The sequence below is a fragment of the Helianthus annuus genome, chromosome 10, assembly GCF_002127325.2.
Source record: "Helianthus annuus cultivar XRQ/B chromosome 10, HanXRQr2.0-SUNRISE, whole genome shotgun sequence".
In the NCBI taxonomy this organism is placed as follows: domain Eukaryota; kingdom Viridiplantae; phylum Streptophyta; class Magnoliopsida; order Asterales; family Asteraceae; genus Helianthus; species Helianthus annuus.
Genome location: NC_035442.2, coordinates 84167515 through 84239603, shown reverse-complemented (window position 1 = coordinate 84239603; position 72089 = coordinate 84167515). Strand labels below are relative to the sequence as shown.

General features: G+C 37.4%; 5 protein-coding genes and 1 long non-coding RNA gene across 7 annotated transcripts; 4 read left to right on the top strand and 2 right to left on the bottom strand.

Moving 5' to 3' along the window:
* Window positions 1-10888: 10888 nt before the first annotated feature.
* On the top strand, window positions 10889-13494 carry LOC110885598. 2 transcript variants are annotated; one of them, XR_002562320.2, is made up of 6 exons: window positions 10889-11005; window positions 11172-11335; window positions 11507-12014; window positions 12106-12199; window positions 12939-13019; window positions 13121-13494. It is a non-coding gene; the product is annotated as an uncharacterized LOC110885598 (long non-coding RNA). The 2 variants fall into 2 exon arrangements; XR_002562321.2 differs by having other exon boundaries at window positions 11507-12199.
* A 3017-nt stretch (window positions 13495-16511) lies between these two features.
* On the top strand, window positions 16512-17235 carry LOC110882446 (auxin-responsive protein SAUR71). Its single transcript, XM_022130465.2, has one exon. It carries the CDS (start codon window positions 16634-16636, stop codon window positions 17072-17074), a length of 441 nt encoding a protein of 146 aa, XP_021986157.1. The 5' UTR covers window positions 16512-16633; the 3' UTR covers window positions 17075-17235.
* Window positions 17236-23734: 6499 nt separating this feature from the next.
* On the top strand, window positions 23735-24710 carry LOC110882410. Its single transcript, XM_022130439.1, has 2 exons — window positions 23735-23929; window positions 24027-24710. The coding sequence occupies exons 1-2, from the start codon at window positions 23735-23737 to the stop codon at window positions 24708-24710; spliced, it is 879 nt and encodes a 292-aa protein (XP_021986131.1).
* Window positions 24711-27506: 2796 nt separating this feature from the next.
* LOC110885599 (pentatricopeptide repeat-containing protein At2g20710, mitochondrial) lies at window positions 27507-31786 on the top strand. The gene is made up of 2 exons (XM_022133299.2): window positions 27507-27904; window positions 30503-31786. The coding sequence occupies exons 1-2, from the start codon at window positions 27638-27640 to the stop codon at window positions 31640-31642; spliced, it is 1407 nt and encodes a 468-aa protein (XP_021988991.1). The 5' UTR covers window positions 27507-27637; the 3' UTR covers window positions 31643-31786.
* Window positions 31787-34799: 3013 nt separating this feature from the next.
* Window positions 34800-35413, bottom strand: LOC118482648. The gene is made up of 2 exons (XM_035978225.1): window positions 34968-35413; window positions 34800-34809 (listed from the first exon to the last, which is right to left on the bottom strand). Exons 1-2 carry the CDS (start codon window positions 35411-35413, stop codon window positions 34800-34802), a joined length of 456 nt encoding a protein of 151 aa, XP_035834118.1.
* A 420-nt stretch (window positions 35414-35833) lies between these two features.
* Window positions 35834-38172, bottom strand: LOC110885600 (pentatricopeptide repeat-containing protein At2g20710, mitochondrial). The gene is made up of 2 exons (XM_022133300.2): window positions 37844-38172; window positions 35834-37297 (listed from the first exon to the last, which is right to left on the bottom strand). Exons 1-2 carry the CDS (start codon window positions 38069-38071, stop codon window positions 36170-36172), a joined length of 1356 nt encoding a protein of 451 aa, XP_021988992.1. The 5' UTR covers window positions 38072-38172; the 3' UTR covers window positions 35834-36169.
* Between the last annotated feature and the right edge of the window lie 33917 nt (window positions 38173-72089).

The following is a 72089-nucleotide window of genomic DNA, read 5'->3' as shown; positions in this document are numbered from 1 at the left end:
ACGAATAAGATTGCAAATAAAATAAAAACAAAATAAATTCAGAACTTGGATTCCCGACACTCGAAAGATGAGACCAAAACCTTCTCTTCTACCTATTCCGTTTGGGTGTGTAAGCCACATTTAAGAGTTTTGCTTGAGGACAAGCAAAGATTCAAGTGTGGGGGTATTTGATTGCATAAAATACAACATATAAATTGTATCAAATACGGTGTAAAATCAACCCTTTTTGGTACTAATGTTGGAAAAAACTTGTTTCTTTGTCCCTTTTCAATTTACAGGGTCAAAAGAGCTTAAATGTGCAAAAGGAGCAAAATAACAGCAAAAACCAACATAAATACAAAGAAGAACGAATTGACACAACTCGCCAAGCCCCAATCGACATCCAAACCAACAAAATAGCAAGATCAGAAGACCTGATACGGGGCTGTGTCCACCAGACACGGGCCGTGTCCAAAGCAAAGACTTGATTGTCTAATGCTGAGACTAAAAACAAAAACAATTGCTTAGTTAAAATGTATGATCCCTTTTTGAATGGGATGTATCGCGAAAGAATGAAGAATCTGTTTTCTTCTTCAATCATAAATGAAACTTCAATAGAAAATTGCACAAAAACAGCTGAACTAAATAAAATTCATGATATCCTTCTTCCCTATCCTAATTCTCCAGAAAATGAACAGAAAATTGAAAGATCAGAAAAAAAACGAAAAATTGATTCAAATAATGGGTTAAAGTTTTCATTGAACGAAATTCTAACTAACCCTAAACGTGAAAAAAAATATATTGGAATAAACGAAATAGGTAAAAACCCCCCTCGATGGTCATACAAATTAATCAACGAGTTGGAATAATATTTTAAAAAACGACAAAAAGAACAAGGCCTAATACAAGGACTGGATCACCAGCTTCGAACAAGAAAATTTAAACATATAGCTTTTTTAACGCGTTCCGAACGAAGTTTTAAGAAGTCTCATTTCAAGAATTATAATCTTTATAGAAAATTTAATAGAGATTCGGGTTTTATAAGTTATTTGGAGGAACTGGATTTTCGTCGAGCCGTAATCAAAGACTCTATGCGTGTTCAAAGGCTGTAGAAGAAAATATAACAGCAAAGGACAAAACTGACAGCCAACACGGGGCCATGCTAAGAGAACACGGGTGTGGTCAACTCTAAGATTTTTCAGAATCTGCGATAGTACAGTAAGTAGACTGGCCACGGGTCGTGCCGTTGACAGAAATTGTCACACCCCAAAAACGTCGCAACGGAAATACAAACTTGGCGGTAACGGAGGTTGGTACCCATAAATATCTTAGTAAACGATGCATTGTTTATTTTGGACATACACTTATTAAAATCATGACTTTAGAATTTAAAGTTCGGATATAGACTATAGTTACAACGTAGTTGTCTTCATCCTTATGGATCCAAATACACACGGTCCCATTTTAGGTTTTAAAAGTAGTCCAAAATATTTTTAAACACGACAGGCATCACTACTACAAGATATGCCAAAATCCGAAGCCGAACTCATGTACCTGAAGAACATGTAATAATTAAGTGTCAACACAATGGAGGGTGAGTTCACATATAATTTCGTAACATTTTTGTTTATGGAAAACTTTCTTAATTCAACCTTTTGATGGTTTGAAAACATTCACATATGTTTAAGAAAGACATTTATTTTCTTTAAAAAAATGTCTTAGTAATATTATTGGAGTCGGCACGGTACCGCATTCCGCATGAAACTTATATTCCATGATTCAGTTTTAATATAAAATTTTTCGATATGACTTCAGTTTCGTAAGTTAGCTAGACGTTACGAGCTATATACTAAGATTAAGATTTTAATCAATACTAGACGATTAAAGAATTCAAATTCGCCGCTATGTAGACCGGAGCGACCGGTCATGACGGGGTAGCCAACCCAATAGATCTATTAACGATTCCACATGTGCATTACTTAACGATTAAATGCTATTAACTACGCCCAGTTTCCCGCATTTAGGATACCACTTGCATTCCCCAATACAACAATATATATATAACCTACTGAATAACAATTTAATATTTGGCGTTCTATAAATTCCCGACATCCCCCACGCAATGTAAGCCTATTGCCGCTACTTAAACTCTTGAGACTTGGCAAATTTGTCCCACCTTAGATTTAAAAAATGTTTTTAAATCTTTACGATCGTTATACTCATAACATCGTCATTTTCCCCGAAAACTATTTATTACATTAAAACTTGTTTTTTCTTGAAAACAAATTAAGTTATACATCTTTCTGAGTTCTTAAAACACATTATGATACTCTAAAAATCGTATTTTCAATGAAAATATATTTTCATGTAATACAAAAGCATATTTTTATATGAAAACATATACTTTTCTTTTAACGAAATGTTTTTCTCTGAAAACATTATGTAACATAGTAAAAATGGTGTTTAGCGACATTCACTAAAATACATTTATTCGAAATCATGTTTTATACGAAAACATATATTCATTCTTTTTAAAGACGTGTTCTTCCCCCTAAAACAGTATTTAAAACAGTAAAAAAAAGTGGTATTCGTGATACTCACCTTTAAGTGCGTTTTTATTTTATCACAATCCCTCAAATTGGTTTATACGTCCTAAATTAAGAACCATTTTAATAACCAATTATTCTACAAACAACTAAGTTTCTCCGATACTTAGAATTTTCCAATAACTTTGAGATTTTCCCGAAAAGTCTTTGTTTTGATTATGTTGGCGTTTATATATATATATGGCATGGATCATGAGAAAACTAGTTTAAATGAGAAAACCAAAAAACTAACTAAAAAGGCCTAAAAAACATACCAATTTTTTTTTTTTTACAATTTTTTATAAAAAATTGCTATTTTTTATGTATGAAAAAAAATTTCAAAAAAAAATTGTACTGCATATGTGCACTAATACGGAAAGCCTAAACTACTTAACCCTCCCCCCACCGACATCCCCCAAAAACCTAACCCCCACCCCCACCCTCTCAAAAACCTAAAACTTAACCTTAAACATAAACCCGAAAAAAAACTAACCCCCACCCCCACCCCCACCCCCCAAAAACCTAAACCCCCCTACCCCCACACCCAAAAACCTAATCCTAATCCTAAGGTAGTGTTTGGTATGAAGGAATGGAATGTGGAATGGAATGGATCATTCTGATGGAATGAAAAGGAACATGTTTGGTTATCATGTGGTAATGGAATGGAGCATTCCAAAGGAATGTAACTCCTTCCAAATATAATAATTTTCATTCCTTGGTATGTAGGTGTTTTTTTTCCATTCCTTCAAGGAGTGAAAAGAAATATGTTATTATTATTATTATTATTATTATTATTATTATTATTATTTTTTGTATTTATATTTATATTTATATCTATATTTATTAATATTCATACTAATATTAATATATATCAAAAATCTATTATTAATTTTTTATCATTAATATATTATTATTATTATTATTATTATTATTATTATTGAGGTAATTACATTTTTGCCGTTTATAATACAGTTGTGTTTCGTTATTCATCTTTTGTTTATCAAATTGTACAAAGTAATGATTCATTCTATTCACATATGAGTAACCAAACATCACAATGGAATGGAATGATCCATTTCATTCCATTCCATTGTCCATTCCATTACCTCGTCCATTCCATTCTCTCATCTATTCCATTACCCCATACCAAACAGACCCTAAATCTCCAAAAAACCTAACCCTAAAAGCTAAACTAAACTCAAAAGCTAATTTTAAGCATGTAATGCACATGTGTAGTATACATATAATGCACATGTGCAGTACAAGTTTTTTTTTTTTTTTGACATTTTTTTATATATAAAGAATAGCGATTTTTTAAAAAAAAAATTGTAAAAAGACAAAGAAATCTTGGTATGTTTTTTAGGCTTTTTTTAGTTAGTTTTCTCATGATTCATCCCCTATATATGTATATATAGGAACGAGATCAGGAGAAAATGCCCAAAAGTGTGAGAACGGTGAGAACGCATCCTGGCCCAACACGTGTCACGCGACATAGAGAAGGGCGGAAGGGCTTTTTTGTCCTTTCATATTTCTTTTTTTAAATGCGTGTCACATCACTTTTCCATTTTTTGCCGTTTAATAAATACGCGGCGTTTTTATTGTTTTTAGATCAGGATCATAGTAAATATTTTGGCGTTTTAAGTAAGTTTGACGTTTTTATTGTTTTTAGATCAGGATGCAGGCCTATAATGTAAAAAACATCAGTAATTTTCTTGATGTTTTTTTTTCTATCAAGTAGGATACAAACCTATACTGTGACAGGCAATTATGGCGTTTTGAAAAGATAAATAAATTCAATTTTCCATGTAGTAACTTTTAATATAATAAATGTTTGGCAATAATGTTACCGTCTCTTCATTTTACTATTTTGCAATTACTGTTTCGTTCAATTTCATCTGTCAGTTAGTGTTGCTTTTTCCAATAATACTTTGTTTGGCGTTTTTTGGCGTTTTATATAGCAACATCGTGCTTTGCTAGCATCCGTTCTCACAGTTTTCACACTATCAGGCGTTTTGGTATTTGTAGTTTTTGGCGTTTTATACTCAATTTTTTATTATAATAAACAACAAAGAATTAGATAACAAACAATAGAAAATGAAAATAAAAATAAAAATTATAATCTAATTTCTCATCCAAATCTTCACTGTCATCATCCTCTTCTACTTTAACCTTTTTGGCATTTTGAACCTGTTTTTGAATACCTTATGTAGATCCTTATTTTCTTACATAACGCCCATCTTTTGAAGATGCTTATTTTTGTGGCATCTTTTATTGTGGTTTGATATATACTTTTTTGGTGACATGTTGAAGATCAACGCCTGCTCGAATGTATTGATCCCTTCATGCCATCAATATATCCATCAAGAACAAAGTGACATGATGACATATTAATGTCATCAGTCTCTTTTTCATGAATATTTGTCCATCTCATTCAGCAAAAGCTTATAGAGATACCCACCTCAGAGAAGAATCCATTCAATGAACCTTCATTCAGAACAATACTCAATATAGAAGAAACGAGGTTCCACATCTGTGGCTTTTTTAACTAATTTTTTGGCGTTTTAAAGTGAATGGTTTCTAGGAAACATGGCATTGTTTTTGGTTTGTGATCAGTTGATTGTGCAGAGACGTCTCTCTTATAGGATGTTTTTGGCGCGTAGTTTAGGCGGGATTTTATTTATAATAAATGATATTAATAAAGTAGCCATCTTTTCAGTTACTGTGTGTATTTTTACTGTTTTGTTCTGCTTTTTATGAGCTTTTAGGGTCATAGACGTTCCATCTTCCAAGGTTCGCGTTTTTTAATGGCTTTAAGTAGTTTTTGGCATTTTTTTCCCTTTTTAGCTTTTTATAATACTTCTCCAAATTACTTTTATTATAGTTGGGAGTTTTTGGCGTTTTACTGCATTATGGCGTTTCACAATCATTATGACTTTTTGGCGTTTTATTAATATAATGTATTTTTTATTTTAAGTTGAAAAATACATAACAAACAACAGAAAAAGAAAATTAAAAAAATAAAAATAGGAACAATTCATGTTCCAAATCTTCACTTCATCAGTCTCTTTCTTCTTTGAAACATGTTCACTGGCGGTTTGGCTTTGTCATGCTTGTGTTTTTATGGCCGTTTGGAAAGACAAAATGACATGAGTTTTTTTTTTTTAATATGTATCTTCAAACCACTCATCAATATCATTCGTCTCTTCATGCTATTATAATATCCATCAATAACAAAACACAAAAAATGACATAAGTCTGACACCAGCATCTTTTTGTTTATGATTTGTCCATCTCATGCAGCAAAATGTTATTTGAGTCACAACACCTCAGAGAAGAATGCATTCTCCGAAACTTCGCGTAGAACAATATTGAATATACAAGAAACGATATTTGTCATTTTTGGCGTTTTACTGAGGAAATATTTTTTTTGGGTAAAGGGTTACCCCGGTGATTCTATATATGCACAACGCCAAACAAAACAAGTAGTGAGGAAATACCCCCACTAGTTCAGACATGGGACATGCCCCATGAAAGTAAAGCAACAACCAAGCAATCGCAAAACAAAGAACAACCAAAAAACCACAACTAGACTAACAATCTAGAAAAACATAGAGCTGAAAGAAACGTCGATTTTTTGGAATCTTTGATGTTTGAGTGTTTTGGCGTTTTCTAAGATGATTGGTATATAGTAAAATATGGCGTTTTTTGAGTAGGTGTGTCTGATGTTTTAGGGATTTTGGCGTTTGTAAGATGAATGGTATATAGTAGAAAATATGGCGTTTCAGGTTCGGGGGGGGGGGTGTTTTTATGTCTGGGATGTTTTGTTTATATAGAGATGTGTTTTGGCCTGTAATGGCATTTTATTCATTACTTTGGCGTTTTGGTATAGAAGTGTAAAGACCCTTTTACTCTTAATGAAGCGCGCCCACTTAATAGACTTCGTGTTATTTACGAAAAACGCCACCGCGCCAATCTAGACCACAGATTATTTTGATAGGACGATCCATAAGCGTTCTCTCTGTTCTCACACTTTACACCGTTTTCTCTAAATCCTGACCCTGTGTGTGTGTGTGTATCTATCTATTATACTAAATGAATTCTCTTAAGCCACAAGGTTTAATCTTAACCAATCATTTTGATGATGTGGACACCCTCTTAGGCTAGAGAATTCCCTCATGGGCGGGATTTTCTTTTCTTCTAATACACGCGCGCTCTCTCTCTTTTTCTCTTCAATCAAAAACCCTAATTCTCCTTTTCCTTCCATCACCACCCCTTTTCCCTTCACGCGTTCTCTACAGGTCATTCTAAATCCTATTTCCTTAACTATGAAACCCTAATTCCATTCCTTCATCTACGCCTCTTTTTCTCTCTGGTTCCCTCAAAGCATCTCAGAATTTTTCAAATCCTAGGTTTTCCATCTAAGGCTGATTGACGACGGGGATGTTCGTGTTCAACTGTAGAACTTCAATTCAAAAACCCTAATCATCGGTCACCTGGTTAATTCCGAAGGTTAGTAGTTTCTATCTTTAGATGTATTTTTTATTATATTTCTGCTATGATTCATGTTGTCGGTTTTTGTAGTTATAGTATGTATGATATATATGGTTATGTGATCTATTAATTTCTCTATTTTCAGTGTTTTTTTCATTTGTTCATTTTTTTTCATCGTTTAGGGTTGTATAAACTTGATTTTTTTTTTTCATATTTATTCATTGGTTAGGGTTTTAGAAAACTTGATTTGTGTTTCACATTTGAATAATTCGCTGGTTCGATTTGTTCATCGTTTAGGCTGCGTGATGGGGCTGGTCACAAATTAAACTTTCAATCATCGTTATTTAGCGAGTTGCAACTGCGATGGGGTCGATTTAAAGGTGGCGCGGTAGTAGATTTGAGGCAATCTAGGTCACGACAGTAATTGAGAGCACTGATCAATGAATCAGATTAGTGATGGCTTTGTGAAGGGGAATCGAATGGCTGAAGGTTTATAAATCACAGTTTGAGTTTAATTTGACGTCTAATTTAGGTTTAGGGTTTGTGTTTGGTATTACATCTGTTTCAAGAAAATAATTAAACTTTTGTTTTTGAGGCATTTCATGGCATATTTGAGATTAATCTTTCTTTCAATAAATATATAAAATAAATTAACTATTTGTTAAATAAATGAATTGTTTCTTAATATTTTACAAAATGCAATAATCAATAATGCAGGGCATTTCACATTTGATTTTACAAGGGAGGATGTCAGGTTTATGAGGATGGCCCAAAACACCAAGTCTAAACAATTGGTGGTCGCTGCAAGACTCGTGAAGTGTTCTTGATCGAGGAACGTGTATGGTTTTTAGTGGGTCATATAACATGAACTATGTTATTTAGCGGCCCTACCGTTCCTGCCACAAACAGAATCATAGTTCGGGATAGGTGAGTTTTAATTCTAATCGGATGAAGGTTAAATTTTAGAGGATACAGATTGTCAAACTCTAATTTTAATTATTAAAACTCTATTGTTACTATTATTATTCATGCATGTATATAGGAGTGGATGTGGGTTGGTTTAGCCACAATGGGAATATCCTTATCTGGCCCAGTCTCAATTTTTGAAGTCGAACTAAAACATACGTCATCATAAATGAAAGTAGTTTTCAATACTTTTGTCTATTCCCTCATTTGACCATTTTCCTTCTTTTCCGTTGTCATTACACTTATTTGTTTGAATGTTTAGGCTGCAAAGTCAAGAGTACCTTTGGCTTCAACCATGTGTGAAGTGGCCTTTGGGTTGGCCTGTTGGAGGCTAACCTGGTCCTCAGGTGCTATTCATCAACTTATTCTCTTTTTTTAACACTTGAATCTTGACTAAAACTACTATTGGAAACAGACCTCAATTTCAACAGATGGTCTGATTCCCTTTATGTTCTATCTCTAATGCGTCAATGTGTAATTTATTTTTTTTCATATTCATCAATGTGTAATTTATTAAATCAATAGATTTATATGAAATATTTTCTTTTTACAACCCGTGTAACACACGGGAACTTAAACTAACCCGTGTAATTTATCATCAGGTGGAATCAACAAAAAGATCATCACTTGATACAGATCCGACAGCGATATCTATTGATTTGGTGTGCATAACCTTCAACTTTAACGCTTGAAGGTAATATTGATTTTAATTTTTGAGTTTTGTTACTAAATTGCTTATCATCACCAGAATTTGAAGAAGCGGGCTGACAATTTTGAAACTTTTTTACTCCTTGAAGAATCCCGGGTTAGTTATATGTTTGTTGTTGTTCTTAAAGAATTTCTGAAATTCCTATTGAGATGCTCTAACCACTGCTTGCTAGTGTTAAAATGGATAATACGGTACGAGGTTTATGAAAATGTTTATTAATCAAGTTAAACTTGCGTTTTGTTGCCCATTAAGTTTTTTGTGAACGGTTCTACAAATCATATTTTTTAAGTTGCTCTGTTATGCACATGATAATGTTTGGTGTATTTTCTGCAGGTTATTCAGGTATGGACCAACCTGCAGTTTTTTGCTGCTCAATTGCAAATTCAGTGTCTGAGATTATAATAGTCATTCTTGGTCTTTTCTTCACGCAATCTCAACAAGGTATCTTTTTTTTTCCATCTTTATAATTTTTCCTTTTTGCCCGCTTTTGTATTCATGATGCACACTGATTAGTTCAGCTAATTTTCTGTTCATATATGCTCGAATAGCTGAATAAAACTACGGCACATTTAGGTTGAACGGGTACACTCTTCTGGTGATAAAACCTTGATAACATAAAGGTTTTGAGTGTGTTTTTTCAACGACTGATTTTTAGTTACACATTTGGTTAGTGGTTTGTTCTTTTTCACTATTATTCTTGGATTGACCTTTAGTTATATGACCTAATTTTTTAGTTAGGAACTGATTTTTGGTGTAAAATACCCTAAAATAAAGTTTATTAATGTTTGGATCTGTAAATTATTTATGTTTGGATCTGTAAATTAATTTGTCTGTGTTGATGCAATCCAGTTTGTTAGAAATTAAGGTATTGTTTGTGATATTATGTGTGCAATGATTACATTGGACATGAATTTTCGTACATTAAGTTGATTACTAGATGTGTTTTCGAAGGTATGGTTCTGATTTTGAATGAATGTAACTGTTCGTCATATGAAGAAGAAAATCATTACTTTCAGATGTCGGATATTATAATAATTGGTTGCAAGCGTTTAATCTAGATAAAATCATTTACATTACAGGGAACCAGAACTAAAAATGTCTTCTAGGTCAAAGTCAAATTATAAAAAAGCAGCTAGCAAAGAGCCATGGAAGTCTTCCACCAAACCTACAACAAGTGCAATTGTTGGCGGCAGTGCTCCTGCCAGCGGTTACAATCCTCTTCTGTTATTGATGGTTCAGCCGGTGAGTGGCTCACCCTTAATGAAAAGGTAATGATGGTTCAAAATTTTTTTGGTCAATTAATCGTCGTCTAATTTGGTTTCGATCGGTGTCACTTTAACATATAATCAAACACTTTTTGTCAGTTTAATAGTTTTATATATATATTTTTTCTGCTTTAATTATGTTGCTTCGCAACCCCCTTTTGAATTGCAAAACCGATCCTACCAAAGACCAAGCGACTTTTAAGGGTCGAGAGATTACTATTCGCGACCCACTGAACCCTGTTCAGGAATTCCATGGCCTCCGGGAGATGGGACTGCTAAAATAGAGTTGGGAAAATGGGGTTACATTTACCCTTTACTAGGGGGAGTGGGTTAAGCTTAATTGGACTTTAGACTGGGCCAAAGCCCAATGGGTCAGGCCAATAAGGAAATCAGCCATTTGACCTCAAAAGTCAAAAATAAACTTTTTGGTAGCAAGAAAATCAGCTAATCATAGCCCAACGTTCATTTCCAGCCTTGACAACTTGGTGATTATTAAATGTGGCTTACAAATTTCTAAATAACTGGTTTGATGTACTTAACAGATAAACACTTACCCAAGTGCTAGAAGGTATACAACAATTGGGCTCGGAGGCGATGATTTTGTCCAGTCTATGGTAGTTGCTGTGGAGTCAGTTATTCAGCATCCGGTCCTACAGGTACGCGCATTCCAAATAATTCCAGTGTACGTGCAACCCGATTATCTTTTACATAACTTGATTCGTTATGATTGACCGACCACAGGCTCGGTTAAAAGCTCGAACGAGCCGAGTCTTAACGAGCCGGGGCTCGAGCCTAAAATACAAAGCTCGTGCGCGAGCCTAAACGAGTCCAAACAAAATTTTTGTTTTTTATACATAATGAAATAATGAAAGATAACATGAAAGGATGTCCCCTCACCCTTCCATGAACAAGGAAACCACCCTCCTAATTTTCTTCTGTTTCACTGATGTGGTATTTTTCTCTGCTCAGATTTTCTCTTTGCTCCGGAGATGCTACTGTTCAACGAGATAGTAAGCCACAATTTCATAGTTTTTTTTGTGATTTATTTTATTTAGTTTATTTTAGATAAACTTTACCCACAATTCTATAAACTTTACCCACTTTTACAAAATAAAGAACTTAGATGATTATCATTTAGTTCTTTTTTTTAAAAGTTTTTTTTTACTGGATTCGTAGGTGGATGATTGGGGGTTTAAAGGGTGGTTGTGTTTAGATGATCTTCAAGTACATGTCTAATGAGGCTCAGTTTTTGAAGGCGTACGATGAGCTACGGCGGCTATGGTGATCGGAGGTTTTCTTTCTGCAGTGTGCTCTTTCTTGCTTCTTCGATTTTTCGCTTGGTTTGTTCCTAGATTTTGAAGTATACTTATCTGAATTTTAATTTTATTGCTAGATTTCTATATGATTTTGAGATCGATGGAATGGCTTTGGTGTAATGGATTTGTAATTTAGCCTCAGTTTGATGTTTTTGTTAATCTTATTTTTGATTTTATTGATGTTATTTTGGTTAGATTAGAGGAGATCAGAGAGAGAGAAAGGCACACAAGGCGGGTCAAGAAACTCATAGTGGGTAGTCTACGATCTTCTCTCCTCATCTTCTCACATCGTGAGGTTTGAGGTTTGTCTTTTCTTTAATCCAGTCATTCATGAATCTTTGTATAGAGGGTAAAATGAAATTAGGTTGAACATAATATTTAATTTATAAAAAATGTTATTGAAGAAGTTGGATCTTCAATGTGTTAAGCTACTACTATTTGTGTGTAGAGAGGAATTGTAAATAATGAGCATAATAATGAACATGATTTGAGTTAGGTAACACGTGATTTGGTGTTCAATGGAATATTAGTAGATTGTACATATGTGCAGACCATGAACCCTCTCCACAACTAACTTACAGGTCTTTCATAATAATTATTCTAATCTGGTTATTGGTTAAATTTCAAGCGAAATAGGGGTACGATCTAATATGTACGAATTGTTTGTTAGTTTTGGTTCAAGTCCGTCTGATTCACTATCCAGGTATGGTTTAATGGTACCTCTTTCTTCTTTAGCCGACTAATGTAAGATCTGAAATTTTATGTCTTTTAAAATTTTCTGGCAATGTATACAGTGGTCCGCGACGGTTGCTGCTACTTGATTTGTTCCATTTGATTGTTATAAAGTTTGAATCATTGGTCTCCAGTCAACTCCGTTTGGCAATTAAGGTAACAAACGAACAACCACTGTGATTATATATGATTATATATGGTTATTTCAAATGTGTGTTGAGGAAGGGTTCGAGTTCGTTTGTTGAGGACTAGGCGAATAAGGGATGGGATTGGGTACCCAAGTATATTAACAATAATATTGGGTATGTTGGGCTCGATGTGCACTATCAGGTTCATGTTATGGGGCTGGGTTCGAATAAAAAAGGTTGCTGAACAAACAAATGGTATTAATAGAGGGAAAATATTATAGGTATTCAAGTAATATATGTATATGTATTTACATGTAGTTTATGTGTCAAGTTTTGTTGACTTCTTATTGGTTTAGCATGATGAGTTCTCTACAAGGTCCAGTTGTTTACCCTTCTATACATACGAAGCATGGAGTTATTAATGAGGTAAGTGTAGGTAATGAGTCTTAAACAAAGGCTAAAGCTAATACATTCAGGTATTATTTTTTTGTGTAGAAGCAGTGAAGCACTATATAAACAATCTCCAATCATTAGAGTCATTCTTTTGGTGTAGTTTTGTAGAGAATATTTAGCATTGTTCGTATATTGATACATGGGTACATGTTATAATCCAAAGGATGAGGTGCATCAATGTGAATTAATAAGGAGATGTGGTGAATCTGTGACCCGTTAATTTAAGATAATGTTCTTAATCTGAGTGTAGGCTTCTTAAGTTTTGGGTGTTATTATTTCATACAAATAACCATTTTGATATGCTTGATTTTCAGGAAAAACTCAAGTTAAAAGATGAGTAGCTATATATCTTTTGTAGATAAGAGTACCGAAGGAATGACCCGGTAGCAAAAGAGGTAACATCATAGCTTTTGGAAATTTAGATTGTTAACTTCAGTAAAATCATTTTAATATTTTAAAAGTTTGACCAAAGTTCACCGATATAAATCCCGTCTAGAACCTACATGGAGGAGTTTGATGACAATGGAGTTTGATGACAATGGAATTTGCAAGTGAAGGGTTATTTGAAGGTCAGAGGCATCTCTTGAAGACAATCAGGAGAACTGTGGTGCAACATGTATCGAAGCAGGCTAATACGGGATCGAGGAAGAACTTAAGGACTGAAAAGAGAAATTTGCTAACGGCAGAAATAGTAAGGCTAAGGCAGCTACATCAGCATTCAGAAGCGTTAAGCAACCTTGAGTTCCGACGGATGTACATAGATAACTATGCACAGAATGAACATGAACATATTGAGATTGGTTATAAAAAACGGCTAATGAGGGCATCAAACTATTATGTTTCAGTAATTATGTTGCGTGTCTTGATGAGTTTGCGGTGATACCAAAATGAATATATACCGAAACAAATCTTTATATAACAGATTTATGAAAACACCATTAAATAATATATTTTTTTGAGGCAACCCGTGTAACACACGGGGTCTTAAGCTAGTATATATATATAGTGGAGAGTTCAAATGAGAAGAAATTTTTTGTAAGAAGAAAAAAAAAACAAATTTCAACCAATAAGAATGCTTTAATTTACTTCATTTAATATAAGTATTTAATGTTACTACAATGGTACATTGGTAAATCTACATAGGTCATTAATTTGTAGTCTTCCTCTTTAATAGCTAATACATTAAATTTTTTGTAACTTATCTTCAAAATATATATTGTTTTCAAAAAAATAAAATAAAATAATTTAAAGTGTAGGATAAATTACGAGTTGTGTAGGACAAATTACGAGTTGTGTAGGATAAATTTCAACGTGTAGGATGAATTTCGAAATATGTAGGATAACTTTTGATGTGTGTAGGCAAAAAAAAGTTAGGGTGGAGGATAATAATCTTTATGACTAATTAATTAGTCAAAAATGATAATAAATGAGATAAGTGAAAAAAAACTATTTAATGTTTTACAAAATTACCCTTTGTTCTTTTTCTTCTCAATTAAATTTTCTTCTCAAATGAACCTTCCCCTATATATATATATATATATATATATATATATATATATATATATATATATATATATATATATATATATATATATATAGGACAAAGATCCGTTAGGAACCACCCTTTATTGCGAGAACCGCGAAAACCAATGTGAACACAACCAAAAATGCCTAAAAATAGCTAAAAAACACACAAAATTTGTTTTTTTTAATATTTTTTATATAAAAATCGCTACTTTTAGTAGCCCAAAAAAAATTTTTAATTTTTTTTTAATTTTTTTTTGCTACTAAAAGTAGCGATTTTAACATAAAAAATATTAAAAAAATGTTTGATTTTTTTAGATTTTTTTAGGGTTTTTGGGGGTTTAGTTTTTAGCATTTTAGCTGGGGGGGGGGGGGGGGGGAGGGTGGTGGTTTAGGTTTTTGGGGGGTGGGGGAGGGGGGTGGGGTTAAGTTTTTTTTTTTGGAGGGGGGTTTAGGTTTTTGGGGGGTGGGGGTTAGGTCTTTTTAGGGTTTTTTAGGTTGTCTTCACATTGGTTCTCGCGGTTCTCGCATGAACCTTACCCTATATATATATATATATATATATATAGGGAGAAGATCATGCGAGAACCACCTCTTATTGTGAGAACCGCGAGAACCAATGTGAACACACCAAAAATGCCTAAAAATAGCTAAAAATCACACAAAAAATTTTTGTTTTTTTTTAAATATTTTTTATATAAAAATCGCTACTTTTCGAAGCCAAAAAAATTTTTTTTTTTTAAATTTTTTTTTTTTTTGCCACTAAAAGTAGCGATTTGAGCATAAAAAATATTAAAAAATTTAGATTTTTTTTTATTTTTTTAGATTTTTTTAGGTTTTTTAGGTGTTTAGTTTTTAGCATTTTAGCTTGGGGGGTGGGAGTGGGGGGTTTAGGTTTTTTTTAGGTTTTAGTTTTTAGCATTTAGCTTTTTGGGGGGGGGGGTTAGGTTTTTTTTTTTTTTGGAGAGGGGGGTTAGGTTTTTTTTTTTTTTTTTTGGAGGGGGGGGGTGGGGGGTTTTAGGTTTTTTTTTGGGGGGGGGGGTGGGGGGTTATAGGTTTTTTTTTTTGGGGGGGGGGTGGGGGTTAGGTTTTTTTTAGCTATTTTAGGTTGTGTTCACATTGGTTCTCAAGGTTCTCACAATAAGGATGGTTCTCGCATGAGCCCCTCCCTATATATATATATCAGATATATCAGATATTAAACATTACATAATTTTAAAGATATATAATATTTTTATATATAAGAATTGTCTTCTATTTCAGTCCCTGTTTCTGTGGGCATTTTGTTCAATTAACCTAAACTTAACAGAAAAAAACAAACCAAGTTAACTATTTGGATGAAAAGCATTAAAAAATGTAAACCTCAATGCTAGATTTGTTATAAATTAGATTTTTGGACTGTGCTAGTTAAAAAGGACAAATCTTAGGGACGGAAACATAAATTTACTCAAAAACTTAATAAGAAATATAAATTAGTATTTAGGACTTGCGCTTCATGGCGAGACCATTAAATTGAATAAAAAGTAGACATGAAAACGTTGAACCACGTATGCACGTTGTAAACTGTAGCTCGCAAAACTTAGACCGAAAAGCAAAACATAGAAACTAATAACTAATAATACCTTCACATTGCGACGGGGCCGTTAAACAGCAAAAAAAAAAAAAAAAAAAAAAAAAAAAAAAAAAAAAAAAAAAAACTTTAAAAATGTTGAACCACACACACGCATTGCAGTGTATTAACGCGAAAAATTTAGACCAATATGTAAAACAACAAAGTTGTTAAAGATTAAAAGTATATGGACCAAAGTTTAAAGTGCAAAGGTGTTAGGAATATAATAAAATATGGTTTGTGATAAAGTTATGAATGATGTAAAGTATAAAGGTGAAAAATGTAGAAAAAATAATAGTAAATTTTTGACGCAAATAAAAGTTGTAAATTAATAGAGGTAATAGTTAGGTAATGTGCCATGGCTTTATATTGGCATCTTGGAGTGGAATAAGGTTTTGTGACTAATAGGTCTTGGGTTTGATTTCTACAAGGGGTTTTCATATTTATTGGGTTTACTTCTGAATTGGTGTATAAACATTATGTCTAGTGGAGATGGATAAAATCGGGTGGTTTCGCTGATGGCACTATAATACTCTAATGGTACGTGAGTGATACAAATTGGATGTTAAAAAAATAGTTAGGTAGCTTATCTTTATTATAGCATCATCTATAGAAACCTGATATTGATTCCGAAATTTCCTTACGTAATTTATGAGTCATAATTATTTATTCCTTAATTTGGTGGTGGAATAAGATCAATTTTGGTAGGGTCAAACGTGAGTGCTACTAATTCCATGGGGAATTAAATAAACATATCTTTGTGTATCTCTCCATAGGATAAACTAAGCTGCAGGCCGCTCACCAAAGCCATTTGTTAAGTTTTAATTTTCTATTTTAATCAGTTTTGAGAGAAATGGTCAAAACGGTTGGATTCAAATGTCGATATTAAGCTGCCTCTCATCAAGCACATTTCACGTGAATCGCTCTCCCAAAACAATGATGGGCAAGAAGCTTGGTTCCTTCAAGAAACTAGCCAAAATGGTCAAAGTTTACCGCACCACGGATCGTGAACCATGGCACCATGACCACTTGCTAAAGACATATGGGGAAGAAGGGTGCACCGAAGCCAATACAACAACCCCAAGAGGTTTTTTTGCAATTTATGTTGGTGAGGAACCACGAAGGTTTGTAGTTCCCACCGCACATCTATCCCACCCACTCTTTAAAATGTTGTTAGAGAAGGCGTATGATGATGAAGACCAGAATAACCGGTTGGTGGTTCCTTGTAGTGTCGCGGCTTTCGAAAAGGTGGTTAAAACGGTGGAATGTTGCAATGACATGGTTGATATTGAGCATTTGGTTGAAGAGTTTATCTAAAGGCTTTGTTTTTATGAATCAGTTTAGTTATAATTATTAGCTGCTGAGATGATCAACCAGTTTCATGGTTTAGTTTCATTTGTGAGTCAAACTCGTTACTTAATACCCAGCATATCTGTACCATTGTTACATAACCATATCTAACCCGAATCTTTATGGCCTGGCTCATTTTAGTAACGTAAATTTGTGGATCTATCAGAGGCGTCTCTGAGAATTCACATACCCTGTTCGAGCTTGAAAAAATGTGCCCTTCCGTTATGTTTTTATTATTTAAAAAAATCAAATTAGTATTGGATTCAATAAACCTAATTCCAAATGGGCTAAATTTTAAACCATAAAAAATATTTGTAAGTAGGCCTATATTGGAAGTGGTATGTGTTTACTATTTAAAAAAATAACATATACGTATCGGATTTTTTTTTAAATCGCATGCCCCTCGAAATTGCGGGCCTTGTGCGGAGGTCCTCCCCGCACACCATCAAAGCCTCCCATGGGATCTATCACTGTTTATGAGTCATATCGTCATACTTTCATTAGTTTCCAGCATGTGTATACTTTTGTCTTTATAGTCTAACTCTGGTTTCTAGTTCCAACTTTTATTGGTTTAATCTATACTAGGTTATTGTGACTGGGTTCGAGCAAATTACTTATATTAATTACTGTTTATAATTATTGCATACTTAAAATCATACAAAAAGTATTACATATTAAATATCTTCACTGTAAGAAGAGTTATAAACTTTTGATAAACTTAATCACGGGCTGTAAGCGAAGTTATAAACTTGTTGATTGCTTATAATTCGTGTTTATAATTTTCTTTGTATTAAAAATTTAATGGTTAATAAAATAATTGAAAAATAGTTAAAGTATTGAACACAAAAAGCTTGTTCAACTATTTAAAGAATAAGAGAGCAATACGATATTAATAGTAAGTGAATAGACGAATAAACAAACGATGATAAGGGGACTCGGGGCACCCCCGTTTTAGTCCGTGATTCTTTTCTACCACGAGTTATAACACCGCCGCCACTCAATTAATAACGCGTTATTTTGAAAACGCGTTAAACGTATAACGCGTTGAACTTGATCAATGAATATGTATTAACTTGTACATTGGGTATTAATACTTGTACATTGGAATCTCATCACTAGTGATACCACCCCCTCTACATTTCTATCACTAGTGATAGAATATTGGTTATACACATGGCATGACTTGATTGGATAGTGGGGGTGATAGATTCTATCACTAGTGAACCACCCCTAGTCCCCTAATAAGAGCATTCACAATCTTTTATATTTATGTGATGAGAAAACTTATATCATAAGGAATGATTATGAGTGGAAATGTTACTGTTCATAGGTAAATATATGGAAACATTATTCACCCTAATAATTTTTTTAATATTTTTAAAGGTGGTTTTGAGTTGAGGAGAATGAAAAGATAATGATAAAGGTATAAAAAAAATTATTTAATTAACAAGGAGAAAAAAAGTAGTGATTTAAAAAAAAAATTAAGCCCCCTCTCCACAATTAAGTGTTGAATTTGACCTGTTATAACAGCGAAAGAATATAAGGCAAATCCCCTAATGAAATGTCTTATGACAGACAACTTTACGATCAAAGAGTATCCACTGTCCAATTTTGTACCCCCTTGGTTATACTGTAGTTTTGGCAAGACCGTCTCCCTTTCTGAATGGACACGAAATTATAACGTTATCCAAACTCGCTTGCTATTTTGTTTGTGCTTTTTTTCACCCAAGTAATCACTCTTCATTATCGTGTTATGAATTTAAATCGAGATAGATGGTAAACGGGCAACAAGCTGCATCGCTGTCATTTTTGAACAGCAAAACTAAGTCTTTTAAACACTACGTCCATAGATCTAAGGGTCATAATACTACTGTGCATTGAAAGTGCCTTGGGACACCAGTTGTAGTTGCAAATAGTTTCCTAATGACCAACCAACCTCTTTTCTTTCTCCATTTTTCTGCCCTTTGTTTCCCATTTCTCACTGATGACTTGAACGTCTCCTTAACATCTGTCTATGTTATATTCATCACACTTTTCCACAATCATCATTCCTTTTCCTTCTCTTCTCTTCTCTTCTCTTCTCTTCTCTTCTCTTCTGATAAATACATTACATACCCATTACACCTGACATCGATTGTAGTAAAAGTAAGCAAATACCACTTTAACAAACACAACTGAATATTTTTAGCATAAATTAATGTTAAATCCAAACATTTTATGACTGATCCCAAATACAACATTTTCAAATTAAATTGTCATTTTGTATCGGCTATTTATGTAATCTTGTAATATAATACCTATTAATTGATGCATGATAAGGAACAGATAAGCATATGGAAATCACACCCAGATCTGGGTTCGACATGAAGACGCACCTTTAGTTAAACAGAAAAAGAATACAATGGTAGCGTACATAAACATAATCTAGTACGTTTCAACTATTTGAGATCATTGCCTTTCATCCGTCTCCCATCATCTCATCGATCTAGAATTGGCCTGGTCGGAGAAAACCACCGAATTCCCGGTTTGATTGCCTGCCACCGGTCCGGCCGACCGACCTTAGTCAAAATGGTTCCATCACCCCAACAGGACCACCCATGTTTGTAAGCCAACCTACGGACCCCGAACACCCGAACAGGATCACTAACACGAACACCCGACTCACGCGGTGTGCGCAATCCACCACGTGATGCAAACCGCTACGAAGGTCACGATGCAGAAGGTGTAGATGAACAGAGATGAGTGTCAATATGTGAATCCACAAAGTATTAACAAATTATCAACACACACAAGAACACACGGTAGCAAGGGTTTTGCTTCACAGACTAGAGAGAAACTTGCACAGAAAGATAAATCTCCAAAAGTCGTGTCATTGCATTCATTCACTAAGTTTATATACAATGACAAATTCGGACTTAATAAGTCCTGACAAGCAAGGTCCAAATATAACACACAAAATTCGGACCTTATACAAAACTAACATACCAAGTCCGAACATATATGTCAAATTCGGACAACCAAGAAACCCTAATCAAATTCAGATAACATAAAACTACCAGGATATCCGAATTTATAACATATTCGGACTTCTTTACATCTTAACAAATTCTGACAAAACATAATGGACTTAGAACTTATCTTCAATTATAAATTAGACCCTGAAGAAAACTTCATAATGCAGAATCCAACATTTATCATCAACAGGTGCACGTACAATGTCTACGGTCCCTGGTACAGCCCTCAAAACGTTGGTATAGATGAATAGCTGATTTATGTCTTCTTAAAGTGAAGGCGTCTTGGATTCTTTGCAGATGTAAGGCTTTTGGCAAGCGTGGCCACAAACTAAATATACAATAGCAAAAAAAAAAAAAAAGACACTCCCGTAAGGTAGCTAACATAATAATACAAATAAGTGAATGACATCGTATTTATTCATTGTTGGATCTACAAAAGAACAGATAATATTGAAAAGCCAAAACATGAACAACTGATCAAGAAATAAACAAAGGTTTGAACCAGTCTCTCCCCAAAGATAGTAAATCTTGAACACCTAATCAGAACATCTGTTGAAGAACAAGGCAAACATATGTTCAAGCCTTGGAATTGTTGTTTAAGAAGAAACTACATCTTTTGAAGGCTAAAGTCTGTTGAAATCAAAGGTCTGATGAAAAAGACCAAACATCTGTCTGGCCAAACAGATGTTTGGACTACTGGAATAGAGGATAGCTTAGACAGCGGTTTCCCAATGTAACAGTATTTATCTTGTAACAGTGTATAGACTAGTTAGAACAGATGTTAGGATTTGCACAGATGTTTGCAACGCAGACATCTGTCTAATCTTTTCTGTTAGAAATGTTAGATGTCACTACTACCAGGGTGATGTCAGCCAATCACCCAATAGTTCTTTCGTACTTAGTATAAATAGATCACACATGTTAGTGATCTATCTATCTATCTATCACACACATCACCTTCTCTCTTGTCTGTAGAGTCAACGTTTGTAAAACATATTGTAATCTTTTGAGTTATAATTGAAAAACAATCGTGGATGATGACTTTCTACTTGTGAATTTTATTGTGATAATCAGTATTTGTTCACAAGTGTTAAAACTCAGATCTAATATTCATATAAACATGTCATATTATGTTAAGCAAACCCTAGATTCAGAACATGTTGAAATCACTACAGAATCCATTTCCAGCATGTTCAAACTAGAGGATTTGGCAGGTATGGAAACTTACCCCAAAAATGACTTGCAAAATGAGTTCATAGAAAGGGGCTATGAAGGTTAATTGGTGGGAGCAACACTTTATAAACCAAAGTTCCCACCAGAAATGAAATTCTTTTTCCATGCCCTCTTAGTTTGCTTATCTACAAAGACTAATGGTTTTAATGTGATTCCCCTAAAAACTTAGTATCTGGGGTATGGTATTTTGAGAAATTCAAATCACAAACTATCCCAGAAACTGTTTATGGATTTGGAAGCAAACTTAAAAGCAATCACGAGAGGAATTGTGGCTAGAAATAGGTTTAATAGGCTCTGATACCACTTGTATGTCCCTGATCTGGATCACTACAATATGATATCAATGTGGTTTTGATTGTATGGCGGAATCACACAACCAAAACTGATTCAATGACGGAAATAAGATGAAACAAAATGATGAACACAATAGAATGTAAAATCGAACTTGCATATGAAAGATATAATCATCCGATACAAATTCGATATCACCCTAGATGTTCAACCCTATAAAGACCACTTGTAACCTTAACCCGAAACCCATTAACAACACATCTTGATATCTTATAAGCACGATCTTGAGATATTACAAAATCAAGCCAATATATAATTGCTTAAACTTTTTAGAGTCCTAACACATAAACTAAGTGTTTAATAGCGGTCGTAATTTTTTGTAACAGGTTAAAACCAATATCACCAGGCACATCGTATTTTTGTTCAAAATCATTTACTATTCTTAGAAATAACTTTTGGCTCATACATAGTATCGTCCACCATTATTATGATCGTATAGGGGAGTGAAAAATAATTACATACCAACAATTCATGTGCGGCGACCCGATCACGTACTATATATTTTCTCTTTTTGGGTTGTGAACTCCCGACATCTTTAACAATACTCTGTACGACTCTTTAAACCGATGATATTATTAGCTTGGCTCCCTCGTCAGATAATGATAAAATGAATTCGTCTAATGATGATGATGATGATGAACTTGATGATTGCATTTTTTAAAGAGATGAGGAATATCATGGTGATAAAATTTGGTGTTGTTTTTGTGGAGATATATAAGTTTATATAAGAAAGCAATTTAAAAAAAATAATGTACTAGCTATTCAACGGCTATTTTTCTTAAAATAAAAAAAAAAGTGGTCAAGGCCCGTCCTCTAAGGTGGGACGGGGTACCTCACGAGTAGAGGCTTGGGGTTCCAACCTTTGCTAGAACATCGTCGTCACCCTCTAAGGATAAGGGTTGCGGATTGGTTCCACGGTACATCAAGCCGCAAGGGTAAGGAGAGAAGGGGTTTTAGGGTGGGGTCCATTTCTTAAATGAAGTATGTGTGATTAGTGGGTGGGGTAAAATAGTGGGATCCATGGTTCAACGGTACTTTATAGTGCAAGGGTTAGGCGTCGCCAGTGTTTTATAGTGCAAGGGTACTTTGTAAAGAATTTGACATGGCTCCGGTTGATTGGTCGGAACAAGGGCAGTACCCTTGGATGCCCCTTCCTCCTTAAGAGGGGTTGGCAGAGTAGGATAGGAGCATGGAGGGGCTCTCATCTCCCCCTCTCAACACCTCACTCTGGATAATCTAATACATAGCCTTATATGTTACCTCAAAATATCATTTAATATTTTTCTAAGTCTCAGTGTAGTCTTACACGTAGCCTTATATGTTAACTATTAAATATTTTAATCGTATAATTCATATTTTCTAACCTAGGAAAGGTTAATCAAGACTTAACCAGTTGGACTACACCACCTTCTAAGTGACTCATGTTCGATTCATGTTCCCTCAATTAGTTTTGGTGGCATCGGGTGATGATAGGAGACTAGGTGAGTAGGCTGCGATCGCTAGCTCGATTCTTAAACTGAACGAGTTTTATCTCACCGCACTATCGTGCCTTCGGATGAATGTTCACAAGCTTCGGGCCTAGGTGAGAGTTTTTCTCAATTCAGAGGCGGATGTATGCCGGTACCCATCTGTAGAAATGATTTGGCAGTTCGAAAAAGAAAAAAAGAAAGCAAAGGTAACCAAGTTGATTTATTAAATTTTTACTGCGGGGAGTGGGGGCGTTTGTGGGGCGGGGGAAGCCAAGCAATACTGGCTAACCCACTCCTTGCCAGCGTTGGTTTTGGCGTTGCCCAGCCAGCGTCGTTATGAAGCCCGGCGTGGGGCGGGGGGAGAGCTGTCTTGGCTGGCTACTATTGGCTGTGGCATATGACCGTTGGGCTAGCCGTTTGGCATAGCCATTGGCCAATGACAATTTTAAAAAAAATTCTTTTATTTATATAATATATATATATATATATATATATATATATATCAAACAATACTTACCATTTTTACTATCAAAAAATTCAAAAACCACTACCAACCTCCAATGGATTCTTCAAGTTCAAGTGATTCGTATGATAGATTTGTTTTGTCATCCTCATCGACAGAGCGGAAATATTATTATCAACAGTGGCGAGTCGTGAAAGTTATTGTTGAAGATTCAGATGATGGGACTTCCCAACCCCAACCCAAACGGATGAAGTATATAGTTCGTGAACGTGAAACCGCAAACGATTTCCTGGTAAGAGATTATTTCTCACCCAAACCAACGTATGATGAAAATATGTTTAGGCGTCGTTTTCGTATGAGTAAAAATTTATTTTTAAAGAATATCAAAGGATTTAGAGGATAATTATCCTTATTTCCAACAAAAATCCGATGCGCGTGGTAAGATCAGATTTACCACGTGGCAAAAGGTCACGACCGCCCTAAGACAATTGGCTTACGACAATAGTTCTGACATAATTGACGACTATTTAAAAATGTCGGAACGAGTGGCTAGGGAAAGTCTTCCCAATTTTTGTGCGTATATTATTGAACTATATATGAAAATATACTTGAGAAAACCGACGTTTAGTGATATGCAACAACTTTTGGAACATCGCGCTGAATATCATGGTCTCGCCGGGATGATAAGTAGTTTAGATTGTATGAAATGGCAGTGGGAACTTTGTCCGACTGCATGGCAAGGCTCTGACACAAGCGAATATCATGGAATGCCGGCTATGATGCTTGAAGCTGTTGCATCACAAGATCTTTGGATCTGGCATGCATTCTTTGGTATGCTAGGTTCACATAACGATATAAACGTTATACATCACTCGCCTCTTTTCAATGATCTAATAAATGGTGTTGGACCAAAAGGAAAATTTATTGTAAATGACGTTGAATACAAGTATGGGTACTATCTTGTTGATGGAATTTACCCTGAGTGGGCTGTTTTTGTGAAATCATTTTCAAGAGAGGGAACCCTAGATCCTAAAAGAATAAAGTTTAACAGAGTTCAGATGGCGGCACGCTAAAACGTCGAGCGAGGATTTGGTGTTTTGCAGAAAAGGTGACGCATTTTGAGCATGGCTAGTAGATTGTATGAAAAAGATCAAATAAGAAACGTGATGTACGCGTGCATCATTCTACACAACATGATTTTAGAGGATGAAGTGTGTGCAATAGTTGAATATTATGGCGAGCAGACCGCATCAAATAGACATTAGTAACGAAGAGAGAACGCAAAACCAAAATCTAATCGAGTTAAGACAAATAAGTTCAAACATTCGAGCTGATTTGATACAACGTGTTCCTAGATTCGACTAAATGGAAGATGAAGATGAAGATGATTGATTTTTTTAATGTATAACTAGGTTAGAACCCCGTGTATAACACGGGTTGAATAAATGTAATTTTATATACCAAATAATAAAAAATCATATCTTTAAAAATCTCTTTTATTTCACGGGTTGAATAAATGCAATTTTATATACCAAATAATAAAACAATATATATTTAGAAAATCTCGTTTATTACATTTTTTGAATAAATTTATTTATATATTAAATAATAAAAAAAGTTATATCTTTAAGAATTCTGTGTATTGTACGGGTTGAATAAATTTAATTTTAAATATTAGATAATGAAAAAAGTTACATTTTTAAGAACCTCATGTGTTATACGGGTTGAGCACATGTAATTTTATATACCAAACAATAAAAAGTTATATCTTTATAAACATGGGGTATTATATGGATTGAATAAATCTAATTTTATATATTACATAATAAAAAAGTTATATTTTTAAAACCCCGTGTATTACACGAGTTGCATAAATGTAATTTTGTATAGTAAAAAATAGAGTAAATTGTCATTTTAGTTCCTGAGGTTTTGGTCCAAATTGTCATTTTAGTCCAAATAGTTTTTTTTCTCTTCTGGGTCCCTGACTTTTCCATTTTCTTGCAATTTTGATCACATTGTCTAACTTAGTCTAAAAATCTGGTTATAACCAGGGGTATTTTTGGCATAACTGTTGTGTAGTGATAACAAGGGGTAGTTTACAACATAATTTATAAACCTCATAATAATTTAATGCCAAAAATACCCCTGATTATAACCTGGTTTTTAGACTAAGTTAGGCAATGTGATCAAAATGGAAAGAAAAAGGAAAAGTCAGAGACCTAGAGGAGAAAAAAACTATTTGAACTAAAATGACTACTTGGACAAAAATTCAGGGAATAAAATGACAATTTACTCTAAAAAAATAAAAATGATGTATCTTTACAAAATCTCATTTATTACACGGGTTGAATGAATATAATAAAAAATTTATATCTTTAAAAAAACTAACGGTTATACTCGATATACGATTGATGGGGTGATTACGGTGATGATTCTTATAAATGTCACATAAACATAGTGATTACCGTATTTGAGTTGAGAATTGAACACAAAAATAAAAATATAGAACCAATACCCTTAACTACTTTAATTTAATAAAATAAATAAATAATTTACATTAATTTCAAGATAAATAATTTTGAAATCTGATGAATATTTTAAAATATTATATTAAATTTAATTGTATAATTATCTTTTAATTGATATTAATTATCTATAAAAACAGATAGCTTCAATGAATGATATGTGTTTTTTCATTGGTTTGTTTTTTCATTGATTCCTTTTAGAGTAAACTTCCGTTTTGCTCTCTGTGGTTTGGTCACTTTAACGGTTTTGCCCCAAACCTTTAAAAATAGCCATTTTACTCCCTGATGTTTTGGTTTTGTTGACAGTTTGCTCCCTGCGGGGAGCAAAATGGAAAAACAAACAATTTGGATGGAGTTAGAGGCGGGGAGCAAACTGGCAAAAAAACCGAAACATCAGGAAGTAAAATGGCTATTTTTAAAGGTTTGGAACAAAACCGTTAAAGTGACCAAACCACAGGAAGCAAAACAAAAGTTTACTCTTTCTTTTATTATATAGATATAGATATAGATTAATTCAATTTTGTATGATATTTGTTATTTAGTTAATTTATAATATGCATTTGATTGATCCAAATTATATTTAATATATTTCAACACTGAGTGTGTAAAGTTTTAATTTGGAATGTTTATAGGAAAAAAAATAAGATAACCATTGGCAATATCTAAATATTACCACTTTCAAATGATTTTTCATGTTCAATATAATCATTTTTAAACTGTTATCATATATTAATTTAATCATGACTAATTAATAAAAATAATTTAATTGATTGAATCGACTTTGAAATAAACGATCAATCTGATCAATATAATCATTTTAAATTGTTCTCACTTCTCTACAATTCAAAATCTTGAATATGGAAACGATTTTATATTTAATGTAGACTTTTTTTAACCGTAAGTACGTAAAATTAGAGTTTATAGCCTTTTGGATCCTACTTGTAGAATGGTGGCTTGCAGTTTGTTGGATTCTTTAATTATTTGTATGAATTATTATTAGATTTGATTAAATATTATTGATAATAAAAATTTGTATTAGATTAGATTTTAGATTTGATTAAATATTATTAATAATAAGAATTTGTATTAATTTAGATTAAATATTATTATTAGTATTAGTATTATTAATAATTTTAGTCAATTAAATGAGAGAATGACAAGTGTCCCAAAACAGGTTTCTTTTATTATATAGTATAGATAGATTTTATTGTAGTTTTTTAAAATTACTTTTTTAAATTCTTTGGTTAATATAAAAAACAAAAAAAATAAAAATAAAAATCTATCCATGTGACCCCCCCGCATCATTAACCCACGTCGCTTTCGCATCCCACTTTTATTTAGGCGTGAAGTGATGGAGCCCCAAGTGCGTGCATGCAAAGCCCCGACCCGCTCAGCAGTCTAATCTAATCAAGGGTTCCTTGATAGAACCCTAACTCCTGAGTTGGCTTGGGTTGGGTTTCAGGATTTTAAAGAGAATGGTAGGTCTTCGCTCCTGCAAGCTCTATGATAGGCCATTACTTTCTAGGGTTTTCTTCAGTTCCTTATCGAGCGAACAAACAGCTTCAATTGGAAATGGCAATGTGGTGTATAAGATGCTTTCACCGGCGGAATTGAGGCCCTGGGCTTCCGTTGTTCCCATACTGGATCAATGGATACTAGAGGGTAATCATATCAATGTTGGTCAGCTCAGAAACATGGTCAAAGTTTTCAGGAATTATAACCGATACTCCCAAGCTCTTCAGGTTGGTTACTTACTAAATGCCATTTTTGACTTTTACCTGTCTGTCTTCTTAGATTTCATTTGGTTTTACTTCAAAGCCATCTAAAGCTTAGAAACAAAGAAAATTCAAATTCTGAATACCTAACAACATTTACAGACTTCCGGTATGGTTTTCGAAAGCTTAGATGTTTTTACTAACCCCCATTTTCTTGCTTTTTCCTTCGTCAAACACAAAGGCCGCAGAACAAATAAACTGAAATAAATAAACCTTAGGCTTTATCATTCACTAACGCCCCCTTTCGGATGTTCAGAATTCGATTCCGATTCGAAAAATTTGAAATTCGACTCGATTCAAATTCGAGTTGATTCGTATTCGAGTCCAGTAATCGAATACGAATTTATGATATTCGATTCAAAATTCGAATTCAATTTATATATAAATTTTTAATATATGTATATACACACACAAACATATATATACACACATATAACTTCTAAACTTGGCCAAAGTATGAACTACCTCCATAACTGATAGTTTATTATTCATAACATTATCAAACCTTCTAACAAATAGCCCATACTACTTATTTCCAAATTTTTACCTAATTTAAATCGCTACCAGTAATCAACCTATCTTCTAAATTTTGGTGTTTTGACATATTGATAGTTAATTAATTTTGCAGATTATTATATTTTATGTTGAATATAGAGTGAATTGCAAGAATTGTCCTTTATCTTTATGCCTCTTTGCAGGCGGTATCCTTTATGTTTAAAATTGACGAGTTTTGTCCTTTATGTTTAAAAATCAAGCATGTTTTACCCTTTGGGCCTAACCCAGTTAGTTTTTTCGTTAAATCTTGTCATGTGCCTTGCACATGAGGACAATTTTGTCATTTTATCTCTTAGAGACTAATTATATAAATAAGTAACCATTTTATTTAAAATAAAAAACAATCATATGCTAATTAAGTCAAACAATAAATAGCAGACGACATTATACACTCCTGCATTCAAACCATGAAGCGAATGGCCAGAGGAAGCTACGGTTACGGCCACACCTACGGCTATGGCGGTGAACAACAGCCAGAAGACAGACTCACTTCACTCTCCGACGATCTCTTAATCTCCATTCTCTCTCACATCGACACCAAACAAGCCGTTCAATCTTCAATCCTCTCAAAACGTTGGGTAAATCTCTGGACTCTGCTTCCTGTACTCAATTTCACCTGCGAACAGAACCAAAATTCTCCAAATCCTCCTGTTAACGATGGATATCTTTTAACGTTTTTGCTCGTCGTAACGCCTCAATTCTGATTGAAAAGCTGAGTGCTAACGTTTCCGATCATGATACAATGTATAGAGTGTTCAACGACGCGTTATTGCTTCGTGTGTCCGATTTGCGAATCGACTGTTCTGAAAACATTGTTAAGTATTATCCGATTTCGTGCGTGATTCGAGTGATTTGTTGATGAGTTTATCGTTGAAAGGGATGGTAGAATTTGGTTATTTTCCGAGGTTTAGGGGATTTTTGTTGAATTGAGTTGAATCTGAAAAATTTTAGGGTTTTGTATTGAATCTGGAAATTTGGGGGTTTGTGTAAATTTGGCGTGGTGGATGGGTGCTGATGGTGCCATTGCGACGGTGGTGGGTTGGTGGTTATGGTGGAAACAGGTGGCGGTGGTGGAAGGAGGCTGTGGCTTTAGCAGCGGTGGTGGAAGGAGGTTTTGGTGGTAGTGGTGGTGATTGTGGAAGGAGGTTGTGGTGGTGGTGGTGGTGGTGGCGCTTATGGTGGAAACAGGTGGAAGGAGGTTGTGGTGGTGATGAAGGAGGTTGTGGTGGTTGTCTAATGAAATACAGAGGGAGGGAGATGGAGTACAGAGGAGGGAAATGGAGTAGAGAGGGAGAATTGTTTTTTTTTAATCTTTCTTTTAAAGTGTTTTTTTTTAATAAAATTGTTACTTATTTATATAATTAGTCCCTAAGAGATAAAATGACAAAATTGCCCTCATGTGCAAGGCACATGACAAGATTTAACGAAAAAAACTAACTGGGTTAGGCCCAAAGGGTAAAACGTGCTTGATTTTTAAACATAAAGGACAAAATTCGTCAATTTTAAACATAAAGGACACCGCCTGCAAAGAGGCATAAATATAAAGGACAATTCTTGCAATTCACTCTTGAATATAATTATTTGTAGTAGTTTTAGAAAATGGAAGTAAAATAATTTATTGTTTAGGGTGAATTTGAATTAAATCGAATCTATTCGAATTCAGTTCGAATTCGAGTTTCAAATACTAATTGAATCGAATACGAATTCATGTAAAAAAATAAAAATTCGAATAATTCGATTCGATGAACACCCCTAGAAACAACAAAAAAAAGGAAAGTATAAAAGGAATGATTCTGGTTGGTGGGCCCCACATGTTGGCACTCGTTATTGTGTTGGCTAGCGCCCACGGGGCGGTGTTTGGGGCACCATCAGGGTGACTTGGTGAGGGCGCTAGCCCACACCACTCAGTCTTAGTTAGTATATAGGAAATGAAAGAAAACTAGAAACGCTTTGTAAATTTATAGTTTTCTTTATTAAATATTGTCCTGAATGCTTATATTCTGATTTCAGCTCTATGAATGGATGACTCAGAGAAGTTACCTTGAGAAATCATCTGGGAACATGGCAGTTCACTTGGATTTAATTTCAAGAGTGTATGGTCTACAACAGGCTGAGAAGTACTTCAATACCATACCGGACTCCTTAAAGGATTTCAAGGTATATGGAACTCTCTTAAACTGTTACGCTTTCAAGAAATCTTTAGAAAAAGCAGAAGAAACCATGGAAAAGATGAAACAATTAGGATATATGACTACACTTTCTTACCACACCATGCTAAATCTCTATTCCAAAACCAGAAACCATGATAAGCTATTAAAACTCGTGGAAGAAATGGAGAAAACAGGGGTTCGTTATAACAGAACAACTTATTACATTCTATTAAGTGCGTATGCTTATTTTGACATCAAGGCAATGGAGAATCTTCTTGGTTACATGGAAACCAATCCTGATCTTACCCTCGATTGGCATCTTTACATCATTGCTGCAAAAGGCTACTTAAATTTTGGTCAGAATGATAAGTGTTTAGAAATGTTAAAGAAAACAGAGCAATCTGTCCATGAGAAAACAAATGGAGTTGCTTATGAAATCCTTCTCACCATGTATGCTAATCTTGCTAAAAAAGACCATGTTTATCGCATATGGGATTTGTATAAAACGGCATGTAGGAAAGTGAATAATAAAATGTATCACCATATGGCAAGCTCGTTGGTGAAACTGGACGACATTGAAGGAGCAGAGAAGATTTTGACTGAATGGGAATCTAAGACGACGACCTCCTTTGACTTTTGGGTAGTCAACGTTTTGGTCAATGGGTATAGTAGGAAGGGTGATTGGAAGAAAGCGGAAGATTATGTCGAGAGGTTGGTGGGTATGGGAAAACAACCTCCGAAAAGCACGTGGGATTGTTTGGCAACTGCATATTGCAAGTACGAAGAGATGGAGAAAGCGGTGGAAGCAATGAAGAAGGCGATTTCATGTATTGATGACGACCGTTGGAGTTTAAATCAAGTTACTTTGATAGCATGTGTTAGATACTTGGAAAACAAGGGTGATATGAAGGTAGCAAAGGAGTTTGCAAGATTAACAGAGGGTTTAGCGGAATCTGCAAACAATTCAACAGTTGGTTTAGCTGTAAACTCAAGTGGATGAAGTTATTGCCTTGAATTAAGTTTTAAGGATATCCATAGGTATCTTTTAATTTTCAACTTATTATGTGTAATTTTTCAACACTTGAAAATGGTGTCGCCATCTTTATAATATGTGTGTGGAAGATAGTTGAAAACTCACTTTAAATGTGGAAACCCTTAAAACTCTTTTCAATTGAACTTTCTTTTTTTAATCGTGTATGTTACTAATGACAGAGAAAATTTAACAAAATATAAAAAGAAATATCATGTATCAAAATTTTACATGTATGTAATTTTTTTCCACATTTATGTCATAATTTACAATATACATAAATGTCACTCGTAAACGTATATGTAACTTTTTGCTAGTAATTTCTTTTTGTAGTTTTCTTTTAAGTTTCCTTACTTATTAGTACCATATACGACAAACTAGAAAAAAAAGTTAGGTTGGAAATAGAGTTTTCTGTTTTCAACGGCGTATGGTTGAGATGTCGCTAACCAGGTTAGTAGTTAGTATTAAAATCCCCTCTTGTCTGAATTTGAACCCATAACCTCCAAAAGAAGCAAATTAACTTTATTTCTATACTATATTATACGAAATCAAAAAGGTAATTTCCCACATATTAATTTATAAAATTGTTGGATAAATATTTGTAAATCAATAGGTGAATGTCATATAGCATCAACTTTTATACAAATGTAAAAAGGTAATTTAACATAAGTATTAAGACTTTAATATGCTACAATTTTTTAAAATACATTGTTGATATTAAAGCAACTTCCCTGACGATTCATAAATGATCATAATTTTTCAGACGTTAACATTTATTAAAAGATTACACCATAAAAACAAGTATTTTATTCTTCTTAATTTTGGTAAGAATATTATTATAGTTTTCTTTTTTATTTAAGAAAAAATTAACATGTTATATGATTACCAATAAAAAAAATAAGAATCGATTGAAATAGAGACTAACCTAGAAGATAATTCAAAACTCTACAATCAAAGGTATTATCGTAGTTGATTGAAATCTATCAAAACCCAAATTCAGACCAATATTCTCACTATTCGATCCTTTGTCTTCAATTCTTAACCATATATATGACGATTAGTGTTTTTAGGGTAAACAATTGAAGAGGATCGACATGGAAACTCCTCCTTTAAAGGCTTCAGACAACGGCCTCACTATACGATCCTTAACCAAACACGACTTGTGTAATTCCAGCCGAAACAAATTAGGAAACTCCTCCTTTAAAGGCTTGGATGTTAACCACGGATCCAACCAAAACAAAATATCCTGCCCGTCACCTACCTTACCACGCATAAAACTTTTTAAAGAAGAGCCATCCCCCAATTGGTTCGAGCAAACCTTATAAATATTTCTCCAAACTCCGTTAAGAGAGAACCGAATCGGTAAGAACTCCCAGCTCCGACGAAGACGATAAATGGCTTTGATCACCTTAACCCAAAAACTGTTCTTCTCATTCTTGAATCTCCATCCCTTAACCCAAAAACTGTTTAGGGGAGGATGCATGTGAGAGTGAATATTGAAGAAATGACTTGTGAGTGGTGAGACATGTTGGGATAATAGGGGAGACTTTTGTATAGAAGTGTTGAAATATAAGATTAATTAATAAAAATAATATTTAAAAAAAAAAACCTAAATGAAAATATTAAAGAATAACCGGTAAAATACAACACCAATGTTATGGGATTTTTATGATTCGCTGCTTAAAATCAAATGCGTATTGGATGTGTCTGCAAACGAACCGAACAAGACTTTGTTGTGTTTACCAATTTAACTTTAATCGAATGAACACGATCACTTAAACTAATGAGTTTCCTTTTATATTGTTTGTTAAATAAATAAATAAATATGTTCGTGTTCATTTATATCAGTTCTTTAATATTCTAAGAAGATGTAAACGAAGCAAATGAACATTCATTCATCAGTTGAATACCCAAGACTTGATTTGGCTACTAAGACCATGTGTAGTGGTGATACACTATAATGCCCCCACCATGGGGCGTTTTGCGCCATGTGGCGTCCTAGTCAGCATGGGGGCATTATAGAAAAAGTGGTGTAGTGGTATAATGCCCCATAATGCCCCATTCAATCATTTTACAATCATTTCCCAATTATTTTTTTAAATTTAAAACATAAAAAAACTTCATTAATTTAAAAATAAAATTACATACCATGAAAAAAAAATAAAAAAAAACTAAAAAAAAAAACCGAAAATAAAAAAAAAGCAGAAAAAAAAAACCGAAAATAAAAAAAAAACAGAAAAAAAAAAATACAATACTAGAAAAAAAAAACTAGTTTTCGTCTTCGCTTTCGTCACCCTCGCCAACTTCGTCTTCCTCGTCCTCCGTTTCTTCCTCTCCCTCAGGTGGTACGTAACGAACCGACCATGCGTGGTGTACCAAATCAACCATTAACTGGGAATGGTACGGTTCGTAACGCAACTCTCGCGCGTTACTCACTCTTTCTTCCATTGACGCCTGCGGATGCTCCTGGTGAACGGCTTCTGGCACATAATTCTGGCATATCGCCTTTCCTTCGTCTTCCAAAATCATGTTGTGCATGATTATACAAGCGTACATAGCATCTCTCATTTTTTGCTTGCTCCATGCACGACAAGGATTTCTCAAGTATTGCCAGCGTTGTTTAAGAACCCCAAAGCATCTCTCAATATCTTTTCGTGAAGACTCTTGAACCTTTTTAAAGTATGCTCTTTTCTCATCAATAGGATCACTAAACGTCTTCACAAAAATCGAATACCTAGGATAAATTCCGTCGCTCAAATAATATCCATGGGGGTAGTAGTTTCCATTTGCGTAAAACGACGCTTTTGGAGCTTTGCCAGAAATCCACTCCTCTAAATACGGCGATTGTTCTAAAACATTGATATCATTGCATGACCCGACCACGCCAAAGTAAGCCGACCAAACCCAAAGATCCTGTGAAGCAACCGCCTGAAGAATAATAGTGGGTCCTTTTTGGTCACCACGTGTGTGTTGGCCTCGCCATGCAGTCGGGCAGTTATCCCAACGCCAATGCATGCAATCTATGCTCCCGATCATACCAGGCAAACCATGCTCGGCATTATGTACCTCGTAGATCTTTTGAAGGTCCTCCCATGTAGGCGTTCTAAGATAACGTGCACCGTACACATCAATTATACCTTTATAAAAAAAAATATAGACAAACATAAGATTCAAAAAAAAAAAAATTCTAAGCATACGCGTCGTTTAAAAAAATTAAAACTAAAAAAAAAAAATTGTACCGCGACAAAAATGTTCCAAGCTATCTCGTGTTGTTTTCTCCGCCATTTTTAGATACTCGTCGTTGATGTCGGTGGTGTTACCATAAGCAAGGATTCGTAATGCCGACGTACACTTTTGGATACCGGTGAATCCAAGGTACCCTCTCGCATCCGGTTTTTGTTTAAAATAATCGTAGTTGGCTTCCAAGTCGTTGATTATGCGTAGAAACAACCGTTTACTCATCCGGAAACGACGCCTAAAAACTTCGTTTGAAAATGTCGGCGCCTCGTCAAAATAGTCTTTCATCAAACGCTCGTGTGCCGCGCGTCGGTCTCGTTCAACATAGCTTCTTTTATTTTTTGGGGCTTCGGGCCGACGAGAATGGTTGACATAATGAACCGCTAGTTGACATGCACTCGTAACCGCCTCTTGCTCAAGCTCCTCATCGGTCGAACTATCGCCATCCGCAAAAAACTCGTTGTAGTAAAAATTCATCATGGATGAAGAACTAGGAGAATCCATCAAGTTTTTTTATAAAATGTGGGATTTTTTAGAGAGGTTTTGAGAGTGTTTTTGTTGAAAATGGATGAGTTTTGATTGTTTATATATATATATATATATATATAATAGATTTTTAAAAAAATAAAAAATGGTCAAACTAGCCGTTGGAGATATTACCGTTGATTGGAGGATGGATGGATGGTTTGGCGTTTTAATTTAAACGCCGGAATCAATTTTTTTGAATTATAACGCCCCAAAACGCCCCCCGTAATGGGGATGAGGGCGTTATAGGGCGTTTTGGGGCAAAAAAACTTATAGAAAACGCCCCATTACGGATGGTCTAATACAAGACTAGCCAATTATGATTACTGGGTAACTGATAAATAATCTTAAACAAATATGTAAAAGAATATAAATAAACAACCATCAACAACATAAACGAATGGAAAAGAATCTAAATAAATGGACATGAACAAAAATTTTGTTATTCAAAGTTGATCTGTTTACCAAATAAACCAGCAGCATAAACAACTTCCCGGACAACAGCTCACTAAATAAATGATAACAGCAAAAAAGAATCGTCTCTCCTTCAGTTTTCTCCATAAGAACCAACACCTTATTCCTAAGTTGCAACCCAAATTAAAAAGATCAAAATTCCTCCCTGCTGCCAGCCAGGTGTTGTGTGATACTCTAATCAAAATGCAAGATTTCTTCACATATTTGGTCTGGTCTAAATGACCATTACAATCACTTTATCCTCCAACGACCATTAACATGTTAAACAAATTTCACTACACTCTTATAAACTTCTTCCGATAAATGGCCTTTTTCCTTGAGTAATTTGATCATTTCCTCTCCCTCGTCTAAACGCCCTTCACGGTTCAAATAATCTAAACACGCAGACAAAGTGGCGGTGTCAACAGTCCACCTTGGAAAACCGCTCAAAACAGCTTTCCTCATTGCCTCCACTGCCTTGTCCATTTCATCATTTCTAACATAACCCAATGCCAAACGAGACCACGTGGATGCATTTGGCTCATTTCCACTCTCTGTAAGGGCTTGTATTGTTGCTTCCGCCTTTTCAAGAAGACCCTTTTTGCAGTATACTGTAACCAAAAGATTTGGAACTTGGAGATCAAAGCGTTTGTAGCGCACTTCCCACTCCTGATATACTTTCTCAACATCCTCAATACAGTCCAGTTTAGCAAGTGAGCTCATGAAACAAAGATAACCATGATTGTAAAGCCTTCCAAGATTCTTGTAAAGATTCCATACGCGATAAACATCATCTTTTCGGCTCGCACTTGCATAAAGAGTGAGTAGATTCTCATAAGCTGACTTTCGTTGACTCGGTTTTATGAGATACTCAGATTTTTTTAAACAGGTCAGCGCCTTTTTTGTGTCACCTGCTTTTAGATATCCGTTTGCCACCGTTGTGTAAGCATGCCATTCCATTCTGACCTCAGGGTCAGCTTCCATTCGCAACAAAAGCATCTCCATTTTTTGGATTTCAGAAGCTTTTGCATACGCATTTAATCTAATGCAATACGTGAATTTATCAATCTGAATGCCTTTTTGATCCATTTCTTCGATTAAAAGGTCAAGTTTCTGATATTTGTTTGTAGCAGAATACAAACCCATCATAACATTGTAGGCCAATGACTTTGTATACCCTAAGTCTCTCATCTTTTGCATGGTGGCTTCTGCTTTATTTAATAATCGTGCTTCCGCGTAGCAATTTAAAAGGGCGCCATAAAGCTGCCAGACCCTTGAAGTATCTGGAATTTTATTGAAATATTCCTCTGCTTGCCTTATACCGTGAACCTTTGATATCAAATCCAGCCTAACTGGATCATCTTTTTGTGAATTATCAAGATATGACTTGTCATCCATCCACTGGCATATCTACTAAGAGAAATGGGATTTTGTCAGTATGCATGAATGAAATGAAAAAGGTTACGGTTTTGCCATTTGAATTGAAGAAAAAAACTAATACAACACAAAAGGAAAGACATAACATCTGCTGCTGCTGCTGCTGCTGTATAATGTTGATTACTAACATTGGCGAAGCATAGTGGGTGCGGTAGGAGGCGGCCGACCCTCCGAATTTTTCGCTCAGTAGTGCAGAGTATGTAGTTTTCGTATAGAAATTTTTGGGTGTATACGTTTTCGACCCCCCGTTTTATAGAAATTTTTTGGTATATACGTTTTTCGATCCCCGGTCGGAAATCTCAAGCTTCGCCACTGATTACTAACACCGTGGATTAGAAAACCAAGGCTTGGGGCATGAAGCGAGAGCATCATTTACAGGAACAATGAATGTACAAGGAAGGAAGGAAGGAAGGAAAGAAGTTATATGTAGAAGCAAAAGTGTCTAAGAAAACTAGATATGTATCAGCCTATCAGGGTCACATTTTATGAATAGAAACGAAAGATAGAATAGAATAGAACCTGGAGAGCGTGGTTGTAGCGACCGAATTTGCGGAACTGTTTGAGAATCTTGTGGAGATCTGGTCGATCAAGGGGCCTTCCTTCTCCAACCCATTGGTCTAGAACCGGGACAATCGAAGGCTCATGAAAACCAATCAGCCTATGGTACAGATTAGGGCTTAGGGTTTCTGCCGAGTAATACAAAACCCTGCCCACCAATTTCTTCTTCTTCTTTATTATCATCATCATCAGCAGCAGCAGTTATCGTAGCTCACACGCTTTTGAAACACCGGGCTTTTCGTTGCCCCCAAATCGGTATTGTAGAAATTTTCATCAGAAATACTTGTGCACTATCATTATTACATTTTATTCTAACTGGCCGTTTGTTTAGCTTTAACGAGACTCTAAGGTGCTGTTTGTTTTTTTCAGAGGTAAAACGTCTGCAGTCTGCGAATCATATCTGCAGACATCTGCAGCTGAAGAGGTGGACCAAACCTCTACAGTCTGCAAGAAAAAGAGTGTTTGTTTTTTAACTACTGAAAGCTGCTGAAATAAACTGATTTTATTTAACTTAATTTAATCCAATAACAACAAGAATCAGCATAACTCCAAAATTCTAACAATAATTTACAAAAATTAGCATAATTTCAAACTGAATCAATCAATTTACAGCAAGAATCAGCATCAACTTTAAACCCTGAATTGAATCATAGTATACCAACAAATGACCAGAAAAGTACTAATTTTGGAATCAAAATAATCTCTACACATATTACTAAAAATAATTGAAATTACCCTAAATAGAAAGAAAAAAATCATGGAAATTAATAAGAAATCTAAAAAGATTACCTCCTTTGCAGAAAAAGATGAAATTTTTATGTTTTAATTCACAATCTTCAATTAAATTATCAAAAGCCACTGAAAGATGATGAGTTCTTGTTAACCATTAACGATCACAACCTTCAATTCCATACCCAATTAAGAAAATCTGCTGTAAATCAAAAAACCCAATTCGATTTAAGCATTATTTCACCCAATTATCACCGAAGGGAGGTCGCCGGAGGAAGAGATGCGACGGAGATGTGGGGTGGCTGTCACACCCTGGCTTTGCGGAAGCGTGGGTTTATTTGGTGTGACTTCTTAATACCATAGCAACAATCATAGCAATGCTATATGATAAAAACATGAGATATTCATCCATTAATAAAGTTTAAAAAAATCCCACTTTCTACAATTACAAAATAAGTTACAAACCTTAACTTGATTTAATTGAGTTCATAAAGACTTAGCAAAAGACTTTAAACAATACTAGGCTTAGGGATGTGTAACCCGTCCAGGAAGAGGTTACACCTTCTAAACCCTGGATGACTTCTTTATTCAAACGCAGCTTGAAAATACGTGCATACCGTGCCAGATCCGTTAGTTTCCTGAAATACATGTAGTTTGAAAAGTCAACATAAAGTTGAGCGAGTTCATGTGTAAGTGGGTATGTATAACCCATTGTAAAAATGTCTGTATGTATAAAAATCCCTGGTATGTAGCAAATAAGGAAAAAGAGATCACCATTGGGTTGCAAGGCCAATGATATGTGTGAAGTGCAGTAGGAAGACTCAAACCTAGCAGATTTTTGCGTCGGGTACCAAGTCACCACCTGGTTCATTCAGCGAACTCAGGGGTAGGGCTCGCTACACCCAGATAGATCTACCCCTATTGTCCCTCGGTCCTACACTGAGGATTAATGGCCTTCAGTTCCCGCCTATCCACTCACATGATCTAAGTAGTAACCCTCCTTACGCTAATCATACCATGTGTAAAGTATTCGTAATCGTAATCGTAGTAACATGTATTTCACCCCCGCAGTTTAAAAACTGAAAACAGTTAAAAGAAAAGGGGGAGCATGAACTCACAGTATTGCGTCTTCGTACTCGTAAACCAAATCTCCACGGCAATCACGACTACCTACAATGGTCTATTGTCTATTAGACGAACGGGTAGTGCCTTGGCTTAGTATTTGTGTTTTTGAGTTACGATTCTGGTATTATTCCAAGTTATAATATAATTGTATTTAGTTCTGGAATAATAGTTAGACAACTATTTTGTGTGTACACTTTTTAGTTATTTAGTAATCATATTCCTTCCCAAGGATGGGGGTTTTAATACATGTGCGTTTATATAATTCCAAGACTTTATTGTTAAGTCCCACTTAATAAAATATACTTTAATTCATTCGTCCAAAACATTCTATCTCCAAAATATAAATATTTTTCCCAAAAATATTGTATTTTATTCCATATAATTTCCAAAATAATACTTTTATCAAAATACGCATTTAAGAGTATTTACGGAAAATACATAAGTTACAGTCTAACGTTCGTGTGGTAATAATAATACCGGTGTAACTTAAATATTCATTGTGAAGGCGTTGGTATTATTTTGGAGTCATTACTATTCAGTATATTCCAGTAATATTATTTTTACTCTAAAAATAATATTTATGTAGTTCACAAAATAATCATAAAACTACACAAGTGTTACTATGAAAAATATATATTCTAAATATATATTTTAGCAAGTTTTATTTATGAAAATCCCACCTCCGACACTTGGTTATTTTGTAATAAAAATCATGGCGAAATTTATACTTTGAAAACAAGTTAAAAATATATTTATAACACTTGTCACAAAATATTTCCAAGTGTTATATTTCTGAAAAAATTTCGCCAGAGTTTCCTCTGTAACTAGAGGTGGCCACGCTTACAAGCGTGTCATTTTCTTTTAACAACTCAATCAACAATTTTCCATCATCAACAAACAATGTCAAGACATCAAACTAGTCAAAAATATACATAAATTGCAAGCACATGAACTTGTAGGTTATGTAAAAGTGTGTAGTAACCTTTCACTATTTTTAGTAAATCTTTCTATCTTTATAAATAAAATCGGTTTTTTGGAAATCTTATTTTTTAAAGAAAGTACAGGTTTACAACTTCTCGTCCAAGGATTACGAAAATATTTCTTTGTTAAATCCTTTCGTTACACAAGTGTCTACACACTTGTTTGTTCACAAAAATGTCTTTATTTCAAGAAAGATTCGACTTTTTAAACATGACTTCATCTTACACTTGGTTCTTCAAAAATACCACTTGTAGATCCTTAGATCTACTAGTTTAGAACTCCATTTCATAAGAAAAATCGTTTTTACACAAGTTCATGTTTCCGTATGAAAGGGTTCGTCATCTTGTAACTTTTCTATTTAACATAACACTAGTTCATGTTCCATGAACATGAACTAGCATGGTTAGATGACGATCCATTCCACTACTAGCAATCAACAACATGAAATAACCATAACTAAACAAGATTTATGAGTTTTACACTAATAGTTACTCATTAACCACCATGTTCATCATTTTCACAAGACTTTAAGTTTTGATCTCTAGTGTTTATGATTTTTACCCGTTAAATCTCTTATTAACCACTTCAAACATGAACAAAAGAGTGATTAGAAGCACTTACAACTAGCTCAAGGCTAGGGAAGAAATCAAGCGAAAACAAGGTGGTTAATAGCGATGTAGAGAGGTCCTTGTGATTCCGTAAGCACCGAGCCTCCTTATGTGAACTCTAGCACCGTGATATGTATGTGGAATTGCAAGATCTAAACTCGAAAATTGTTGGAGGATGGATGATGGTTTCGGCCGATGTAAGGAGAGGGAAAGAGAGAGAGTAATGTTGTGATGGTGTCTTGTGAATGATAAGTGTGGTCTCAAGGTTATATTTATAAACCATTTAACTTGATTAACCAAGAGATAAAGTGCTCACTAGATATGAGATAAGCAAGATTAAAATAATTAAATTTGTAAGGGTGGTGTCCCCTATGGGGAACCGTTCGGTTGCAAGGTGGGGGGGGGGGTTGGTTTGTTTAGAACTTGATATTTAGAGTTTAGTTATGTTTAGTTAGAAGGTTAAACTATTTACTAGTGTGTTATGTATTATAGCGGGTGTTAGGGTATTTGGGGATCCTAACTGGCTCAGAAAAGGAAAAATAGTGTCATTGACAATATTTTTATGTTCCAGGTAAAGTCCGGTTGTTCGGTTGGATACTGATCCGTTAAAGTGCTTAACAAGCATTTAAAGTGTCTTTAATGTTATTTTTAGTGACACAAAGAATTCCCGACACTTTGGAAAGTGTCTAGTATTAGAGTAAATTACAAGTTTTGTCCTTTATGTTTACATCAAATTGCAGGCGCTGTCCTTTAGCACAAAAATTGACAGGCGGTATCCTTTACCTTTCAAAATCTTACACGTTTTGTCCTTTAGGCCAAACTCGGTTAGATTTTTTGGTTAAATCTGGTCATGTGCATTGCACATGAGGGCATATTTGTCTATTTACCACTACATGGACTATTGTGTAAATGTTTAATGTCTAGGGACTATTGTGTAATATAATGAAAATGATATATATAACTTAAAAAACAGTACTTAATCTCTTCAATCGGAGCACAAAACACACTTCATCACTTTCTTCAGCCTCTAAACCCTTAACCACCACCATGAACTACCGCTTAATCTCCCCAATCGGAGCACAAAACGCCGTCGTTTCCAACAACACTCTCTTAATCTCCCCAATCGGTAACCGCATCTCCGTCACCGACCTCCTCAAATCTGAAACCCTAACAGAATCACCGCCTCACCGGACGACGTCTTCCTCATCTCCAGAATCACTGCCTCACCGGACGACGTCTTCCTTATCGCCGTCGACGACAACGGCCGTTGCCAGTTCATCAACCTCTGCCCTAACAGAGAGGTATTTGTTAGCCGGTTCGAAGGATTTGACTGTCAGATTGTTTTGTTTGAAGAATTTAAGTTAGGGGTGAGATTAATAGTAAGAGTAAGCCTTTTATGTTTTTAGGTCATAGAGATAGGAGTTTCGAGTGGTGGGTGCGACGGTGATGATGGGTAGCGGTGGTGGGTGCGACGGTGATGATGGGTAGCGGTGGTGGGAGGTTTACCTGGTGGGAGAATAATTCAAGCTATAAAGTTGAATTAAATATGTATACCTGATTAGTGTAGGTGTTTTGGTTTAGAAAGTCTGGAGGTTTAATGTATTTTCACTATTTTGATATTGCTTTTGAAATCTTTATTCGGTAATTTTGAGAGGTGGAAGTGAAGAACGAGTCTGTGTTTCATGTTAAGAAAACGTGTGCCAGAAATAAGATGATGAGGGTGGTAGTGGTGGTGGTGAAGGGTGGTGGTGGAGGATGGTGATGATAAGTGATTACTAATTTCAGAAATATATATATATATATATATATATATATGGTTATAAAAATAATATTTTAAATTATTTTGTTTTATTTTTACATAATAGCCCCTTGATATAATTTATCTTACACAATAACCACTTGAATGGTGAAATTCCAATAGTACCCTCATGTGCCTTGTACATGACTAGATTTAACTAAAAAATCTAACTGGGTTTGGCCTAAAGGACAAAACGTGCAAGATTTTGAAAGGTAAAGGACAACGCCTGTCAATTTTTGCGCTAAAGGACAGCGCCTGCAATTTGATGTAAACATAAAGGACAAAACTTGTAATTTAGTCCTAGTATTATTTTCCCATGTTTTTGCACTTTACTAGTTAGTTTAAATGCTGAATTTAGTGATAAAGTGCAGAATTTTGTGTTTAAAACATGTTTTAGGCACATCCGGTCACTATAACTAATGCCTAGTGACGCAGTTCTACAATCCTCATTTCCCTACACTCCCTACTAGTGTAGTAATCTATTCCCGGCTCATACTGGCCTTAGAGACAGTGTCTGTCTGGTGCTGGCTATGTCAGCACGTTTACTGGGTTATCCGTTCATTGTGCTACTGTGCTATTGTGCATCAAGTTTGTCACTATAGTTCTGTGTAAATAATGGAGTGACAGTTAATAAAGTATGATGCATGTATATGTATGTACCAGAATTCAAGTAGCAGTTTAACCACAATTGTAAGCAAGCACAGTAATTAAGCATTAATTAAATATTAATTAATTTGTACGGATACCTGATTTGGTGAGGGTTGTCACAGTGGCGGAGGAGATGTGGGAAACCGAGCACAGCTAGGTGAACAGAGGTGGAGATGGAGATCGATGTGGTGGCTTCGACGGAGGTGTGGTGGCTTCGACAGAGGTATGGTGGCTTCGACGGTGGTGTGGTGGCTTCGACGGTGGCGTACGTATTACAATGGGAAGATGGCTGCCATGTGTGGAGGTGGAGATCAATTAAGCTGTTGGCTGGATGGATGCTAGGGTTATTTGTTTTGAAAGAGCAGAGAGAGGAAAGAAGAGGACAGAAGACCTTTGAAGACAATAGTTCACATCTGTTTGAGGAAGAGGTCTTGAAAACCTTTTTTAATGAAAGCACTTCAAGAAAACAAACACACTACAGACTCAAACGTCTGCGTGTGGTCTGCGTGAGGCAGACATAAGAGGTTCGGAAGTGCTTTTCATAAAAAACAAACAGCCCCTAACATTTTACTACTTTATCACTTAATGGTTTATACTGTTTGTTTTTTAATGGTTCAAACATTTGCCTTTGAATAGTTAAGCATTATACTCAGTATAAGGGTATGTTTGGTATGGAGCTTTTAGGGTGTGGGGGTCATAGATTGGAACATTATTTCCACATAGAACCATTAATTAAATGGTACACCATCCCCCTCCTTGATTGATGGTGGTTCCCATGGATTAAACCACGATTACCATGACCCTCTCATTTGATAATTTTAAGACAAAAATAAATTAAAAAAATAAAGGGGATAGTGGTTTGGGTCATGACCACACCCTTAGGGTAGTGGTTTTGAATGATGGACTAAAGATGGATGATGTGGTGCCTATATGGAGGATCATGGTGGTCATGAGAGACATGACCACACCCTATAGCCTTAGTAGCTTCTATCTTTAAGCTTTTAAGAAAAAGTTCCTACTCAATAAAAAGTCTTATTTGGTTGAAGGAGCTTGAAGCTTTTAGGTTAGAAGCTTGAACTTTTTGGTTGAACGCTCCTACTGGTAGCGTTTAGAAGGAGCTACAAGCTTTTGGAGAAAAATAAATATTATAACCTTTAAAGATAATGAATTTTTTTACGCACAAACTTTTTAAAATTTTAATTATGTCCATTTTGCTCATTTTATACATTTTTTTAAAAGCTCCATCTACTCTGCCAGACATCAAATATATCTAAAAAGCTACAACTACCAGCTTCCAGCCACCAGCTACTTTTGACAAACATACCCTAAATGGTTAAGACCTCTAATCTTAATTGGTCAGACATTTGCCTCTGAACGGTCAAGCATTATACTGGCTCTTAATGGTTCAGACCTCTTACTGGTTCAACACTTAATGGTTCAGATCTCTTACTGGTTCATCACTTAATTATTCAGAAGTTGCCATACAGCCCCTTAAGTTTTTTTAAATTTATTTTGAACAACAAACTTTTATATAAATACGGTCTAGAAAAAGCTAGAAAATTCAATATTATATCAAAGAGTTAATTACATTTTTCGTCAGCGTGGTTTGTTGAAAATATTCATTACAGTCCTTTACAGTTATTAGTTTAATTAAAAGGAATAATGGATTTTAATAATATCAACATCCCAACTTCAAAAATAACCATGTCACACCCCCAAAATACCACATGCGAAAACCCCGCGAGGCGTGTGACGTACCGGGATCTAGCCACCAATCACATTGAACTCATAGGTATATTTAAATAAAACTTTCATTTATTAACATTAAGTGTTACAACGTTACAAATAATTCGCAGTATATAGCGGAAGCGTAATTCATTCGTTAAGTGTTTATAAACCACATGTAAAAACCATTAGTCTTGTGTCGCGATTCCATGTATCTCGACCCATGACCACTCCAGCCTCCCAGACAGCAAGTTCCAACAATATGCACCTAAAGGCCTGCAAGGCATGTAACAACGAATCAACAACATAGTTGAGCGAGTTCACAGTTGGTTGTCTATTTTTAAGTTGTTCCAAAAACCATAAGTTCGTTCGAAAACCAGTAGTTAATCAGTTCCTTGTTTCCCAAACCATAACCAGTGGGGGCTACCCCATGTTGTAAACCACTAGACTAGTTATATATATTGGCGTCCTTTCCAGTCCGAGGACAGAGGTACGTATTCTACCCAACCGAGAATACGCAGGTTAAATGTAGGTGCCCTTCCCAATCCGAGGACGGAGGAACGTATTCTTCCCAATCCGAGAATACACAGGTTTAGTGTAGGCGTCCTTCCCAATCCGAGGACGAAGGTACATATTCTTCCCAATCCGAGAATACGCATGATTAAATGTAGTCTATTAGTGGTGAATATACAGGTTTCATCTTAGCTTCTTAATCCCATTCCCAACCCACCGGGAATCCGATGCCTTAAGAGTGTGAACTCACCTTTGATTTGCTCGATAGGTAAAGCGTTTCTCCTATGTTGGTCAACCACATCATATTATGGTTACCAATATTTGTTAGGTTCGTAAGCAAGTAACATCACGTATCTAACACATAGTGTTTCAAATTGCATGTTACTCTAACATGGATACACGTTCACAATTGTAATCATGGCATGTCATAATTCAAATGCCAATCACATATTTCATTTAAATTATAATCATACTCCACAGATTTATTCAGATATATATATAACAGCTCTTATACTGTTTTGATATTTGATACGACTAGCAACTTTTAATAAACCTAAATCGGTTAACAAATAAACCCTTGACCAAATACATCAGTTAGACATTGCCACCATAATTTACATCAAAACTTAACATTAAATCACCCAAATCAGTATATGGTAACTTGTAGGAATCTTATAACTAAAATCATATCGTCATCATATTACATCAGTACACATTAATACACATTTTATCCTTATGTTACCAAACCGATAATACACATAAATTTTCAATCAAGATTCGAAACAAGAACATCCAAAGATAACACACTACTGACCAAGTGGCTTCGAGACAAGGGGGTGCCCTACTGCTACCGCTACAGCCTGAATCGGAGCGTCGGTAGTCCGCCGTCGCCGGTGAGTTTATCTGCCGCCATCATCAGTCGTCTTCTCAGCTTTCATCTAATCGAAAACACACCACTACCGTTCCGTCGTAGAGCCGTCGCATGACCATCATCACCATCTTCAGCGACCTATGCCATCTTCTCGGCTGCCATCCTTCTTCATCGGAGAGCTACACCACCGCTGAAGCTTCAAGTCCAAACTTCCAGTGATAATGTTGCTGCTGCTGATGATGTCGGTACCCAACACCGTCGCCGTGCATGGTGGTGGTCTTGAGGGGCTAATTGGTCGTTAAGGGTTGCATGAGATGGAGAAAGAGGTGGTGGTGGTCGTTCGGTCGCCGTAGGGTTTCGACGAGAGAGATGAGGGACGGCGAATGGGGGGAAACGGGTAGGGTTTAGGTTTTAAACTTATTATAATATTTTTTTTTGCAAGATGGTCCCTCAAGTTCCAAGTATTTAATGCTTGGTTGAAAAGTTAACTAAATAACTTTCATATTATGGCTAGATAAGTCCCTCGGTTATGTTGGTTATTGTTTATTGCACTAACCTCCATTTTTAACATGTTTGTGTTTAGTTAGTGACCTCCAAGTCAATACTGCTTAAGAGTTTATGAGCGATCTACAAATCGTGGATAAGGGTGGCTGACCGGAGACTCCCTCCGCGTCTATCTCTCTCTCCTCTGGCTCTCTCTTGAATATGCATATTTATGCTTGTGTTGGGAGAAATAACTATATAGCTAGGGTTTAGATGGGTGGGTTAAGTGCACACTGCGAATGCGAACCCGCTTAAACGTCACGAGTCTCGTTCATATTTCGTTCATTAAATTACAAAATAACTATATCAAAAAGTTATTTATTTATCTAATTAAAATGAATATATATTATATATAAAACATATAATATACATTGAATCAATATCGTTTGGCTACAGTTGTTGGTTAAACAACACGTTACGCGCATCGTAAGTTTAAGAAGCGTATTTCCACATAATTATTTTCACCGGTAACCTTACGTAATTAACCAGGGTCAAAAATATCTGGTTGTCACATTCTCCCCATATTACAGGAATTTCATCCTCGAAATTTAGGTTAAGATATACTATACGCTCCAGGTATAGGTTCATCAATAACATGTTGTTACGTGAAAATAAATATGGTTTCACGAAGGTTCACTACACATTACCAAACACACAATCATTCAAATAAAATCAACCACCATATTCAGTTCATTTAACGTACATTCAATTACACAGTAAAACAAAACGTTCAGGGATTTATACGAGTTGTCACATCATCCCCAAGTTGAAAGAAATTTCGTCCCGAAATTTAGCACATAGTCACTGAGGAAACTAGTTGTGTTGTGCGTTTTCCTGGGGTATCACATCATCCCCCATTGGTTTGGAATTTCGCCCTGAAATTCCGCAGTAGCTTCAGCCTCAGTAGTGGTTTCATTGTTCTCGAACAACTGGGGATATTTGTGTTTCATTTGGTCTTTTCGTTCCCAGGTAAACTCTGGGCCACGACGGGAGTTCCAATGAACTCGAACAATAGGTATCCTGGTGTGTTTGAGAATCTTGACCTCCGAGTCCAAGATTTGCATTGGTTCTTCGACAAATCGCAACTGATCATCGATGGCGAGCTCCTTGAAAGGAACTATGAGGGTATCATCAGACAGACACTTCTTCAGATGCGACACATGGAATACGTTGTAAACTCCACTGAGTTCTTCGGGTAGATTCAATCTGTAGGCCATCTTGCCAATTCTCTCTGTGATTTCGAAAGGTCCAACATCGCGGGTTTTTTTTTTGGGTAAAGGGTTACCCCGGTGATTTTATATATTCACAAACAATTAAAACAAGTACTAAGGTAACATCCTTACTAGTTCAGACATGAGACATACCCTCATGAAAGTATGACAAATAGAAACAACCAACAAAGGAAACCAAAACAAAGCCAACCACTAGACAACTATCTAGAGAAACACGACACTAGACAAATGATTCAGCCGTTATCCATAATTAAATCAGCATCCTGAATATCCCACCTCTCCAGCAACTCCCGAACTCTAACTGTGTTCTTGAATCTGAGCCCCATCAATTTGTACCTCACACTTTCTAAAACAGCCTTTGAAATGGTATCCGGGGGCCTCGCATGGTTTCTGAAAAGACGATTGTTTCTTTCCTGCCAAATAATGTACGCCAAAGCTGCAACTAGCAATCTACAAACCAGGTTTTTTCGCTGATTTTGACCGAGAACGATGGCCCAACCACTCCACAATATCGGTCCATCTTGATTCCACTTTATCCATACCAGCTTTAGATCGAACCATATGCCAAATTTGCGTAAACAGCTTGCATTCAAAAAATAAGTGATCATGCGAATCCACATTTTCATAACACAAGAGGCAGCACATCATGTTCATGTTATTTCTTCGGGTATAGCTCCATTGCAAGATTTTGTCTTGCGTTAAGAGTTTACGCCGCACAATAAGCCACATCAAAAAAGCATGCCGAGGGACACATTGAGAGAACCAAACAATGCTAGCCCAATTCACCTCCTGCTCCCTAGTCTGAACCGAATTCCAAACCCCTGAAGAAGAGTGCTCGGCTAGCTTATCACCATCCTTCCACAAAAGCCGATCCTGATTATTTAAGTTCCGTTGGAGAAGATCTAATTGTATAAGAACGGGGTATGTATCTCTCCATGCAGCCGGCCAAAGCCACGAGCCATCAACATAAACATCCGCCACTTTGGCGTTCAAAGAGAAGCCCTCACGGGTTATTACTCTAGGCGATAAGAAACTACATAACGGACCAATACTACTCCACGAGTCAAACCAAGCATACGTACGGCTGCCATCACCAATCTGAGACCAAACATGCTGACGGATTAAAGGCCGAATCTGAGCCATCTTCCTCCAGCTCCAACAGCAAGAAGAAGGAATCCTGTGATCCAAAAGCTTCGACCTCTTAAACAATAAGAATGGATCCAAGCAACCCATAAAGAGTTTCGATTACTTAGAACACTCCAAATATGCGACACCATAAGAGCTTTATTGACATCAGCGATCCGACGAATACCCAAACTCCCCTCATGCTTAGGCACGCAAACCGATTTCCAAGACACTTTCGCCCTACCACGCTGAGAGGAGGATTGAGCCCAAAGAAAATTATGCATTTTGGCTTCCAATTCCTTAATCACTCTAGCTGGTAAAATAAAGACCGAAGACCAGTACACATGAAGAGCTGAAAGAACCGATATGATTAATTGTAACCTGCCAGCGAAAGATAACATTTTGTTCTTCCAATTATCTATCCGATTTTCAAGACGCTCCACAAGAACTCTACAATCCTTGTACAACAGTCTAGAGGAAATAAGGGGAACACCCAAGTATCTCACTGGAAGCGTACCCTCCACGAACGGCATGAAGGTCAAGATTTCCCTTTTAACATTATTCGGGACATTACAGAAAAATCCCGTACTCTTCTGAGCACTAGGAATCAAACCTGACATTCGAGTGAAGTGATTGAGAGAATACATAATACACCTAGCCGAAGCCACGTCTCCTCTAGCAAAAAGGAATAAATCGTCTGCAAAACAAAGATTAACAATTTGCTGCTTCTCACATTTATTATGGAACCTGAAAGACGAGTCAATCCTTGTGGCATGGTTGAGAATACAAGTCAAAACTTCCATCACAAGAGTGAAAAGATAGGGAGATAGTGGATCACCCTGCCTTAAACCTCTTTTCCCTTTAAAATACCCATGAATATTCCCGTTGACACATATCGAATAGAGGCAGTAGACACACACAGCATGATCCAATCGACCATAATACCATTAAAACCAAAACCTACCAAAACATTTTTAAGAAATCCCCATTCTACCGTATCGTAAGCTTTCTGGATGTCTACTTTAAAAGCACATCTTGGAGGACCAAAATGACGATGGTAATTATGCATCAACTCCTGCGTAAGAAGAATATTATCCGAAATTTTCCGACCAGGAACAAAAGCTGATTGGTTTATGCTCACAATTTGACTTAACGAACCTTTCAGCCTATCCGCCAGCACCTTACTAATACATTTAAAAATGACATTACAGCAGGATATAGGACGATAGTCAGTAATTCTTGTAGGGGACGATACCTTAGGAACCAGAACAACTAACGTGTGATTAAGTTGCTTCAGCAGATTTCCAGTGTTAAAGAAATCTAGAATAGCATTTGAAACATCACTCCCCACGATATGCCAAGAACTCTTGAAAAATGCAGCCGTGTAACCATCAGGACCAGGGGCCTTATCATTCCCAATCGAAAACATAGCTGATTTGATTTCCTCCAAAGTGACTAGACGAACCATATAGTTTGCAGTTTCAGGATTCAGCTTATTAGAAAAAAGATTAGGCGAAGGTACTAAAGAAACTTGACCTTCACAACCCAAAAAATGCTCGTAATGGCTGACAAAAGCCGTAGCCACGTTGTCTCCTTCAAAAAGATTTCCACTCGAATCCGAAATCACCTCAATACGATTAAAATGATTTCTACATTTTAAGGATGTATGGAAAAACGTCGTATTAGCATCACCTGCTCGAAGCCACTCCACTTTAGATTTCTGCTTAAGGAATCTTTCCTCATCAAGTAGCGCCTCCAGAAAATCACGCAGCACGGATGCTTCTTGACAACGTAATAAGTCGTTTAATGGCTCCCTATCAATGTCACGCTGAATGGCCTCAAGATTTCCACGAAGGTTGGCAACCTTCTCATGAAGGTTCCCTTGCTGAAACAGGAGAGCCCGAAGAGAGGGTTTCATGAGAGTTAGTTTCTTAATGACACGAAACTGATGAACTCCATTAATTTGCACATCCCATTTATAGTTAACAATATCCAAGAAACCCGGCTTATGAACCAAGAAGTTAGCAAACTTGAAGGGTTTCGGTTTCGATTTACCAGCCGAGAACAACTTTAGGACACACGGACAATGATCCGAAACACCATAGGGCCTAAAGACAGCAACTGAATCCGGAAAAGAACTAACAAACGGAGCATTGCCCAAGACTCTGTCAATCTTTTTCAGCAATCCTATACCTTTTTTGGGCTTTTGACTCCATGTGAAGTGTAACCCTGTATGATTTATATCAAAGACTTCAATATCCTCAACACAGTCTTTAAAGTCACGCATACCAGGAGAAATGGACGAAGAACCAATCGATTTATCTTCAATATTAAGAGCAGAGTTGAAGTCTCCCATAATCACCCAAGGTTTATCATGAACCAGGCCTTTATGCAATCATAAATTCTGCCAGAGATCCCTACGAGAAACATAATAATTCGCAGCATATACCAAAGAACAAAAAAACATACTCTTATTAGCCTTACAAAAAACCTGAACATGTAAGACTTGAGCTGCCTGCGCCAGAACCATAACATCTACCTCCATCGGGTCCCAACCCAAGATAATACGAGCTCCTTTGTTACAATATCCCCCATTAGAGGTCCAATCCCATCTCCGAAACACAGCCTTATAAACCTTACGAAGATTATCCACACCTACATGAGATTCTAAGATCACACATAGACTTAGCTTATTATCTTTCACAACCTGACGAACCTCATTTTGTTTTAGAGGGCGGTTCAACCCCCGAATATTCCAAACAGCCAAACTAATCATTGAGACACCCCTGAAGAAGGAGTGCTTGCCCCTTTTTTATGAACATCATAGCTTGGATCGACTTTAAGAAAATCATTCATCTCATTGTAAACCTCCATCACCTCTTCGTCATCCGAAAATTTTGTTCCATCATCCATTATCCGAACCGGTTTGCTAGATTCCCCAACTTCATCTCTTAATACATCAAAGGGATTACTAGACACCAGGGAATTCGAATTATCAGGTTTCTTGATACTCCCAACCGTTGGGTTAGCCGACTTAATGTTCAAACCATGATTCTGCTTGTTGCTAATCGGCCTATATTCAAATTTAGGCTTTGGTTTAGTAATCTGAATACCCGATTTCCTTGCCATCTTTTTGTTTTGCACTTCCGTATATCCATCATCATCAACTCGAGGAGCCATCTTAGTTTGTGAATTACCTTGGTTACCAGGTTGCCTACGAATCTTCTGATTAACTGAGGGAACTTGTTTCCTTGGATTCTTTGGGCATGAGTCATTAGAATGACCGAATACACAACAAGTCGAGCACCTGAGAGGATTCCATTCATATTCAACATGCATTGTCTCTTTTATAAACTCCTCACCATTCATCTTAGGTATAGCCATAGTATTTTTCTCTTTAAGATCTTTATCAGCCGAAACTTCAACAAGAGCTCGAGCAAAACTACTGCTGCCCCAGTTGTCCACACACATCGACGTTGTATATGAGTCAAGGAGCTTTGGTTCACCAATGGCCATCGCGATCATACTAAGTCCATCCTCCGTATAAGCAGCTATCGGAACTTCATGGACTTTTACCCACACCTAAATTTTGTTAACTTCCTTCTTCTCAAGCTTTGTAGTTGGCATCCATTCCTGAAGAAAGAATGGTTGTGACCGTATGATCCATGGACCCGAAGCCAGAACATCTATCATACCCTTTTGATCAGCGAACTTAAAGAAGAAGAAACCGTTTGCATTCATCATTGACTTTTGCAATCCATGCTTTTTCCAGTTATTTTTTGCAAAAAATTCGACCACAGGATACGCAATGCGATCACCAAAGAAGAGTCATACAGAGTATTCGCTAACTTATCCTGAACTACCTTAACCGATTCTACCGGCAGAACAACGTCACAATCATCATGATGCATAGAACTAGCTAGAGACCTGAACTTAACCTTTTGGGGATTCTGATTCTTCAACGAATCTGCATAGGATAGCGGCTTAATCTGGTTATCTTCTACAGACTTGCTGACATCAGCCCTAATTAGCTCATCCTGAACTAGATTAGGATTTAATATATCGTTCACCACCGGCTGTGTAACCTTAATCAACTCGTCAATAATATTAATTTTCTTTGGTTTAGGTTGAGGATTCAAAACAGTACCCCTACGAGGGAGTATAGTGTTACTGTCAATGTTCACCACTTTACTAGCGATTCCCTCACTAACATTAGGAGGCTTCCCACGATCATGCAAGACTCTCCCATTAGGCTTTGTACGATCAGACAAACCAGCTTCACCTCCTCTCTCCATTAAACACAGAATCAACCAAGCATGCACGAGAAAACCTTAGCACCACAAACACCAACAAATAAGAAAACTAAAACCCTAATCCTTTAAACCCTAGTGTCAATCTTCAACCCTTAATTGATTATACCAGAGTATCAATCTAGCTAAATTAATCTCAGTTAACCGCAATCAATAACAACCAGTATAATAAATCAGGGTTTCGAATTGAAGAACTAAGGCGGCGATTGAAAAGAAAACAGAAACAAACCCTAGTTTTAGATCGATCCCAAATGCTAACGAGTTCGTTATAGAGTTTTGAAGAATCAAACCTCTAATCACAGACTGTTATGCATCAGATCACAAAGAAAAACAAGGATTTCATGATGGAACCAAAATCGCCAGAAGGAGAGAGAGTTATGTGACAACTCGAACTTTAGACTTGCTTTGTGTAACGCTATGTGCATATGTGAACTAAAGTATATGTTTAATTGGATGAATGTTACGGTTAAATGTTTAAATGTTGCGTTATTGGACCACACAACACTACACCCGATCCATAAATCAATTGGGCTTTACTATTGTTTGCAAACCCACTCGGTCCATGTAATGGACCCGAGATCACAAACCGGCCCAAGTGAGGCTTCGGCCCACTTCTCTTATACGTATATACATGCACACATCCTTAGGGTTTTTGTTTACACAATTTGGCAACCTAGAGCACACACACAAACTCTCTCCCTCTTGCGACTCGGAACCGGCAATCACACACACACCCTTTGAAGCTCTCGGCTCCGTTCTTGTTTTCATCTCGGTTAGTATGTTGATTATGATTGATTGTTGTTTATTGAATGTTGAGGTTTAATGTTTGTGGTAACCGGTTTGCATACATAATATATATATTTCATTATAGAGTGGAAAATTGTACGATGTTAATGTTAGGAATGGGAATCACCGGCTGCATGTACACTAATTGGTCCGAGAATATGTTGTTAATCGGCTAGGTTGCATGATAGTTAAGGATTCGGTATAAGGCTGGTATGGTAATCCGATTGCATGTTGCTTGAATGAATTATTACTGTTCTTAATAACATGAATTTTGCTATGAACATGGGTTATTGTCAAGATGAACCTGTTAAACTTCTGTGTTTGATCCGAAATATGAAAGTGCCTAAAGTGTTTGCTGATATCACGGAATATTAGTTATTATGGAAACTGATAATTGATTTGCATAATTGCGTATAGCTGAACTGCATGAAATCAGGAAAACTGTTACACACGGTTGCGACTCAGATTGCGAGTCGGAACCCCACTCGAGACCACAAACAGCACAAGCCGAGACCACGGTTGCGAGTCCCGTTGCGACTCGTAACCAGACCATGATGAGTCGAGATCACTAGTTGCGACTCGCAACCTCCTGTTGCGACTCGTAATCTCCGGCTGTGACTCGTAACCGGGCCATGATGAACCGAGACCACCGGTTGCGACTCGAGATCGCCGGTTGCGACTCGAGACTAGCTACTCGTACACTGTTTTGGGTCTACCTTGTCACGGGCCCAATTCGATTGACTGCTAATTGGACTTATGACTGATTGTTATTGGACTGCGTATATTATTGGGCCGAGACCTTCATGATTGGACTTGTATAATTCTGGGCCGGGTATAGTTTGGGTTTAGACATTCAAATCACGAGTGATGTTTACGACATGTTGACTGTTTACGTGCATTACGTGTTGCTACGATATATATATACGTGAATTACTTGAACCGAACCTGACTTGTGTGGTAACCCTATTAGGACGTGGTTGACCACTGTTAGTTCAAGAACCCTCTTTCCTTTGTGTATCTGCCGAGCAAACCAAGGTGAGTTCACACAGTCAAGGCATGGGATTCCCGGGTTGGGAATTGGGTTGGATATGTTATTGTTAAAAGAGTTACTCGTACTTACGCATTCTCTAGACTATAGACCATCGTCCTCAGGTTAGTCAGGACACGTTACGTAAAGCCTACGTAACTCAGTATAATTGCCATTTGTCTCCCGGGTCGGGAGGACACGTTACGTAAAGCCTACGTAACCCAATACCATCCACTGGCTTCCAGGTCGGAAGGCCACGCTGCGTAAAGCCTACGTAGCCCCCACGCGTACCACTGTCCTCGGGGAAGGGCACGTCACGTAAAGCCTACGTGACCCTGTACGTTTTCTTGTTCTCGGTAAAGAAGAACACATGGTCGGAAGTTAGTCTAGTAAGTACCGTTAATGAGAAGCCCTCATTAGCCAGGATAAACATGGGAAGCCCCCACCAGTTTTATGAACACAAGGTTTGGGAAGCCCCCACCTTTAGTACACACTAGTATGGGAAGCCCCCACTAGCTATACTTATGCACTATGTTATGAACTTATTTTCTGTGAACTCGCTCAACTAGTTTGTTGATTATTTGCTGCATGCCTTGCAGGGCCTTAGGTACATTATGGAGCTTGCACAAGGAGGAGCAGGTCGTTGTGGGATACGGATCATGAACTTTAATTGAACTCATAACTCGTATAATTATTTTGAGATTACATACTATGCTTCCGCTATTTAGACGATGTTTGGTTTTGGAACATCAATCATGTCATGATGATTTACATTGATTACTTTTATTATTAAATGCTATGTTTGATATGATTGATGGCTTGATCCTGGTCATGTCACGCTCCCAAGCGGTGGTACTCCGCGGGTGGATTTTGGGGGTGTGACAGATTGGTATCAGAGCCATTGGTTATAGAGAACTTGGTTTTAATATGGGGAAACGTTTTATTAAAACCGGACTATAACCAGAACAGTGCTCTCAACGATCCACAACGACGCTTCGCTCCACGTGCAAGACTCGACATCCTAGGTAATAAGGGTATGTTTATTGCCTGTTTGCTAGAACTGCTTAGAACTTTGCTCGCATTACGTTTAGATACGCATGATACTATAGCATGAAAATCCCTACGTGCTTACACTTTTCTGTCATCGCCCTACTCGCGAACCACTCTCATTTACGTTACTTTTACTATGAAGATCATGTCTGGACGAATCAACATGACACAAGCCCAGCTAGAGGCTCTCGTTCAAGCTCAAGTTGCTGCGGCAGTGGCAGCAGCTCAAGCAGGTAGTATATCCTGCAGTATAGGCACACACTAGGATCTTTAGAACCTACATTAACTCTCGTATTTAACTTCGTCCTATTCGTACACAATAGGTCAACACGCGCAGCAGCCAGTCTGCACTTTCAAGAACTTCATGGACTGTCGTCCAAATTCTTTCAGCGGCACAGAGGGGGCAGTGGGACTCCTCCATTGGTTTGAAAAGCTAGAATCAGTATTCGAAATGTGCGAGTGCCCTGAGGCTCGCAAGGTCAAGTTTGCCACCGGCACTTTGGAAGGGATAGCACTGACTTGGTGGAACGCCCAAGTTCAGATCTTAGGGTTGGCAGCTGCTAACGCCACCCCATGGAACGATTTTAAGGAACTCATCAAGCGTGAGTATTGTACGCGTGAAGATATTCACAAGCTGGAAGACGAGCTGTATAACCTGAAAATGGTTGGATCAGAAATCGAAGCGTATACTAAACGGTCGAACGAGCTGGCCGTTCTGTGTCCTACTATGGTGGACCCTCCATACAAGCGCATTGAGTTGTATCTCAAGGGATTGGCGCCAGAAATTCAGAGCCACGTGACGTCGGCTAACCTCGAAAACATCCAGGAAATCCAACGCCTCGCTCACCGTATCACCGATCAGGCAGTGGACCAGAATAAACTGCCCAAGCGTGTCAACGCTACTGCTACAGTCACTCCTTCAGCTACTCCTGCTACTACTAGCGAAAGCAAAAGAAAATGGGATGGAGATTCCAGCAGGGGTTCAGCGACTGTTCAGCCACAAGCTCAGCAGCAGAAGATTGACCACTACCAGAGTCCTAGTCAGCAATCCTCTGGTAGTCACAGACAGAGGAGATATCAGGGTAGTCAACCTAGGTGCCACAACTGCAACAGGCATCACCACGGCCCGTGTAACAAGGGTCGCTGTCAAAGGTGTCTTAAGATGGGCCACGAGGCCAAAGACTGTAGGAGCCCTCGTCCTGCGAATCAGAATCAGCAACAGCAGCAACCCGCTCCACAGAACCAGCAGCAGCAGCAGCAGCAGCCACAGCGTGGAAACCGGGGATGTTTCCAGTGTGGGGCTGAAGGTCACTTCAAACGTGATTGCCCTCAGTTGAACCAGAACCGCAACAACAACAACAACCAGGGCAACGGCAACAACAACGGCGGGAACAACAACAATAATGGCAACGAGGCAAGAGGTCGAGCTTTCGTTTTAGGAAGAGGAGACGCAGTGAACGATCCCAACGTTGTTATGGGTAAGTTTCTCCTCGACAATATTTACGTTACTGTTTTGTTTGATTCGGGTGCGGATACAAGCTATATGTCTGTGAAAATGTGTCAACTGCTAAAACGTGCACCAACACTTTTACCCACCAAACATGTAGTAGAGTTAGCTAACGGTAAAAGTTTAGAAGCCACGCACGTAGTCCAGGGTTGTAATCTTATCCTAGCTGGTCAAGCTTTCTCTATCGATCTCATTCCCATAGTTTTGGGTAGCTTCGACGTCGTGATTGGGATGGATTGGTTGTCCCAACATCAGGCAGAGATCTTATGCAGCGAGAAGATTATTCGCATTCCTCGTTCTGGTCAGGAACCTCTCGAAGTTCAAGGCGACAAGAGTGGTGCTGTGGTTGGCATCATCTCTTTCTTGAAGGCTCAGAAATGTTTACGAAAGGGGCACACTGCCATTCTGGCACTCGTTACAGACGCCTCAGCAAAAGAAAAGAAACTGGAGGATATTCCAATTGTACGTGATTACCCTCAGGTGTTTCCTGAAGACTTACCTGGCTTACCGCCTCATCGTCAGGTCGAATTTCAGATCGAGCTCGCTCCAGGAGCAGCACCCATAGCTCGCGCACCATATCGTTTAGCTCCATCAGAATTGGAGGAACTGTCAAAACAACTGCAAGAACTCTTGGAAAAGGGTTTCATACGACCAAGCTCTTCGCCTTGGGGAGCCCCAGTACTTTTTGTGAAAAAGAAAGACGGTACGTTCAGGATGTGCATCGACTACCGTGAACTCAACAAGGTGACGGTGAAGAACCGTTATCCTCTTCCACGCATAGACGACTTATTCGACCAGTTGCAAGGGTCGTGCTACTATTCGAAGATAGACTTAAGGTCTGGGTATCATCAGTTGAGAGTCCGGGATGAGGACGTCTCCAAGACAGCCTTCAGAACTCGTTATGGTCACTACGAGTTTCTCGTCATGCCGTTTGGGTTAACGAACGCGCCTGCTGTATTTATGGATCTTATGAACAGGGTGTGCAAACCCTATCTCGACAAGTTCGTCATTGTTTTCATCGACGACATTCTGATTTACTCCAAGAGTCAGGAGGAACACGAGCAGCATCTTCGTCTTATTTTGGAACTCCTTCGGAAGGAACAGCTATACGCCAAGCTTTCTAAATGCGACTTCTGGCTTCGTGAAGTCCACTTCTTAGGCCACGTAGTGAACAAGGATGGGATCCATGTCGATCCATCCAAGGTAGATTCGATCAGAAACTGGCCTGCACCGCGTACACCGACGGAAATACGCCAATTCTTGGGTCTGGCAGGTTATTACAGACGGTTTATTAGAGACTTTTCGAAGATTGCTCAGCCGCTTACGCTACTGACACAGAAGGGTGTTACCTATCGCTGGGGAGAGCCCCAGGAGACTGCTTTTCAGCACCTAAAGGATAGACTTTGCAGTGCACCTATCCTCTCATTGCCAGAGCGCACAGATGACTTCGTGGTTTATTGTGATGCATCCATTCGGGGACTTGGATGTGTGTTAATGCAGCGTGACAAGGTTATCGCTTACGCCTCTCGTCAACTCAAGGTTCATGAACGGAACTACACGACGCACGATTTAGAGCTGGGAGCTGTTGTTTTCGCGCTTAAGATATGGCGACACTACCTGTACGGTACCAGGTGCACGATTTACACCGATCACAGGAGTCTCGAGCATATTCTTAAGCAGAAGGATTTGAATATGCGTCAACGACGATGGGTCGAGTTACTTAACGATTATGAATGCGCTATCAAGTACCATCCAGGCAAAGCCAATGTTGTGGCTGATGCCCTCAGTCGGAAAGACACTCTACCACGGCGCGTGCGAGCGCTACAGCTTACGATACAGTCTAGCCTTCCAGCACAGATACGAAATGCTCAGGTAGAAGCACTGAAGCCCGAAAACGTCAAGGCTGAAGCCTTACGCGGCTCACGACAACAGATGGAACAGAAGGCAGACGGCGCCTATTATGTAACGGGCCGGATTTGGGTCCCTCTCTATGGCGGTCTACGCGAACTTGTAATGGACGAAGCTCACAAGTCTCGCTACTCGGTACATCCAGGGTCGGATAAAATGTACCACGATATCAGCACTACTTATTGGTGGCCTAGTATGAAGGCCCACATCGCTACGTACGTTGGAAAGTGCTTGACCTGTGCGAGAGTCAAGGTCGAATATCAGAAACCAGCTGGCCTACTTCAACAGCCTAAGATACCTCAGTGGAAATGGGAAGAAATTTCCATGGATTTCGTTACAGGCCTACCTAGATCCCAGCGTGGGAACGATACAATATGGGTCATAGTTGATCGACTCACCAAGTCTGCACACTTCCTGCCGATTAAGGAAACGGACAAGTTCTCCACTCTCGCAGACGTTTATCTTAAAGAAGTTGTTTCGAGGCACGGGGTGCCCACATCTATCATTTCGGATCGCGATGCACGATTCACGTCAGAGCTTTGGCAAGCGATGCATAAATCCTTCGGCTCACGGTTAGACATGAGCACAGCATATCATCCTCAGACGGATGGGCAGTCTGAGCGTACGATTCAAACACTTGAAGACATGCTTCGGGCATGCGTTATAGATTTCGGCAACGGCTGGGAAAAGCATCTCCCTTTGGTGGAGTTCTCGTATAATAACAGTTACCATACCAGCATTCAAGCCGCTCCATTCGAAGCATTGTACGGACGTAAATGCCGGTCACCCCTCTGCTGGGCAGAGGTGGGGGATAGTCAGATCACGGGTCCAGAGATTGTAGTGGACGCCACAGAAAAGATTGCACAGATACGACAACGCATGGCGGCAGCACGCGACCGTCAGAAAGCCTACGCGGACAAGCGTAGAAAGCCATTGGAATTTGAGGTCGGGGACCGGGTTTTATTGAAAGTTTCACCCTGGAAGGGTGTGGTTCGTTTTGGCAAACGGGGCAAACTAAATCCGCGGTACGTCGGACCATTTGAAATTATAGAAAAGATTGGCAAGGTAGCCTACAAGTTGAATTTACCAGCTGAACTCGGGGCAGTTCACAATGTCTTTCATGTATCGAACTTAAAGAAGTGCCTATCAGATGAAAACCTCATCATTCCTTTTAAGGAACTCACTATCGACGAGCGGTTGCAGTTCGTCGAGGAACCAGTTGAAATCACGGACCGGGATGTGAAGGTCCTCAAACACAAGAGAATCTCTCTTGTCCGAGTTCGTTGGAACTCCAAACGTGGTCCAGAGTACACCTGGGAACGCGAAGACAGGATGACAGAAAAGTACCCCCAGTTATTCGAAACCAATGCTACCACTACTGAGGCTGAAGCTACTACTTCGGAATTTCGGGACGAAATTCCAGATCAACGGGGGGAGGATGTGACACCCCAGGAAAATCAGTGAACAATACAGTTTACCTAGCTTCCTCAGTGAGTGCATACCAAATTTCGGGACGAAATTTCCAATTAGTTGGGGATAATGTGACAACTCGAACTTTAGACTTGCTTTGTGTAACGCTATGTGCATATGTGAACTAAAGTATATGTTTAATTGGATGAATGTTACGGTTAAATGTTTAAATGTTGCGTTATTGGACCACACAACACTACACCCGATCCATAAATCAATTGGGCTTTACTATTGTTTGCAAACCCACTCGGTCCATGTAATGGACCCGAGATCACAAACCGGCCCAAGTGAGGCTTCGGCCCACTTCTCTTATACGTATATACATGCACACATCCTTAGGGTTTTTGTTTACACAATTTGGCAACCTAGAGCACACACACAAACTCTCCCCCTCTTGCGACTCGGAACCGGCAATCACACACACACCCTTTGAAGCTCTCGGCTCCGTTCTTGTTTTCATCTCGGTTAGTATGTTGATTATGATTGATTGTTGTTTATTGAATGTTGAGGTTTAATGTTTGTGGTAACCGGTTTGCATACATAATATATATATTTCATTATAGAGTGGAAAATTGTACGATGTTAATGTTAGGAATGGGAATCACCGGCTGCATGTACACTAATTGGTCCGAGAATATGTTGTTAATCGGCTAGGTTGCATGATAGTTAAGGATTCGGTATAAGGCTGGTATGGTAATCCGATTACATGTTGCTTGAATGAATTATTACTGTTCTTAATAACATGAATTTTGCTATGAACATGGGTTATTGTCAAGATGAACCTGTTAAACTTCTGTGTTTGATCCGAAATATGAAAGTGCCTAAAGTGTTTGCTGATATCACGGAATATTAGTTATTATGGAAACTGATAATTGATTTGCATAATTGCGTATAGCTGAACTGCATGAAATCAGGAAAACTGTTACACACGGTTGCGACTCAGATTGCGAGTCGGAACCCCACTCGAGACCACAAACAGCACAAGCCGAGACCACGGTTGCGAGTCCCGTTGCGACTCGTAACCAGACCATGATGAGTCGAGATCACCAGTTGCGACTCGCAACCTCCTGTTGCGACTCGTAATCTCCGGCTGTGACTCGTAACCGGGCCATGATGAACCGAGACCACCGGTTGCGACTCGAGATCGCCGGTTGCGACTCGAGACTAGCTACTCGTACACTGTTTTGGGTCTACCTTGTCACGGGCCCAATTCGATTGACTGCTAATTGGACTTATGACTGATTGTTATTGGACTGCGTATATTATTGGGCCGAGACCTTCATGATTGGACTTGTATAATTCTGGGCCGGGTATAGTTTGGGTTTAGACATTCAAATCACGAGTGATGTTTACGACATGTTGACTGTTTACGTGCATTACGTGTTGCTACGATATATATATACGTGAATTACTTGAACCGAACCTGACTTGTGTGGTAACCCTATTAGGACGTGGTTGACCACTGTTAGTTCAAGAACCCTCTTTCCTTTGTGTATCTGCCGAGCAAACCAAGGTGAGTTCACACAGTCAAGGCATGGGATTCCCGGGTTGGGAATTGGGTTGGATATGTTATTGTTAAAAGAGTTACTCGTACTTACGCATTCTCTAGACTATAGACCATCGTCCTCAGGTTAGTCAGGACACGTTACGTAAAGCCTACGTAACTCAGTATAATTGCCATTTGTCTCCCGGGTCGGGAGGACACGTTACGTAAAGCCTACGTAACCCAATACCATCCACTGGCTTCCAGGTCGGAAGGCCACGCTGCGTAAAGCCTACGTAGCCCCCACGCGTACCACTGTCCTCGGGGAAGGGCACGTCACGTAAAGCCTACGTGACCCTGTACGTTTTCCTGTTCTCGGTAAAGAAGAACACATGGTCGGAAGTTAGTCTAGTAAGTACCGTTAATGAGAAGCCCTCATTAGCCAGGATAAACATGGGAAGCCCCCACCAGTTTTATGAACACAAGGTTTGGGAAGCCCCCACCTTTAGTACACACTAGTATGGGAAGCCCCCACTAGCTATACTTATGCACTATGTTATGAACTTATTTTCTGTGAACTCGCTCAACTAGTTTGTTGATTATTTGCTGCATGCCTTGCAGGGCCTTAGGTACATTATGGAGCTTGCACAAGGAGGAGCAGGTCGTTGTGGGATACGGATCATGAACTTTAATTGAACTCATAACTCGTATAATTATTTTGAGATTACATACTATGCTTCCGCTATTTAGACGATGTTTGGTTTTGGAACATCAATCATGTCATGATGATTTACATTGATTACTTTTATTATTAAATGCTATGTTTGATATGATTGATGGCTTGATCCTGGTCATGTCACGCTCCCAAGCGGTGGTACTCCGCGGGTGGATTTTGGGGGTGTGACAAGTTAGGGTTTTCATAATTCCCACTTTGATTTGACAATATCATGAAATTACATCGCGGGTTGAGTTTGCCTCGTTTACCAAAATGAACTACACCTTTCCAAGGTGAGACTTTAAGTAGTACTCGATCCCCAACCTGGAACTCGAGTGGCTTCCTGCGCTTATCAGCGTAGCTTTTCTGACGGTCACGGGCTGCCGCCATTCGTTGTCGTGTCTGAGCAATCTTCTCTGTTGTGACTACGACGAGTTTTGGGCCAGTGATTTGGCTGTTTCCAACTTCTGCCCAACAAAGAGATGGTCGGCACTTCCGTCCGTACAATGCCTTGAATGGAGTAGCCTAGATGCTGGTGTGGTAACTGTTGTTATATGAAAACTCCACTAAAGGTAGATGCCGCTCCCAGCCGTTACCAAAGTCGATTACACATGCCCGAAGCATGTCTTCAAGAGTTTGGATGGTGCGTTCAGTCTGCCCATCTTTCTGTGGATGATATGCCGTGCTCATGTCTAGACGTGAGCTAAAGGATTTGTGCATTGCTTGCCACAAATCGGATGCAATTCGTGGGTCGCAATTAGAGATAATGGAGGTTGGCACCCCGTGCCTAGCAACCGCTTCTTTCAGGTAGATGACTGCAGGTGTAGAAAACTTATCCGTTTCCTTGATGGCTAGAAATTGTGCTGGTTACGTGAGACAATCAATGATTATCCAGGTGATATTGTTTCCGTTTCAAGTTGTAAGTAGACTAGCGACCAAATCCATGGCAGTCTGTGTTCGCTTTCCATATAGGTGTTTCTGGTTGCTAACACTTCACCTTGACTTACCCACAAGTCAAATATCATTCCCATACCTAGCTAGGTGGGCCTTCATGCCCGATTACCAATACACGGTTTATAAATCCTAATGCCTCTCATCAAAACCCAGACGATTAAAATATCGAAGCCGATGTGCTTTGCTCAACACGAGTTCCCTACAGTTCCCTACAGAAGCCGGTTGCTTCTCCATGCCTCGCATGGGTTCAACTTGTAAATCCTCTTCCTTCAATTCTCCAGTTTGAACAGAGCGAGTCTGATCCGATAAGTTAGAGTCGATAGTGAGCTACAAAGCTCGCGCACGTTCAAGTTTCATAGTTGTAACTATCCTAAAGTTTCCCTCCAGTGATGCCACTAACTGATTTAGCTCTGTCGAAGCCAAGGTACACGGGAGGCTCTTGTGATCGGTCTAAATAACGCATCTGGTACCGTCCAAGTAATGCCTCCATCAAAAATCCCAAGGCCACAGTTTTCACCGCCAGTTGAGTGTTGTGCAATTCTTCTTGTAAATCCACTACGTAAATTGTTACCTTCTCGTGCCACATCAGCGTGTAACTGGGACTCTGATCCGAACCATTATGGTGTGCCGCTAGATCACCCGTACCCTCGGGTGAAGACGATGTTCAGTGCATTGTTGAGTTGGGATTCGAAAGCTGAAAAGACGTCCTCCTGTCTTGCCTTCCACGAACACAGCACCCTGCTGTGCTAAAGAGATTGCTGTATCCTCGAAGAGATCTTTGGTGTTGATCAGTTCCTAATAAAATGGATCTTAGCGAGATCCATGCGTATTTCCACTCCGTTGTTTATATGCCCCAAAAATGTACCTCCCGAATCCAGAAATTACCTTTAACAAGACTTCGCGCTTAGGGGCTTCTCCCTCAGGAGCTCTTAAATAGGATACAAATGCCATCCATGATGTTCCTTTCTCCTGGAAATGATTCAACACACCAACAATAAGCATGGTCGGTTCATGTCGTTTTCTCCTGGTGTGTTGTTTATCCCAATAGGTCATGGAATAATTCTTCCCGTGTCTCCTGGAAATGGCCGCATTGCGTTCAATATGTCGTTTTAGGAACATCCTCCCCTGGGACTTCCACCTGATGATAGCTCGTTTATTAGCCAATCCTCGAACGGGAGCTTGACCCTCGCAACTGGTCAACAGGTCGTCAATACATGGTCGAGGTAAACGGTTTTTGACTGTCACTTTGCCGAGTTCTGGATAATCGGTACACATACGAAAAGGCTTTATCTTCCCGAATATAACTTGGCTCCCCAAAACGAAAAAACTATGTCCAACAACATTCCAATCCAATAGTTCCTGTAGTTGATTAGATAGTTCTTGCAACCCTTCTGGTGCAAGACGATATGGAGTACAAGTAATCAGGGCTGCCTCTGGCGTGAGATCAAACTGAGATTCTGCCTAATACTTGTGGTGGTGAGCCCGTAAGCTCCTTGGGTAGCACACCGAAGGTGTTGGTGCATATGTCTGTCGACTTCGTCTTGTATCAAGTCTTGTAATAGATTAGAAAGATCAGGGCTCGTTAATCGAGAAAATGAGAAACATATGATATGGGGCCATTTCGTACGAAATGGATATCCATTTCGTACGAAACGCACAAGCCATTTCGTGTGAGTTCATTCCGCACGGAATGACCATTTCGTGCGAAATGGTTGCTCTATAAATACCTACCTTGATCATTTCATTTGTAACTTTGTGATTCCGGTACTGAGGTGTTGCCGAAGTGTCTACAGGCTGTAAAACGCTATTTTTATCAATAAACAAGAAAATTAGAGTGTATATCAAGCTGTTTCAAAGTCAATACGTTAGTTTCCGCCTCTCGTATTGATTAGAACTCTTCTGAACGACTCGTTTTGGTCGTGCGAACGGTCCTACAAGTGGTATCAGAGCTCAGGAGGAAGAGTTCTTACCGATTTCAGCTTGATTTCATCAAAATTCTGATTTCTACACCTTCTTTTCCAAAATTAACAAGATTTTACGGTTTAAATGGATTGATTTTCACACATTATATGCGAAACACTTTTTTAACAAAGCCTTGAAAGAATTAGACCTAAAATCAATCTAAAACCTGATCAATTTGACAAATTCATGGCCGATTTCATGACATCAGCAGCATTTCGTACGAATTGAACATTCCATTTCGCACGAAATCATCATTTCGCTTGAGATTAGATCCATTTCGCATGAAATCATTCATTTCGCTTGAGTTTGGTCCATTTCGCACGAAATCATCCATTTCGTTTGAAAGTTTTCATTTCATGTGAGTTGTTTCGTACAAAATCGTCCAGCAGGTCATTCCGCTTGAAAGGTCCATTCCGCACCAAAATCCTTTTCGCTTGAATAGTACCATTTCGTTTGAAAGACTGATTTTGTAAAAATCTTTATCGAATCATGGAAAAAGAGTTTTATAACGCGTTTGCTACTGCCCCGAGTACTCCAGTTACCATTGCTCAGAGCGTGAACATGGAAAATGAAACAGGAACTTTGCAAAAACCCCCGAAGCTAATGGGCATTGAAGAATATTATGGTTGGAAAGATCGATTTGAAAATTGGGTTCAAGCAAATCATCTGAGGTCTTGGGAGTAAATTGAGAAAAAGTATGTTAAACCTCGTAGATTTGGGAGTTAACAAAACGATTTCTGAATTGTCGGATAAAGAACGAGACATGTATAAAGCAGAAAAAATGATGATTAGTTTACTCCAGCAAGCTGTGAAAGAAGACGTCTTCATATTGCTTCAACACGATAATACTTCACGTTCGATTTGGGAAGCACTTCGAATTAAATTTGAGGGAAGTGAGAAGATGATCAGGAGTAAGAAATCATTGTTAAAGAAAGAATTTGATTTGTTTAAGATTTTACCGGGTGAAACTACAAAGAAACTGATTGAGAGATATTGTCATTTAATGCGTTCAAAGTCATTGTTAGAAATACATAAAGATCGAGAAGAATGGGTTGAAAAACTGGCTGATGCATTACCTCAGAAAGAATGGGGTACATATTTGATGATCTTAAAGAACACTGGAGAATATGATAAATTGACAATTTCTCAGTTCATTGAAAAGCTTGAAGGACAAGATCTTGAACAACAGAAGATTGATAGAATGAACAATTCAAGCGGTCAACAAGACATCAAGATGTATTACAAAGGGAGTGTTCAGGATGTTGAAGCAAGTCCGAAGATCCAAACTACTTTCAGCGCAGAAAATACATCTAGATCAGTTAATCAAAGTCCAATGAGCAACAGTGGTTTTTCTTCATACTCAAGTGTTAATCCGAATGTTTCAACTCCAAGTCATCAGTTCCAAAGCTCAAACAACAGTAATGGTCATTTGTTACACTGCAACATCGCGTTGCATCGTCAAAATGGTCAAAATTTTTCTAAAGGAGTTGCTAAAGGTCATATGGCATTACTAGCTACAGTGTTAGAATCATATGAGGGATTGGTTGCAGGAAGGATCGGAAATCCTATGTTGACCAAAGAGGATTACGATCAAATCGATGCTGAGGAAATGGAGCTTATGGATATTAAGTGGTGTTTAGCAAGTGTGTTGAGGAGAGCTGAGAAATTTAAGTTGATTACAGGAAGAGATGACTTCCGTGATGCAAATGTTTCTACTTTAGGTTTTGATAAATCTAAAGTTACTTGTTTTCGATGCAGGGAAAAAGGACATTTCAAGAGGGAATGTACCAACCGTGAAGCAAGAGGAGCTCAGAATCCATTCGGGAATAATGATTATTATCATAAAGCTATATATCAACAAGTTGCTCAACAACCGTATCAACAAAAAGAACCACAAACTGCACATGCTAAGAAGGCGATCGAAGAGTCAACAAACAGAGCTTATTATGGTATAATAGATCAAGATGATGAAAAAGTGGCAGAAGGTTTTAGCTGGGACAAATACATTCCACCTGATTCAAAGTTAGGAGCATTCATTGCACAAATAGTTCAAGAGCCAGATTTGATGAAGGAATGGATGAAAGTGTTTGCTAATGATGAGAAGAATCAAGATGGAGAGTCTGTTTCTTCAGATGATAGTTCAGAACAGACACAAGTGTTTGATCAATCATCAACTGATAACAACGATGATGAGGAAGAAATACAAATAAATATTGGAAAAACTCAATTATCTCCTAAAAGTTTCAAATTTTATTTTGCAGATAGACTGGAGAAGCTAAAGGAGAAGCGAGCAGCGAAAGAACAGAAAAAGGTAAAATGCAAGAATGTTGCACAGGAAGAGATGTTTGAACATTGTGAAGAAGTTAAAATTGCTGAGAAGGTGGTTAAAGTTGAGAAGGTAGTTGAAGTTGAAAAGATAGTCGAAGTTGAAAAAGTTGTTGAGATCATGAAACCTTGTCTAAAATGTTTGGAACCATGCAAACATTGTGAAGAAAAAGATGAGAAGTATAGTGAGTTGGAGAAGATGAAAGAAAAATTGTTGTTCGATGTTAATTACGGGAAATAGTCGTATGATGTGTTGAACAGAACGGTGAATAGTTTGCAAAAGACAAACTCAGAAAGAGAAGATGCCTTAACCATGATGAATGCAGTAATGATGTCCAAGCAGAAGGCTATCAATCACTATATTGAAGAATGTGCAAAATTGAAGCAGGAGTTGGAGACAGAAAAGATAGAAAATGAAAGAATCAGACGATTGTTGCAAAGTTATTCAACTTCTGATTATTTGATTGATAGAATTTATCCAACTGTTGCAGGTTTTGAAGCATTTCAAGATGAGAAGCCAAAAGAGAAGGATACTGGTAAGAAACAAAGTGTCAGTTATAACAAGTGTCCGCCTCCAATCTGGGAAGGTTATTCTCCCAGAAAACCAAATGAGGAGCAAGTCAAAAAGGCAGTCAATATAAAATTAAAGTCTGAAACAACTGATGAGTTACCAGAAAACATTGACGTCACGTTTACATCGTCTGACATTGATCATGAGTCTGAGTTAATAAAGAAAGTGGTCAATCAGGTGTTGGATAAAGATGAGGAGTCAGAGTCAAAGTCCGAATCGGAGAGTTCGAGTTCATCAGTTGACAGTTCAAAGTCGTCAGTCAAAAGGGTTTACAATAAAGAATTTCTATTGTCGAAAAATAATTTGAATGACGAAACATTCAAAGTGGCATATACTTTGAATGATTCAGACAAATTATTTTCTGATGAGGAATTTCCAATAAGAAATGTTCAAAGTGAAAAGATCAAAAAGGTTTTCAAATTAACAGAAATTAATATTTCTGAAATAAAAGATGTAAATCTTACTGAAAAACCTAAAAAGTACACTTCAAGAGTTCAACAAAGGCTAAACAAGAAAAAGGGTTACAATTCTGGTTCTGGTTTTCAAAAGAAACCAAACCATAACAGTGATTTCAAAAAGAAAGGATTAGGTTTTACTTCACCAGAAAATCATAAAAATGAGAAAATTTCTAAAACAAAAACAATATTTGTTTCAGGGTCTAGTTCTGAAGAAGAAGCAAAGAGCTCATTCTGGAAGCAATCGAACAAATGTTCTTTGCAGAAAAACAGAAACATGAGAAGAATGGAGTTCATCAGAGAAAGGAGACACGAACCTGTTACCGATGTCAAAAAGTTGGTCATATAGCCTGGAACTGTCGAATGGCTACCAAAACAAAACAGGGAGTCTCTTCTAAACTAAAAGAAAAAGTTGTTGACAAAACTGAACCACCCACTGAAAAAATCAAAGTGTTTAAAAACTCAACATATGAAGTTGGTGAGAGTTCAAGAAGATTTTACAAAAGGAGGGTAAATCTTAATAATAAAACATGGGTTGTTAAGAAATCTGATGTGAAATCTGGCAATGATTCTGATTCGTCAAAGTCAGAGGAGCCACAAGTTGAGGTTAAAAGTGATAATTCAGTTCCTCCGATGGATGATGTCAATTTTCCACCATTGAGGACTGAAAATTTTAAACAGAAAGTTGGTAAAGTTGAGATCTCGAATCAATTCTATTCTGAAAAGAAAGAATTTGATGTCGAAAAGGCTTTTAATGAGAAAGTGAAAAATATTTTTGGGAAAATGGTCGAGGGTAAGGCCAAAGGGGTGAAAGATTTTTATGAAAAAAAAAAAGAAATGATGAAACCCCAAGTGAAACTGAAAGGGTCACACCCAAAGCTACTCAGGCTTGGGTGTCTGTATTTCATATGTAAATTCCTGACTTGCCGGAGCTTCCAAGTTGGTAATCGTGGAGCAGGAATCAACATTTTTCTTGAGAAATTCACATCTGTGAAATTTCGTCCTACATGTTGTATTTTTAGAATTTTATAATTGTCATATTTTAAAATTTGGTATTGGTATGGGTGATGAGTGAACCTACAAGTGGTTGAAAAGAGGTTTTCACTTACAAGTGGTTAATCAAGGTCATTAAGTTGGCCTTGATTTAAACTATTCATACAAATGATTGAGAAAACAATGTGATGAGTTTATCCCCTAACCTTCAAGTGGTTTGTGAATCAAACAAACTAATTATCCGGAAAAACCATTTTGATTAAAACAAACTTAAGTGTTTTGAAATCATAATGGGAAAATAGTTTGTTGTCAGGGGGAGTTCTGGTTGTTTATGCCAAATGAATGGAGAATTGAAGCGATTCACATTGGTTTGTCAAAATTTTCTTTAAATGGTTTTGAATTTTAGGGGGAGTAAGAAATTTCAGAAAATCCAAAAACATTAGAAAATTTGAAAAAGCCAAAAACATAATAAAACAAAAATGAGTTTTGTTGTGAAAAAGAGGAAATGATAGTACATCAATGTACTATCACAGCATGCTAAAGAATTGGAAAGTCAAATGTGATAAACGATCTCACTGCGAATATGCCAGTAGGTTTTTATACATTTTGTAGATTGTGTTCGAGATATAAACCTAATAATCAAACTTGCTTATCTCGTGGGGAACATCTCTCGGATATATGGGTAACCCCCGAAATCTTGTTTGAAGGGCTTTCTATTTTTGACATACTAGGTCTTTGTGCGATGATATCTGGGGTATTATACCTGGACTTCTGATTTTGCGAAAGCAATAGC

Bases quoted from the DNA above. Each gene is read 5' to 3' on its own strand.
- LOC110882446 (XM_022130465.2), top strand. From the start codon at position 16,634: ATGTCGATATTAAGCTGCCTCTCATCAAGCACATTTCACGTGAATCGC.
- LOC110882410 (XM_022130439.1), top strand. From the start codon at position 23,735: ATGGATTCTTCAAGTTCAAGTGATTCGTATGATAGATTTGTTTTGTCA. The intron at 23,930-24,026 runs GTAAGAGATTAT...AGAATATCAAAG, and splicing joins AAACCGCAAACGATTTCCTG to GATTTAGAGGATAATTATCC.
- LOC110885599 (XM_022133299.2), top strand. From the start codon at position 27,638: ATGGTAGGTCTTCGCTCCTGCAAGCTCTATGATAGGCCATTACTTTCT. The intron at 27,905-30,502 runs GTTGGTTACTTA...TTCTGATTTCAG, and splicing joins GATACTCCCAAGCTCTTCAG to CTCTATGAATGGATGACTCA.
- LOC118482648 (XM_035978225.1), bottom strand. From the start codon at position 35,413: ATGGATTCTCCTAGTTCTTCATCCATGATGAATTTTTACTACAACGAG.
- LOC110885600 (XM_022133300.2), bottom strand. From the start codon at position 38,071: ATGATGATGATAATAAAGAAGAAGAAGAAATTGGTGGGCAGGGTTTTG. The intron at 37,298-37,843 runs GTTCTATTCTAT...TTCTCTTAGTAG, and splicing joins GCTACAACCACGCTCTCCAG to ATATGCCAGTGGATGGATGA.